This window comes from Camelus dromedarius, chromosome 25, assembly GCF_036321535.1.
Source record: "Camelus dromedarius isolate mCamDro1 chromosome 25, mCamDro1.pat, whole genome shotgun sequence".
Lineage (NCBI taxonomy): Eukaryota > Metazoa > Chordata > Mammalia > Artiodactyla > Camelidae > Camelus > Camelus dromedarius.
The window spans coordinates 20012988-20085076 of record NC_087460.1 but is presented as its reverse complement, the minus strand read 5'-3'; the positions used below and the strand labels follow the sequence as shown (position 1 = coordinate 20085076).

At 40.6% G+C, this 72089-nt stretch overlaps 1 protein-coding gene and 2 non-coding genes across 9 annotated transcripts; 2 read left to right on the top strand and 1 right to left on the bottom strand.

Annotated features, from left to right (window-relative positions):
* The first annotated feature begins 3145 nt into the window (after positions 1–3145).
* TRNAS-AGA (transfer RNA serine (anticodon AGA)) lies at positions 3146–3217 on the top strand. Its single transcript has one exon. It is a non-coding gene; the product is annotated as a tRNA-Ser (tRNA).
* Positions 3218–4664: 1447 nt separating this feature from the next.
* On the top strand, positions 4665–4737 carry TRNAS-AGA (transfer RNA serine (anticodon AGA)). Its single transcript has one exon. It is a non-coding gene; the product is annotated as a tRNA-Ser (tRNA).
* A 24406-nt stretch (positions 4738–29143) lies between these two features.
* On the bottom strand, positions 29144–56378 carry RESF1 (retroelement silencing factor 1). Of its 7 annotated transcripts, XM_064479172.1 has the most exons (8): positions 56277–56378; positions 54922–55013; positions 53906–53988; positions 46866–46914; positions 43453–43518; positions 33818–38846; positions 32466–32549; positions 29144–29879 (listed from the first exon to the last, which is right to left on the bottom strand). In XM_064479172.1, exons 6-8 carry the CDS (start codon positions 38787–38789, stop codon positions 29713–29715), a joined length of 5223 nt encoding a protein of 1740 aa, XP_064335242.1. In that variant the 5' UTR covers positions 38790–38846; positions 43453–43518; positions 46866–46914; positions 53906–53988; positions 54922–55013; positions 56277–56378; the 3' UTR covers positions 29144–29712. The 7 variants fall into 7 exon arrangements, with proteins under 7 accessions (XP_064335242.1, XP_031299691.1, XP_031299694.1 ...); XM_031443831.2 differs by lacking the exon at positions 53906–53988; XM_031443834.2 differs by lacking the exon at positions 53906–53988 and having other exon boundaries at positions 43453–43515.
* Between the last annotated feature and the right edge of the window lie 15711 nt (positions 56379–72089).

Below are 72089 nucleotides of genomic sequence, written 5' to 3'. Positions count from 1 at the left end.
AGGTAGCTAGGAGCTTGTCAAAGGAATGAATTCAATGAGCCCAAATGTTTGCTTCCTCCAATACATAGAAAAGCACTAAATTCTTCAACTTGAGATGTCTGATTTTCTTTAGATAACGAGTAATCTTTTATTGTTCCCACTACCTGGTCTGTGTTGTAAAGCTCCTATATATCCTGGCTCCTCCCCTACCTCTTCGGAGCAGCCCCTCAGAGCATCTGAGAGGCGTTCATCCCGGGCTGGAAGGGGTTTGAGTCCTCAGAAATGTCTGCTGAATAAAACTTAACTCTCAAAGAGAGAAAAAAAGAGAGAGAGACAGAATGAACTAGAAGTTGCTAAATTTGAGCGCGTAGGACAGCAGACATGTTGCTGTGCTTCAGAGTAGGCGTAGACAGTTCATTTGTACACTTGTCACAGTTCTGACTGAGCAGTGTTGTCAGAGGAAAACCAGGCTCTGAAAATGAATGAACAGGAGAGGCGCTGAATGCAGTAAAGGGCTTCGCTCTGGGGCTTCTGCTCTCCGGCGGCAGCGGCATGAAATGTTCAGTCTGCCACTTGGAGGTTCTCTGCGTGCAGGTGAAAAGCCCCCACCCCTGGAATACTCCAGGGGAAGCAGTACCCCTGTCTCTTGTCAATACCCTTGACAGGCTGTGGGACAACCTGCCAGCTGGCTGGTGGAACTAAATTAATGAACACAGTCCTTGAAAGGGGAAAAAAAAGCCTGACAGTTCAGCACAGAATAATCAATGAAGAAACTTACATTTTAACACTTTAAGGTGTTAAATGTGCCCATTGCTGAGGTGCTGAGTGTGGGGGTGAAGGAGGAATAATATAAAACGCCTGCACTTCGGCTAACTCACTCTTGGCTGCACGCTTGCTGCTTGCTCTTAGAGCAGTCAGCAAACCTGACCAACCGGTCACCGCTCCCAGCCCCGGGCCATTGTGAAAGCTAAAGGTATTGATTTTACTGCTTTTACTTTACTCTGGCGATTAAAACTTATAATCATGTTTGGCTTCTGAGTCATTCTCCAGGAAGAAGTTCACAGAAATGTAACCCCACAAAAATAGGCTAATTTGCCAAAAAGGGAAACATACCACAGGTGTTAAAGAGATGAAAAGATTGCAAAAGTTACAACTAACCAGTCTGTATAGAACGGTTGCCTGAGGACGTCCTGATGCCAAGAAATCTTTATGACAAGATAAATGATTCTGTTGATGGTTATCGATGCTTTATTGTTTGAGCTCTGGCTGTATAACCACCCCCACCCCATCCCCAAGTCGGGCTCACCGTTTTGTAGACACCAGCCTACTGTGGGTCCCCTTTGCTCCGCAAAGCAATAAAGCTGCCTCTTGTCTTCTAAGCTCCAAGACCTTGTCTATGGGTTATTAGACTCCCCAGGGATGGGGGTTGATCTTTACGCAACAGGAGCAGTTAGAAAGCATTCTTCTTCCCTCCCAGTTCAGCAAGATTTCCTATAACCAAGATTGAGAAGGCCTTTTATTTAACATGTCATACAAGGTCCCAGCAACACAGAAGGGATGTCCCCCTGGTACTTTTCCATATACTTAGTGCAGGAGCAACAGAAAGGCTTTTTTAGACATAACACTCTTACACACTTAATAGACTACAGTATAACATAACTTTTATACACACTGGACAAACGAAAAGTTTGAGTGACCTGCTTAATTGCAGTATTTGTTTCTTGTGGTGGTCCTGAACAGAACCATCTCTGAGGGACACCTGTATTTCATTTTATAAATGTGTCATAGGTTTGTTTTTCTTTTTTTAAATCTCCTCTCCTGTACACAGACATTTAGATTGCCTCCACTTTTCTGCAACACAATGACACGATGAACGTGTGTGCACGCATATACAACGCTACATATGTGTATACGTGAACACTCACATACTGATATAGACAGATATTTCTGCATTTACCCCATCATTTCTTGACTATAGCTCTTTATAAGCAAACTGATCAAGGAAATCTTAAATGCATGAGAAGGGTGTCCAATGTTACTTTTGCCTTCTGTTTTTGCAGGCGCCCAGGCTTCCCTGGGGGCTAGCCAGAGGAGAAGATATTTCTTTGATCCCACCCTCACCCTCACCCCAACCAGCCTCCCAGGCAACAGAATGACACTGCCCCTCAGACCCTACGGGCAAGGGCAGGTTTACCCTGTAATACAACTTTTTTCTCACAATGATTTTTCCACAGGAATCATACTGCCCCCTAGAGGGCAACTTGGAAATTTGAAGAAGTCTTTTGGATTATCCAGTGAATGGGATTTGGGGTAAAGGGATCTGAATGGGCACTACTGTGCTTTAGCAAATGGGACCAAGGACACTGGTCAATGTGTAGGGCAGTCTCACACGGAAAAACTGTTTCTCAGTCAGCGTGAACTTCTAATGTTCTTCCACATATTTATGGAGGTTAAAAACCTGTTTATGAAAGAAAAATACCACGTGATAACATTTATATGTGAATCTTTAAAAAAAAGACAAATGAACTGATTTATAAAACAGAAGCAGTCTCACAGACATAGAAAACAAACATGGTTACAGGGGGGAGGGGGTGGGAAGGGATAAATTGGGAGTTTAAGATTTGCAGATACTAACTACTATATATAAAATAGATTAACAACAAGTTCATACTGTACAGCACAGGGAACTGTATTCAACATCTTGTAGTAACCGATAATGAAAAAGAATATGAAAACGATTGTGTGTGTGTGTGTGTGTATGCTGTACACCAGAAACTGATGTATTGTAAACTGACTATACTTCAATTAAAAAAAAAATCTGCTTATAATTATTTGAACTTAAACTTAACTTTGCTTTACATGTCAAAATATTTTTGTGTGGTTTTGCTAGACATTGAATTTTCCAGAAATGAAACCACTGTGCAAATCTAGGAAAGATTGTACTTTATGTGGCCCAGGATTTTATCTAGTTACTCATTCTGGAAAATCATTTCTTCTGAAGGCAACTCCAGTTGTGACGTTTGAGTTGGTGATTAACGGCTTCCGTGCGCATTTGTATCCGCCGTGTTCTTGTTGCTCTACACAGAGGCCCCGGGGTCTCTTCCATTATGCCTCTTGGCGTGATCATATCAAACACTTACATAGATTATGTTTATAATATGAGGAGGAGGGTAGAGCTCAGTGGTAGAGTGTGTGCTTAGAACGCATGAGTTCCTGGGTTCAATCCCCAGTACCTTCATTACAAATTTTTTTTAATAATAACTTTTTACCACTTCTGTATGTTTGAATTTGAACATAACACTGATTTTTAAAATATTGTGTATACAAGTAGGCATATAGTAAAAAGGGTGTTACAACATATTTATTACTGAAAGGAGGCACATGAGTGGACATTTTACAATCCCAAGAAAAACAGCCTAGTTTCCCACTGCCCGAGACATCTCCGTTCCAAAACAGGGCTTCGGTTTTACTTTTCCATAATCAAAAGGTACATTGAAGTAGTTCTCCTAAAGCCAAAGAGACCCCGAAGTCAATTCAGATCTTCCCCTCCAGCTACCATTAACTGCGCCTCGTTTCCCTTTCCTCTGCCTCCAGTCTTCACGTATCTGGGGCGTCTCTCTCAGACTGGGCTCAGCGTTCACCTCCTAGAGAAAACCCCCTTTACACGTTTGACTTCCTCACTCCACTGGGAAAGTGACAGAGCTCGGTTCTGTTCATTGCAGTATCTATCTGGCTCACAGTATGTGTTCAATAAACATTGGTTAAATGACAACTTAGGGAATTCGGAGTCTTTGGGTTGGAACATGTGGAGACCTGGGGAGAGGTGTGCACTCAGCATGGAAGCTCTGTGTCCTCGCCCTATACATCTCTTCCAACTGGCTGGTCCTGAATTACATCCTTTTATCATGAACCAGTGATCTGGAAAATTAAAGAATACATGGACACATATTTGATTAAGAATGAGTAAAGAAAGCAACGGGGTCGGGTGGGGGCAGGGAGCTGGTGGAGCTAAGTATATAAATTAAGGTAAAAGTTAATGGTATTGCTGAAGTCACTTTGATTATCCAAATAAGAGTGACGCTGTAACAAATGTAAAGCAATCACCTGGGGGAGAGGCTTGTGGAAACTACATCAGTTATAAAGAAAATGCACAAGGTGATTGAAGTGGCTTAAGGGGAAAATGACAGAAATGGAAGACAGACAATGGGATACTGACAGAGCAACGATGAGCGTAAATGCAAGAAAACATGCCAAACGAAATGCTAAAGACACTATCAAATGTGAAAGCAGATGCTATTGAAATGAAGATACGGATGTGCAGATGGAATGGGGAGTCTCACTGCATGCCAAGAAAATGGAATTAACAATGACAGCAGTATATATCATGACAATATATATGATATATACTGTTATATATGTGAGCTATATCATGACAATAGATGTCAATTAAACTTCAAAGTAAGAATATAAAATTTTATACTTCAAAAAAATGTTGCAGTTTATTTAAAAGGGCAAAAATAAACGTCCTCTGTGTTACTTGTAATTAATAAAGCAATATAAGAGTAAACAAATATCTAAAACATCTTGAGGGGAAAAATATTAAAAAAAAAATAAAACTTAGGGAATCTGATCCAAAAAGTCTATCTGAAAGTAATGGAAATACAGGTAAATTATGTATTAAGCAGGGAGGGTATAGCTCAGTGGTACAGCGCATGCTTAGAATGCATGAGGTTCTGGGTTTAATCCCCAGTACCTCCAATAAATATATATACAGGGGGGTGGGAAGAGATAGACAGGGATTTCAAAATTGTAGAATAGATAAACAAGATTATACTGTATAGCACAGGGAAATACATACAAGATCTTACGGTAGCTCACAGAGAAAGGAATGTGACCATGAATATACATATGTTCATGTATAATTGAAAAATTGTGCTCTACACTGGAATTTGACACAACATTGTAAACTGATTATAAGTCAATAAAAAATGTTAAAAATATATATATAAAGAATATTAAGAGTCCTTAAGTAGCTGTCAAGAAAATTATCCAAAATTTGGAAATAAGGCAAAAAAAAGTGAGCAGCACATCCTTTCACTGTCACGTGGGGACAAAGCCCACCTGAAGGTTGCCTAGGGCAGGGACCCACACATTTCATCTGTAAAGATCTAGACAGTAAATATTTGAGGCTTTGCTGGGTTTAGGCCTCTGAGCACTCAGATCTTCTACTCCAGCACAAGAGCAGTCATAAGTGAAGAAACAACAAAGTTCCAATAAAACTTTATTTACAAAACACATGGACTGGATTTGGCCAGAAGATCATAACAATGTAAAGTTCATTCCATTCTTTACTATTGACTAAAGGTCTCAGAATTAGTGAACTTACTTGTTAACTTGGAGATTTTTGTCTGGAAGAGCTGCAAGCATCTCTCTCAGTGGAACAGATAACTCCAAAGTTACCTATGCCTAGCCTTTGATCAGGCATTAATCACTTTTATATCCTGTAGCTCCTATCTTGTGATGCTTTTTGCTTCTTAGATGCTCCCTGAATTGGTCATAACATCTTTATTGGTTCCTTCATTAATCAGTGAGTTAAGTAAAATCTTTGACGTATATTCATTTTATATTTGTCCAACAATCAGAATTTTACCTTTTTGAAAATTATGCTATACCATATCTTGTAAGTGTGCAAACATAGGCTCCAGTCACTGGTCTTCGCCACGATCATAGGGAAAAGATCAGTGATTATCTATGCTGCATTTCACAAATTTTGAAAAGGTTGGGTTAACACTATGAAATAGAGATGTAAATTCAATTTATTTCAAATATTGATGGGCAAGCAGCTCTCATAACCCAAACAGATATGAAACATCTTCATACAAGAACAATTAGGGTGAGATTAACAACACTAAAGTAAATTCCTATTTTAAACAGTGTTCACAATTTTGAATGTTTTGATCAACTTCTTATAAAATATGTTAGATTTTTAAATTTTTTTTGTCAAGTAGCTGGTGAAGAGTGTCTACCGCAGTAGGAATATTTGCCAGTGCTGCCATAGATTCCTGCTTGCTGGTACGTGCATTATTCGAGTTATTTTTTTAAACCAGAAGTTTCTCTGTAGGAGTCTTTTAAAGCCACTTGGCCATTGTGTAAGGATAGGTTTAGTTGAAACCAGATAACGTCATCCACACTTAATCAGGCACTCACAGTCCGCAATATGTCACGACACTCCGAAGGGGTTCAGAGAGGAAAGTTACACAGTGGGAAGCTTCTCGGCTTCCCTGAGAAGGTGCCTTGTGACACAGAGTCAGAGTGAGGAACTCAGTGCAACCTGCTATGTTAAATATCAGTACTCAATATTTAATTCTTGCTTGCTTTTGTGATAAAAATAAAGTAGAAATTCTGGTACTTTCTTGCGGCAGCCCAGTGGTTTTCCTTGCACACTACTGGGGTCCACCCAGCCCACTGGAGCCCGACGTTTGGCAGTCACTAATTGGCACCACCACTTGGTGGCACCCCACTACTGCGGAAGTCATTCTGCACGGATAAATAAACCAGTTCTCTTTTTTTTTTAAATGATAAGCGTCCACTCTTTTTTCTTCTTTTTTTTAAAGGAGACTTTTTTTCTTTTGGTAGGGGGATTATTTATTTATATATTTTTCTTTTTCTTTTTTTTTTAATGGAGGTACTGGAGATTGAACCCAGGACCTCCTGCATGCTAGGCATGCACTCTACCACTGAGCTATACCCCCCTCCCTGCAGACAAACCACTTCTAAAAAGAGTGCCTGTAGATAGTTAAGTCAGGCAATGAAACCGTGCGCTCAGCCACTAAGGGGTCCTTCCTCCTGACCACCGACAATGTTGAACTTCACCTGGACCCTGTGCTTCTGGAAAGCAGCAGTGGCAAAGAACACCTCCTCAACCTTCTGTTTTCCGAAATCCCCCATCCTTTTCTGTTCTAGGAAACGGCTTACTCAAAGAAATCTCCCTTCCCGATTTGACTCACAAATCCCACTGCCCACTCTTTCTTATGCCTCCCGTAATCCTTGCAGATGACTCCTCTGTTTACCTGAGACAAGGCCAAACACAGGTCTTTCTTTCCCTTTTTGCCTGAACCTGATGGCAAGTCTGGGCAACACAGATCCCCTGGCTTCCCGTTCTTTGTTGTAATTGATTAGCTGTTTGTTTGTTCCCCACTAATTAACCACAGAAAAACTTCCTCTTCAACTCCCTGACTGAGCTTTCTCCTGCTTACAAAACAACCCCACCTGGAAATCCCTCTGCCTACAGCCTGTCTACCTCCCCTCCTGACTTAAGTCAAAGGGAAAACCCACCCTGCAGAGGCGTTTTGCTGTGGCTCTGGGGGCGGACCATCTGCATAAAGACAACCCCCTTACCTGCCTGGTTTTGTCTTTGACACTAGTCCTCGATCCCCCTCTTAAAGAAGCTTCACCCTCACCAAACCTAAGCCTCCACCTAGGCAGACAGAGCACTGCCCACCCTGCACAGTGCCTTCCAAGTAAACCTTATCACTAGGAGATAGGTACCCCTCTATTTTTAATCCCCAAACTTCATAGACATATGTGGGAAAAGTCTTTCATTCCAAATACTATTGATGTGGAACCTAAGAAAAGAAAAAAAGACGACACCAATGAACTCATCTACAAAACAGAAACAGACTCACAGACATAACAAACAATTTTATGGTCACAGGAGGGGAAAAGGGGTGGGAAGGGATAAATCGGGAGTTTGAGATTTGCAGATACTAACTACTATATATAAAATGATAAACAAGTTTCTTCTGTACAGCACAGGAACTATATTCAATATCTTGTAGTCATCTATAATGGGAAAGAATATGGAAATGAATATATGTATGTATATGTATGACTGAGACATTATGCTGTACACCAGAAATTGACACAGTGTAAACTGACTACACTTCAATAAAATAATAAAAATAAATAAATACATTGATGCTTCTTCAGAGTGAATTGTGGGTTGTATCGTGTCCCCTGAAAAAGGTATGTTGAAGTCCTAACCCCTAGTACTTGTGAATGTGACCCTACTTGGAAATAAGCTCTTTGCAGACATAATTTAAGATGTAAGTTGGGGGAGGGTATCGCTCAGCGGTAGAGTGAATGCTTACCATACACAAGGTCCCGGGTTCAATTCCCAGTACCTCCATCAAAGACAAATAAATAAATAAATAAACCTAATTACTTCCTCCCCCCACCCCCAAAAGATGTAAGTTGACACAAGGCCATGGTCACGTACTGTGGGCTCTTGATCCAACATGACTGGTATCCCTATAAGGGGAAGAGAAGAGACACAGAGACTGACGTGCACAGGGAGGCTGCCCGTGACGATGGAGGCAGTGATTGGAAGGATGCATCTGTAAGTCAAGGGACACCAAGGATGACTGACAACATCAGAAACTGAGACAAAGACGCGGAACAGCTTCTTCCCCAGAAAGAGCACGACCCTGTTAACACCTTTGCTTTGGGGCTTCTGGCCTCCAAATTTATAAAAGAATAAATTTCTGGTTTGCTCGTTCGTTTTTTTTAAAGTCATCTAGTTTATTGTGCTTTGTCACAGCAGCCCCAGGAAACTAATATAGATAGAATCCTTGTAAATTTTTTTGAAAATTGTGAAATTGAATGTCCACAGAAGGGATACAGTACAAGACCATCGGCAGCATTAAAAGAAAAATTGCACCGGACAAAGCTAAACAGGTGAAGAAGACTTTATCCAAGGCTACTGCAAATGGAGGGAGAGGTCAGAACAAGTCTGAACGCAGCTGCACGGCAGCGGAGGGGTGGGGCTCTTTAAGGGCTGGGATGAGCTGGTAGAAAGGCCCCGGAGGATGCTAGGGGGGCGTTATAAGCCAGCTGTGTGTGCTAATTGGCTTTATCTGAAGGGAAAATAAATTTCTCATATCTTTATGACAAGAGATAGTTTTGCAATCTGGAGCAAGGAACCCTGGAGGTGGTGCCTGCCCTCCCTCAGAAGCTGAGAGATGGGGTACATCTCCCTGGCTGATTACATTTCAACAGGATGGTTCCCAGGTTCTTGAGAAAGACTTTCCTGGGTTGTAAAACTGCCCAGAGGTTTTTAAAAAACATTCATATCTCAAAGGGGTAGAGAAAAAAAATGACAAGTCTTCTAAAGTAAAGGGAGCTTGGGGGCCTCAAGTCAGAAAGAAGCCCGTTTAAGTTTAGTCGGGCTGAAGGGACCGTCAAAGCCATCTTGGTCAGTGGTCTTCTGCACAAAGGCTGCTGTTCATTATCGATCATAGTAAGTATTTGGTGATAAAGAAACAATGTTTTAAACTTGTAGATACTGACAGGCATATACAGAACAGATAAACAAGATTATACTGTGTAGCACAGGGAAATATATACAAGATCTTGTGGTAGCTCACAGCAAAAAAAAAGAATGCGACGGTGAATGTATGTATGTTCATGTATAACTGAAAAATTGTGCTCTACATCGGAAATTGACAGACCATTGTAAACTGACTATAACTCAATAAAAAAATAAAATAAAAAATTTAAAAAAAAGGAGAAACAACCTTTTAAGCACTTTATGCCTAACAAGATGGCTTGGATATTTTTAAACTTTATATAAGGGCATATTACCATGCTGTAACTAACTGTTTTAAGAAATTGGTTGAGGGCTTGGGGTTGACGTAGTATAATTTTTCTTGTTTAAAATAAATGTCAAAAGGCTCCAGAATAGCATTCTCCTGTAGAATAACTGATTTCCGATCACAGGTTACTGATGCACAGCTGGGGATGACTACATTTCTAATTATTTAATTGTTTTAAAGAAATTTTAAATTCATAGATCTAATTTGTGTGTGTGTGTGTGTGTGTGTGTGTGTTTGTGTGTAGGTAATTAGGTTTATTTATTCTTAGAGAAGGCACTGGGGATTGAACCAGGACCTCATGCATGCTATGCATGTGCTCTACTGCTTGAGCTATACCCTCCCTCCTTAATTTTGTTTTTAAAGAATTACCTATCCAACAGGGTGATTTTGTGCAGACCCACCACATTCTGAATCCAGAACAAGGCCACACTTAATGAGCTTTCTCTCAGAGTCCCCCTCCTCTACCCCGACTCTCATCGAGATCCAGGACAGATGGGCCATCAACTCAAAGACCAACAGTAGGACAACAACACTGGCAATCTGCCTTGGGAAGCTTGGAAGTGAGTAGCAAACATCTGGCTAAAATCCATAGCCCAAATCCAAGAAGGAGACAGCTGCTAGCCACATTGCCTCTGCCCCAAGACAAGGCGTTTAAACTGCTGTTGGAAGCCAAGAATTAAAAAACAACAAACAAACACAGCAGAGTAGAAAATGCCGGAATGCTTTATATGCTGTCAGGCTAAGTGTTGATTCAGTCGTGTATGTATGTATGCGTCCCAGGTCCTAATGTAAGGTGTATTCCTTTGAAAACTATTCTAGGAAATGCCCCGCAGTTACTTGAAGGGAAGGGGAAGGAAGCAAGTTGATACTCAATGTCATAGACGTCAGCAGGTCAGGGTTTGAGATCTAGTCCCATCTCACTCCATTCGCCTGCCAATCAATATCACCGGCAGTTCAGATAACGTGGAGCATTTTCTGCTGTCCCATTGTTACTGGACCAAACTTGGTCTGCGCCCCTGCACACAGTAAAGCCAGTCCTCTCACACTGGGTTGTGAGGAAGGAAAGGGAAGCATTTATTGTAAGGCACCAGACAAGGTGCCTGGGGCAGCTAATGCTTAAAAAGCCCAAACTCCCCTGTGGATTTCAGGAAAGCACTTTTAACAGCAAAGTGAGGGAAGGGAGTTGCAGGCTGTGTGATCAGCTAGCACACAATTCTCTGACTGGTTGATGGTGAGGTTAATAGGGCGGTGTCACAGGGATTAACATTATCCATCCTTGGGCTCCAGGAGGCCTGGGGGCTGTGTGCTCATGGTCATTGAGTAGTTAAAGTCTCCCATTTGGTGGGGGTTTTTGCATCTGTAAAACAACCCAGGAAATGTGCATCAGATGCTGTTATCTAGGTACTTCAGAGAGGAGCTACAGCAGAGCATGCGGGGGAGGGGTCTGTCTGGGGGAGGGGTAGGCCCCCCCCAGCCCGCACGGGGTCCTGCTTGGTTACACTAAGTTTGGCATTTTACAGAAAGAGAAAGAAAAATACCATATGATACCACTCATGTGTGGAATCTTAAAAAAAAAAAAAAAAAGGAAGGAAGGAGGGAAGGAAGCAAGGATGGAAGGAAGCAAGGAAGAAAGAGAGAGAGAAAGAAAGAAAGAAAGAAAGAAAGAAAGAAAGAAAGAAAGAAAGAAAGAAAGAAAGAAAGAAAGAAAGAAAGAAAGAAAGAAAAGGAAGAGAAAGAAAGAGAAAGAAAGGAAGGAAGGAAGGAAGGAAGAAAAGAGGACACTAATGAACTCATCTACAAAAGAAACAGACTCACAGACATAGTAAACATTCTTATGGTTAACAGGGAAAGAGGGAAAGGATAAATTTGGGAGTTTGAGATTTGCAGATGTTAGTCATTATATATAAAATTAGATTTCAAAAAAAGGCAAGGATCTGGGGAAGGTGTAGTTCATTGGTAGAGTGTGTGCTTAGCATGCAGGAGGTCCTAGGTTCAATCCCCAGTACCTCCATTAAACAAACAAACAAACAAACAAACCTAATTACCTCCCTCCCAAAAATAGCAGGAAAAAAAGGGCAAGGATAAAAAGCCTTATTCCTCCTCCCCCAACCTTCCAAGTATCCCCTTAGGGGGCTCAGAGAAGTGCCGAGGGTTCCAAAGAACAGAGCTTGATAATCCTTGCACTGTTCCTGCTGCCTCACAGAGGAATATGAATTTCTGAAATTGTGTTGTTTATAAAATCAGCTCAATACAAAGAGTCTGCCCAAAGGAGACTGGATGAGTGAGGAATTCTGATTAGAAGTTACATACGGGTCTTGATTTATGGAGAATCTTAAACAAAACATAATGCTAAAAAAGAAAGCAACGTGATGTCTCAGAGAAGGCACAACGGATGCAGTAAATGAAGTTAAAAAGGAGAGCAACCAAGGAACGAGGGAGAGATGGCGAAATGGGATCTGGTCCAGCACTTCACAAACTTCATGCATAAGGATCACCCGAAAACCTTAAAAACAGCCCCAGAGCTTCTGACTTAGCGGATCTGAGGTGGGTCTTCAGGATTTGATTTCTAACAAGTTCCTGGACGATCCTGACACTGCTAGCCTGGGGACTGCACTTTGAGAACCACTGGTCTAGATCCTGGAGACCTGAAAAAATTAGATGGGAACAGATTGAGAGGCAGGTCATACCTAACTATGAGCTGCTTTTTGGCAGAATTAGACATCTCACATAGTTAGAGATGGGGAAGGTCAGCCACTCAGCTGCACCCTCCCTAGCAGGTTACAGCGAAGGCAAGTCAGCGGCACACAGACATTTATTTGCAAACAGAGAAAAAACAATTCAGAAGCCCTGCGCTGTAAGTTCAACAAAGATCTGCCATCTGTCCCCTTGGGTGCTGAGAGCACGCCTAGCCCAGCAAGTGCACTCAGTCAAGCAGGACAACCACTCGGCTCATGGACCCCCAGAGCCCTGGGGCCAGTGGTTGGAGGCAAGACGTGTCAGGGTCAGTATCTGGATGCCACCTTTAGGGCTCGAGGCTTCCAGAGCTCTGGATTCTTATTCTCTATTCATGCAAGAATGGGAGGAATCCTAAAATATTTCACATTTCTTGAAGATCACTAATTACATTAATAAAAACCCATTTCTAATACTCATTTTGATAACTTGTAAACCCTCTGGGCCTTCAGAAGTAAAGAGATCTCAAGACTTGTAGTGGCCACTTCTAGATTACGGTCTTCCTCTTAAAATGTCAGAGAACTCCCCCGTGGTGCACCCCCGGAGTACCCTGCAGGACATCTACTCTGTTTATACGAATGTGTTTGAATGACAGTGACTTTGTAAGAGTCACAAGATACAGGACAATTTCAAAAGGGAAAACTGATTTTTAATAAAGATGAAGAAAGACATAATGTTCACAGATTTACTAAAAAGTGGGGGTACACTCTGATTTAACTTAGCATGTTGGCAGTGACCTAAGAGTGACCAGGATCTCCTGAAATTCTTCTTTTTCTTTTTTTTTTTGGAGGAGGGGAGGTAATCAGGTTTATTTATGTATTTTTTTCTTAATGGACGTACTGGGGTTTCATTCCAGGACCTCATGCATGCTAAGCACGTGCTCTACCACTGAGCTATATCCTCCCCCTTGAAATTCTTTAAATCCGTATTGCAAGTGTCTGCTCCTGCTCTTCCTTCCTCTTCCTCATCCTCCCTGCTCCTCCCTGGCGAGACACATTCCTTTAATCACTTGAGATGCAATGTATTTGTCTGTGCCTTTGTGGTGCTTTATCCTGAGCCAGACAGAGTGGAGGGCCGGGTAGGCAGAGCCCCAGAGCATGAATCTGTGAGTAGGCAGGGTTACCGTGTATTTACATTATCCTCCAAACAGTGCAATTTTGAGATTAAAAGGAGGTGCTAAAAAGAATCTATGATTATTTCTCTGATTTTTGAAATATTTGTTTATTGACCAACAAATTGGTTTTATTATTTTGGTGGATCTACTCAATAATTTAATTCCAAACCACTTTTGAAATAATATTCTTCCTAAGAAAGGAAAAAAACAAGATCTTCTGCATATAATATAGTAAAAATTAAAACCTTTGTGTTGATTATACAAATAATAAAAATAGCATAAGCAAAATCATTATTCATATACCTTAATCCATTTCTTTTATTTTTCAGCTTTATTGAGGTATAATAGACAAATAAAATTGTTTACATTTAAAGTGAACAACATGATGATTTGACAAACATATACTTTGTGAAATGATTACGACCATCAGGCTAATTAACACAGCCATCACCTCACATAGCTCTCTTTGGGAGGGGGGAGGGGGTGAAAATGCTTCAGGTCTACTCTCAGCAAATTTCAAGCACACAACAAGGTATTATTTATACAGTCACCATGTGGAGCAGATTAGATGCCCAAAGCTTATTTATCTTCTAACTGAACCCTTTGACCAGCATCTCCCCATCTCCGTCCCTCCCTCCACGTCCCCCCTCAACCCTCCAGCCCTGGTAACTACCATTCTATCCTATTTCTATAAAATCAACCTTTAAAAAACAATTTTTTTAAAAAAGATTCCACATATAAGTGAATGTGGTATTTGTCTTTATCTGGCTAATTTCCCTTACCATAATGCCCTCTAGTTTCATTCATATTGTTGCAAATGGTAGGATTTCCTTCTTTCTCATATCTGAATAATATTTCATATAGTCCTTATCCATCCTTCTGTTGAAAAACACTTAGGTTAATTCTGTATCTTGGCTACTGTGAACAATGTTGCAGTGAACGTGGGTGTGCGGCTCTGTCTTTGAGATAAGGACTTGTTTTCCTTCAGATACAGGCGTACCTCAGAGATATTGTGAGCTCCACTCTGGACCACCAAAATAAAACCAATATTGCAGTAAAGCGAGTCATACAAATTTTTTGGTTTCCCGGTGCATATAAAAGTTATGTTAACATTATATATATATTATTTACATTATATATATGACATACAGCATATGTCTCAAAAAATGTACATACCTTCCTTAAGAAACACTTTTTACTAAAAAAACGCCACCACCATCTGAGCCTTCAAGAAGTCGTAACCTTTTGGCTGGTAGAGGGTCTTGCCTTGATGATCATGGCCGCTGACTGATCGTGGTGGTGGTTGCTGAAGGGTGGCTGTGGCAATTTCTTAAAATAAGATGACAGTGAAGTTTGCCACATCAATTGACTCTTCCTTTCATTAATGATTTCTCTGTAGCGTGTAATCTTATTTGATAGCATCTTGCCTACGGTGGAAACTCTTTTAAAATTGGAGTCAATCCTCTCAAACCCTGCCACTGCTTTATCGACTAAATGTATGTAATATTTTAAGCCCTTTGTTGTCAATTCAACAATCTTCACAGCATTTTCACCAGGGATAGATCCCATCTCAAGAAACCACTTTTTTTGCTCATCCATAAGGAACAACTCCTCATCCATTTGAGTTGTGTCACGAGATTGCAGCAATTCAGTCATACCTTCAGGTTCCACTCCTAATTCTAGAATCTAGAATGCTGAGTCCTTAAGGTTTCATTTTACTTTACCTAGATTCATCAGAGGAATTGCCATCTCTGACAGCTGTAGCCTTACTAAATGTGTTTCTTAAATAGTAAGATTTGAAAGTTGAAATGACTCCTTGATCCGTGGGCTGCAGAATGGACACTGTGTTCGCAGATATGAAAACAACATTAATCTCATGCTACACCTCCATCAGAGCCCTTGGGTAACCAGGTCCACTCGACATGCCAGGAAGAAATTTGTGATTCATGAGAAGCGGTCAAAATATCAACATTAATAGGAGCTTGGAAGAAATTGATTCCAACCCTCATGGATGACTTTGAGGGGTTCAAGACTCCAATGGAAGAGGTAATTGCAGATGTGGTGGAAATAGCAAAGGAATTAGAATTAGAAGCATTTTTTAATTGAGGTATGTATTTTTTTTAGATATAATGCTGTTGCGTACTTAATAGACTACACTGTAGTACAACCATAACTTTTATATGCACTGGGCAACAAAAGAATTCATGTGCCTTGCTTTACTGCAATATTAGCTTGATTTCAGTGGTCTACAACCAAACCTGCAATCTCTCTAAGGTACGCCTGTACTGTTTAACCAGTTGAAAGAAGGTGCTCCCTTAAAAGACGCTTCTTAGAAGTGGAGATATTTTAAATCAAAATCATAGGATCTCAAAACAAAAACAAACAAACAAACAAAACAAACAAAACATAAATACAAAACAGAAACAGACTCATAGACAGAATACAAACTTGTGGTTGCCAAGGAAGTGAGGGGTGGGAAGGGATTGACTGGGATTTCAAAATGCAGAATAGATAAACAAGATTATACTGTAGAGCACAGGGAAATATATACAAGATCTTGTGGTAGTTCACAGAGAAAAAAATGTGACAATGAATATATATATGTTCATGTATAATTGAAAAATTGTGCTCTACACTGGAATTTGACACAACATTGTAAAATTATTATAAATCAATAAAAAATGTTAAAAAAAATCATAGGATCTCAAAATTAAGTATTTTAGCCCTCATTGTTAAAATCTTTCAGTTTTTCCTTGCTTTTGTAAAGATACATTTCAATAGCTTCTTCTTTTTTTTTTTTTTTTTTTGCAAGTTTAGTATTCAATAATTAAATTTGCCAAAAGCTTTGGAACTGGTTTTGCTTTTTGGCACTCCATTTCTTAAATATTTTGGTTAAAAGTTTCTATCTCATTTTAAACACAATGCACTTGAACAGGACTCCCTAACCAAAAGGTTCAGTGCCTTTATAGGACATTTGGTTTTACTTAAAAAAGAGTTCTTGTGGAAAAGAATATACGTATGCATATGTATGACTGAAACATTATGCTGTACACCAGAAACTGACACAAAACTGACACTGACTATACTTCAATAAAAAAAGAAAAAAAAAAAGAGTTCTTGTGAGGCTCAGATATTTAATGTGTTTTTTAAATTCAAGTATAGTTGACTTAAATGTGTTAGTTTCAAGTGTATAGCAAAGTGATTCAGTTATATATATGTATATATATATTTTTATATATTCTTTTTCAGATTTTTTTCCATTATAGGTTATTACAAGATACTGAATATTGTTCCCTGTGCTATACTGTAAGTAGGTCCTTACTGGTTATTTATTTTATATAGTAGTGTGTATCTGTTAATCCCAAACTCCTAATTTATCCCTCCCCCAATACATTTTTAAATTAATAATAGTTCTTATTTGAATTCAAATTAGCTTCACCAAAATTTTGTACTTTAATTAATCTATGTATATAAAATTTTTATAAATATTTTTACAATTATAGCTTCTATTGCCACTGGTAAATTACTAGTTTTTAAACCAATGATATGTGCATCTCAGTCACTTCCAAGAACATTTCTGGTCCATGGGTTTCTTAATATAATGAGAGTATTGTTTTACCATAAAGCTGTACTTCCTCAAAATTTACATTCCTATTATCAGTGAAAAACCAAATGACTTTACTTCAGTGCTGAACTTTTTAACTAAAACAATAGTATTCATAATGAAGTTAAGTGTTTTAGTTTTGACAAAATGAGCTTCTAAAAATTTGACTTGGTTCCATGAATTGGGTGGAAGAAAAAAAAAGATTATTCGAATAATATAAGTATCTAGTGACACCAACATAAAATGGACATTATTGAATTGGCTGCAAAGTTCTCTTTCCACTAAGAGCACCAATACATTAACATATATCAGTTTACTTTTCACATGTGCACCAGAACACTTAGACTTGAAACTGAGCAAAATTACTTGAAGAGCTGTCATTTGCTCTAAATGAGGTCATGCTTCAGAAACTGGTAAGTAAATACACCTCTAGTAACCTTCAGACACAATCTTCTTAAAATATATGCTAACGTCAGAAGAAGACGCTGACTTTTTTATTGTAATCATTTTCTTTATTAGTATATTTTGATATTGATATCGATATCAACATTAATAAATATTGCCATCTCAGTGATCTTAAAGGTTTTGATAAGGAGGTTAGATATATTGAGACTCACATACCACAAGTGACTAATTCAGCAGGTAAACTGAACATACTGTTAGGGCTTGGGTGAAGCACAGTTTATGTCCATTCATAACCCCAGCTTCACTAAATTGAATGAATCTGAAAAGAAACATATTTTCAACGACTAGGATAAATTGAAGCTTTTAGATAAAGTTGAATTGCATTGAAAAAGCCCATAAACCATTGTGGGTTTTTTGGCAGTGAGGAGGGTGGCAAATGTTTTTGCTTTATCTTAAAGGTAGACTTACATGCATTAAATAGGTCAATGCAATATTCATATCATGAATAATGAGTACTATCCCTCCATTGTTGAACTACTGAACGTTATTTTTTAGATGTAAGTTTTAATATTATTGTTTTTTAAAAAATTGAAGTATAGTTGATTTACAATGTTGTGTTAGCTTCAAGTGTACAGTAAAGTGATTCAGTTCTTTTTCAGATTCTTTCCCATTATAGATTACTGCAAGATATTGAATATAGTTCCCTGTGCTACAGAGTAGATCCTGTTGTTTATTTTATATATAGAAATGTGTGCCTGTTAATCCCCAACCCCTGATTTATCCCTCCCTGCCGTTTCCCCTCTGGTAACCATAAATTTGTTTTTTATGTCTGGTGCTTTGTAAATAAGTTCATTTGTATCAGTTTTGGATTCCACATATAAGTGGTAGCATATGACATTTGTCTTCCTCTGTCTAACTTAATTTAGTATGATAATCTCTAGGTCCATCCAAGTTGTTGCAAATGGCATTATTTCATTCTTTCTTTATGGCTGAGTAATATTCCATTATATATATATGACATCTTCTTTATCCATTCATCTGTCAGTGGACATTTAGGTTGCTTCCATGTCTTGGCTATTGTAAACAGTGCTGCTATGAACACTAGGGTGCATGTATTTTTTCAAATTAGAGTTTTCATCTTTTCTGGATATATGCCCAGGAGTGGAATTGCTGGATCATATGACAGCTCTATTTTTAGTTTTTTAAGGAACTCCATATTATACTCCATAGTGGCTGCACCAATTTACATTCCCACCAACAGTATAGGAGGGTACCCTTTTCTCCACACCCTCTTCAGCATTTATTAGTTGTAGACTTTTTGATGATGGCTATTCTGACTGGTGTGAGGTGATATCTCATTGTAGCTTTGATTTGCATTTCTCTAATAATTAGAAGTGCTGAGCATCTTCTCAAGTGCCCGTCAGCCATCTGTATGTATGCCTTCTCCGGAGAAACGTCTATTTAGGTCTTTGCCTATTTTTTGATTGGGTGGTTTGTTTTTTTTTAATATTGAGTTTTATGAGCTGTTTGTATAGTTTGGAAATTAATCTCTTTTCGGTCACATCCTTTGCAAATATTTTCTCCCATTCGGTAGGTTGTCTTTTTGTTTTGTTTACAGGGTTTTTGCTGTGCAAAAGCTTTTAAGTTTAATTAGTTTCCATTTGTTTGGTTTTGCTTTTATTTCTAATACTCTAGGAGATGGATCCAAAAGAAACAGAGTGTTCTGCCTATGTTTTCCTCTAGGAGTTTTATAGTACCCGGTCTTACATTTAGGTCTTTAATCCATTTTGACTCTTTTTGTATGTGGTGTTAGTGAATAAACCAATTTCATTCTTTCACATGTAACTGTCCAGTTGTCTCAGCTCCACTTATTAAAGAGAAATTCTTTTCTCCATTGTATATTCTGGATGCTGATTTTTCTTCAGCAAACGTGGGTCTTCTGCTTTTCATGCAGTCAACGAGGTTACCATAGCCACCACTGGCCATGGTAAACGTCAATAAATATTTTGTGCATCCATTATTCACTTTCTTAAGAAACCAAAACAGACTTAATTTTTCATCCCATAAGAACTTTTTAAGAGCTTATTCCAGCTGAAAGAGATTATGGAGGCAAATTAACATACAGTATAATAAATAAATGGTTGTAGATTTATACAATACACGTATATACCTACATACACATATTACACATGTACTTATACAATATGTCATAAAACCACTAAAGCGGGAGTGATCAGACAACCCTGTACACAGTGTGGCAGGACTGCCCAGCCTACTCTCTCCACTTATTTCATAGACAACTCAGCTATATTGAGGCGGCCTGGAGGCTCTGCATTCTTTGGTGGAAGCATGGACCACGGCCCAGCTGGCGGGTGGATCAAGTTGGAAGCAGCAGCCTCCAGTCCTCCTGCCGCCAGCACCGGACCTGACTGAGTTAATTGTTCCCAGCCACCAGTGTTGGGGCACACTTTATTTGACAGCAAGTACTCTCTGCCTCTGCCTGTAGGCCTTGAAGAAGGAGGTGCTGGTGAAGTGATCCTAGCAAGGCTCGGGGAAGGGCAGACAGGTCGTCTTTCCCACTGAAGACGAGAACCCTGCTCGCGGCGCAGGTGCCCACGCACTAAGTGAGACCCAGGAGAAGGCAGGCGTGCAAAGTGCAAGGCTACCAAACCCACCCCAGCTTATTTAAATGATCTATTACTAACAACATTTTGTTTAAATATATTTTAAAAAATGGGACTAGGGTGAGCTGTAGCTGTCCAAAGCAAACTTCCAGGCTCTGGAGTAGAAAGGATTTGTTCCATCAGCTGGAGAAGCAGTTAAAGGATCTTCTAGAGAGAGGACACATATAAAAGCAAAGACAGGCAGCTCCTGCCTGCCAGAGACAGGTATGTTTATTTGGGGAAAGTGAGAAGTTTAATAAGACTGGCACAAAGAAATGTAAGGTAGGAGCATGGGGGTGAGAGTAAAAATAGTTTGGTTTCTGGAAATAAAGACTCACCGAATGAGAACTGGCAGAAGCCATTCAGAGCTGGCTATAGCAAGGGAGTCAGTCACCATTACTGGTGTTTGCGCAGAGACTCAAAGGCAAGGCAGAGGAGTGGAAAGATTTATAGTGGAAAACAGAGACGGCAAGTAAGGTAAGTAACCTCCAGCTTCCCTATTTTTTGTACTGGACTCCAACTAGAGACTAACCAGAGAAAGCCAATTATGCTTCCCTAACCAATCACGTAAGATGTTCCATTTCTAGTTAGCTGGCCACAAGTGTCCCCATGCTAACAACTTCCCATCACAGCTTACCTGAGGCTTCCCCTTTTCCACCATAAAGCTTTCCCTCTCCTCTGCCTGCCTTAAGTCTTTATTAAAATGCAAGTGACTGTGGCTGACTCCCTTGCTATTTGTAAGCTCTGAATAAACAGCCTTTGCTTGTTCTCATTTGGGTGGTCTTTATTTCCCCACAGTCAAGTCTAAGCTACCATCTGGACCACCTCAAGTTTCCTCAGCAACTCTCGTCTTCTCCAATAATATAAGTTGACACCAATTACCTATACCTTCCAGAACATGCAAAATAATACTGTGTTTATGATGAAAAACTTAGCATTGTGCTTGTGGCTGCCACTGTTGATGCTCCCATCCATGCTCCTGGCTCTCTAGTGTATGCCTGGCTGATTTCCAGCCATCTGAGGGTTTTCTCTGGTGACCTGCATTTAAACATCCCCCTAGAAGTTCATAAACAATTCCTGAAAGCAGCTGGTGTATAAATACCCCAGCTCCCTTATCCCTCTGGTGGGATCGCTGGGAGAAATGCTTTCTACACCTGAGAAAGGAGGGGAAGAAAGGGACAGGGCACAACCACTAAAAGAATGACGCAGCAATTGAGGACAGGACAAACTGGTTAGAACCAAGATGGCGGAAGATTTGACTCCCAGTAGACCTTGAGCTTCATTATGTGCTCACTGTCATCTATTAACATGCTCAGTGGCACTCCCACAGGTGCTGTGACAAACTGAGGCTGACCATAAAAGGCCAAAAAATGGTTGGGGGGGACCCAATTCCTGTAAATCGCAGCCCCTCCTCTAAAGTAGCTGGAATAATTCCCCCATTTGTTAGCACATGAATTTACCGAGGTCATAAAAACTAACAACCCCACACCGTGTGGTCCGTCTCTCTCTCTCTCTCTCTCTCTCTCATCCTCTCAGATGGCCCTGTGCTCTGTCTATGGAGTGTCTGTCTACCTGAATAATCGTGCTTTCCCTTTACTGTGGCTCGCTCTTGAATTCTTTCCTGCGTGAAGCCAAGGACCCTCACGTGGGGGGCACGTTTCAGGGACTCACCCAAGACCTGAGACATGAGCATCCTCTCGTGCCCCATTTTCACACAACATACTGACTCTCAGAGTTCCTCAGCAGGACTAAGCTACAGTGGGCGCTGGCTTGATAGCTCATGCTTTCTTTCATTGCCTTCCTTTCTATCTTTTTCTCACTTCTCCATCCCCCTAACCAGTATTTCATAGGATCACCTTCCAAATAAGCTCCTTGTTTTCAAATCCTTTCCTTAGGGTCTGCTTCAGTGGGACGCCAAGTGAATACAGTGTTAGAATTAGAAAGAACCCAAATCACCTTTATTCTAATAACTAACAACTGCAGAAAGAAGAGGAGACCCTCCCCAACAAGTTTTCACTGCTATACTTGTCTTGGAAAAATTAAAAAAGAGAGAAAAGGGGAGAAAGTTGGTAATGCCATTTATGATTTAAAGAGTAACAGGCATCTGGTTATTAACAAACATTCTAATAATAAATAAGTTGTATCACGATGCCATTATTTAAGGCTCTTGGATTCACTCAAAGAGAGATGTAAAAAATTTCAGTGCAAATGGTTTAGCAAAATATTGTTTTGGAAGAGTTTAATCTCTCCATGGAATAGAAGGAAACATGACCAGAAATCTATCATTTATAGTAGATGGGGAAGTTTTGCCATTAGTTACACAAGCCAATGTTTTAGCAGTTCTCAAATGTTTTTGACTCAGGACACATTCATACTCTTAAATATTATTGAGGACTCCAATGAACTTTTATTTACATAGTTTATATTTATCAATATTTACTGTATTACAAGTTGAAACTAAGAACTAAAAAAGCCTTATGAATCCATTTTTAAATAGCAATAATAATCACGAAAAACACATTGAAAAATAGTGAACTCCCCCAAAACAATTTTCTCTGGGAACAGAGGCATTGTTTTACATTTTTGCAAATCTCTTTGATGTTTGGCCAAGCAGAAGACAGCTGGATTCTCATATCTGCTATAGATTCAGTCTGTTATGATACCACATGCCATGTAGTCTCTGGAAAACTTCATTTTACATTCATGAGAGAATGAAAGTGGAAAAAGGCAAAATAATGGCATAGCATTATTTTGAAAAACAGCTTTGACCTCACGGAACCCCTGAAAGTATGTTGGGGATCCGCAGGGTCTCTGGGCTACACCGACACCGAAAGAACTGCTGAAGTTTAAGGAAACACATGTCAGGAAAGCAGAGAGCACGCATTCTCTTGAGTGGTTACACCGTAGGAGCCGGACGTTGAGGCATCCGGTCTTTCTGGTCTTGGCCTTTGGCGTCTCTAACCTGGGGAGACAGGTCATTACATCCTTATATGCAAGTGACACCCTCTTGCTAACTGGCAAGTCTCCAACACCTGTTGCTCATATTCCTCCTATTGCTATTTATTGCTGCCGCACACGCACCGCTTCTGAAGCACGGAGGCGTGGGGGGGGGGGCAGGCAGGGGGGACACGCCAGCAGCCGGCGGGGATCTGCCTTAAGCCCAGCCACCTCACCTGCCTTAGGGGTGTGCCCCATCTCCCAGTTACTGTGGGAGGATGAACAGCCTAACTTGGGTGGGTGCCTTGGTCCAAATAGCAAAACTACCTCCTCTCGGAAAGATATGGTAAGTCCATTTTCCCTTCATAAAGAGGCAATTAACACAAATGGAGGGGGTATAGCTCGGAAGGAGGGTACAGCTCAGTGGTAGAGCATACGCTTAGCATGCACAGGTCTTGGGTTCAATCCTCAGTACCTCCATTAAAAAATAAATAAAGAAACCTAATTACCCACGCCCCTACAAAAACAAACAAAAACACCATACACAAACGGCCCCTCCAATTTCCAGGTGAATTTAGGATGAACTATGTGTGACAAATTGTGCTCTTACTTGAGGACTAGCTTATTTTCAAAGCCTGTGTGCGTTGGGCTGTATCTGCCTGATTATATAAAAGCGTGAGATTTCTTTCTGTCTTTGCAATCTCTTACGACTGGGGTCCGCATCACATTCCAGTTTAATGCTTACTCAGTGAAAAAAAAAACCTGTTTTCTTTTTCTGCTACCTTTATGGAGAGGTGTATTGGGTTGCGGGAAGATTTTGTTTTTAAATATATTTCTTCAGTGAGTGTTATATTATTCTTTGTAATTTTGGTGTTTTTTTTTTTTTTAATTAGGAAGAAAAAGATATATTCATGGAGACTACTCAAAAATGTCTACTTTCCTATACTGCTCTTTCCCAAAGCTTCCTTTTCTTTAGCAATTAAGCCATTTTCCCCCATGGTGTTAATTTATGAAAAGTTTTTGCATTTAAATGTCTGCAAAATTGTATTTAATACATTTTTTTTAAATTAAGAGGCTTTAGAAGAAAAGTCTTTTTTTCCCTCAAAATATTTTCGAGGATCTATCACCTGAAAGAAAATGCATAACCTAAAAGTTGAGAATTATGTTTTATCTGGGGCATTATTGAGGACTTAAGCCCATGATACAGCCAGATATCATATATATGTCACATACATATATATGTCAGATAGCACTGAGGGTCTGTCTTGGAGAGGTAACAAAAGAGCCAAGATGTATAAGAAGTTTTGCAAAACAAAAACAAAAACAAAAAAACCCTAAAAAAAAAAACAAAAACAAAGGTAGCTGAACATCAAAAGATAACTGCTTATTAAAGAAAAACCAGACATCTCAAGTTAATGAATTTGGCACTTTTCTATATATGGGAAGATGCAGGAGTCTGGGTTTAATGAAATCATTCCTTTGATATGCACCTTAACATCTAGGTCCAGTATCCCGTTTTTCTCCATCCTAAATCCCCTCAGGGTGCACAGTTGATGGTGGGAGGGTTTGTGCTGCAGTGGCTGATGACTTGCTGGCTGCAAAATCCTTTGTTTTATTTATTATTTATTATTTATTATTGAAGTATAGTTGACTTCAAACATAATTTCAGGAGTATAACATAATAATTCAGTACTTTTATAGATTACATGCCATACAAAGTTATTATAAAACATCGACTATGTTCTGTGCTGTAATTATATCCTTGTAACTTACTTATTACTAGCTTGTACCTTTTGATCTCCTTCACCTATTCTGCCCCCTCCCCCACCCCTCCTCCCTCTGATAACCAACGATTTGTTCTCTGATCTGTGAGTCTGTTTCTAGCAGAGTTTTAAATCTAAAACAGGAAAATGGAATTCTTAGGATTTATTTTCCTGTAAAATATATTTTAAAAAATAACAAGATTTTTCTCTAGCTTTATTGGGATATAATTGACATAAAAATTGTACACATTTAAGGTGTACAATGTGAAAACCTTACAACAGAGTCACAAAAACTAAAAAGGAACCAAGATAATACAAAGGAAAGTTATCAAACCACAAAAAGAAAAAGAAAGGAACAAAGAGGAAATACCAAATCAACTGCAAAACTAAGTTCAAAATGGCAATAAACACACATTTATCAATAATTACTGTAAATGTCAATGGTCTAAATGCTCCAATCAAAAGACATAGAGTGGCAGACTGGATAATAAAACAAGAACCTATAATATGCTGCATACAAGAGACTCATTTTAGGGAGAAGGACACACATAGATTGAGAGTGAGAGGATGGAAGAAGATATTCCATGCAAATGGGAATGACAAGAAAGCAGGAGTAGCAATATTGATTTCAGACAAAATAGGCTTTAAAACAAAGGCCATACAGAAAGATAAAGAAGGACACTACATAATGATTAAAGGATGAAGATATTACAACTCATTAACATACATGCACCCAATATAAGAGCACCTAAATACAAAAAGCAAATGCTAACAAATATAAAGGGAGAAATTGGTGGGAACACAATCATAGTAGGAGACGTTAACACCCAAGTACCTCTATTAAAAAAAAATTAGTAAGTAAACATAATTATCCCTCCCCGACAAAAAATTTTAAAGTTGTGCAAAATCAATAAGACAGCTCAAAAAAATAATAAGAAGGAATTAAAATAAAGTTTGGACCCCAGGAAATTACAATATCACAAGGTAGGAGCCACATTTTGGAGATGTAGTTCAAAGCAGTGGGAGCAGGCAGGTTCTCTCCCAGTAACCAATGGAATACAACATACCTAAAATGCCACCACGCTGACAGCAGTAGTTCCCTGATCACTGGGTCCTCACAATTACAACAGCCTGCAATCTCAAGCAAATTATCAACTTGGAGTTACAGAGAGATCAGAGAACAAAAGACTGGAAGGAAGCAACTGAAAGGACTTTAAAAAGGAAAGGCTAAATTTCCTTCCCTGCCCCTTCCAACTCTTAAATTCTGGTCAAGGAGTCTAGTTTTCTTGCTATTTAAAAGAAAATAAAATTCTATTATCTCATAGGCAAGTCCATTCTAATTAGGCAAAGCAAAAGTTAGGATAAACTATAAAGATCTCTTATTAAACCTCAGACATCCATTTCATTAAAATTTACCCTGAGTGGGAGGGTACAGTGCATGAGCATGTGCTTAGCACGCACGAGGTCCTGGGTTCAATCCTTAGTACCTCCATTAAAATAAATCTTAAAAACCTAATTACCTCCCCCAACCATGAGAACTTTTTAAAAAAAATAAAATAAAATTTATCCTGAAATACTAGCTATGAAAAAAAAACAAAAAAACCGCTCTGCCTGGGAAGCTGATGCCCTGTTCATGACTCAGTTCCTCTCCAGAATCTGTGCTGGGTGGACTCAACCACTATGAGGTGTGGGTCAACTTGTTCAAGGCTCTGCCTTTCAGCCTGGCCTCCAGGACCAGAAGAAAAGGAGTTGGCCCTTGTAAAGCCCCACTGAACATGGCCACATGCTTAAGGCAATCAATCCCCAGTCCCAAGACGTCTGCTCCCTAATCACAGGCAAGGCAGGCCTCTCCCCACACTCAGTGGCACAGTCCAGAGTAAGATACCGCCTTCTTATCCCTTGTCCAATCCACCATCATGTCCTCTTGGCTCTCCCTCCAGAAGACGGCACCATTCAGATTCACTATTTCCCCCCCAAAATTAGTCTTCATTTATTATTGCTTGCTTGCTTTTGTGCGTCTTCAGATGTGCATCTACTAAATTTCTTTGACCTTTCACTCTGGCATCTCAGTTCCTACCATTTTCAATTCCCTTCTTTTTGAAAAAACTTCTTTGGTCTTCTTTCATTGAGGCTCCGTCTTCCCCTACATTATGCACAAAGAAATATTCTACACACTGTTGCGCTGAGCCTCAAACACTTAGGCTGGATTTCTCTTTTTACTAATTCTTTTCTTGTTTGGGGGAGAGGTAATTAGGCTTACTTATTTAATGGAGGTACTCAGTATTGAACCCAGGAATTCCTGCATGCTAAGCAGGCATTCTGCCACTGAGCTATACCCTCCCCACCGCCTTTTTTTAAAACAGATTTTAAGTCAGTGCAGCCATCTCTCATTCTTTGCTGAAATTAATCTTTGAAATTGAATGCCCTAAAATATTCATTGATACCGATAAGGTCCTAGCCTTAACACGTAAACGCCACACCTAAAATGAAAATGTTATTATTAAATAAAGAAGAGCAGCAGCCAGTTCAACTTTGTTAAGTGCACACATGCAACTTTATACGACTTAAGGGAAGTGTTTGAAAGTTAATGTTGAATTTTTGGTAATGATGCAAGACTGAACATATCCATCTAATTGTGCTTGTTCCTGAATTGCCACTATAACTGAGAGAGGTTTTTTTTAAACAATCTTAAAATCTGAGGAATCTCAAGAGATATTTATCACAGTTTGTTCCATGGAGAAACTGGAACACATTTTAATGAGTACTCAAACTCACTACACGGTTTACATAAATTACATTTTCATGAAAAATAATCATGAAAACAAAAACTTGAAAGAAGTCTGGCATTTTTACGTTTTTGCAGATCTCCTTAATGTCTGGCTTTATAGGGGACAGCTGAATTCTCATATTTACTTGTGCCTTCTGTTCTTGAGCTGTGTTGTCTTCAAGTATGTCAAGAAAATCTGATCTCACATGCAGACGTAGCTTTTTATGTGACCAAAGAGTGTGTTCACAGCCTTTTCAGATAATCATGCATTCTTCTTCTTCCATACTATGCCAACAGTTGACAAGCAGTTGTCTCCTAAAGATTAGTCACAATGTAGAAGCTGCAACAAGGAAATTTTTGCACTGCTTTATTGAAACCCACTGGTCTGAGATTGAGTGGATCTTTGATCACTCTACACTGGTCATCAGAAATACTGGCTCACTAAATTATGCAGATCTTCCAAATACCAACATTTAGGACACGTCAGAAATACATTCATTAATATTATCACTGAGCTGACCAGAGGTCCAGGCAGTGGGATGCTGTCAAACTCGGGGTCTCCAATACGAAGTTCCTAAAATCCTCACTTTTCTTGGAGAGTTCAAATTTTATCAACAACGAATATTCTTTTTCTCCTTGAAGTATCAGGATGATGTAGTTTGAGACAAACGTGTCAGTGATTCAAGTAAAACTGACGTTCCGCAGGACTAGTTCAGTTTACGAGTCAATTACACGTGCTTCTTCTGAGGGTCACACCGCTGCTTCTGCATCCCTCTGGTTCAAAGTCTTTTGCAATGCACACAGCAGTTCCCTCAGTGACTTGCCATTCCATCGCTTAGGATATTTAAAAGACGGGTTAAATCGAGAGATCCCCATAGTAAGGAACACAATGACCAATATAACGACCACTAGTAAGCTTGGAACCATTGCTTTGCTCTGAGTGGCGCTATGGCGCCAGTTTTACCGAATACTGTTTTTCTAACTGAATCCTCTCATTTAAACCATCAAATACTCAGGGTGAGCATAGCTGCTTTCCCCATGGAAACACGGTGCTTAATATTTTGAAAAGCCCCATCTTCTGAAGTCTTCAGAATGTATTTTTTAAATCTGTGATAAAATACATGTTAAGAGTTACCATCTTATGGATAGAAGCACACGGTTCAGTAGTGCTGAGAACAGTCATAAGAGCAAAACGGAAACTATACACTCATTGAACAACTCCCTGTTTCTCCCTAACCCCCGAGATGTTTCTAAATGAATAGGAACTACGTATGCAGCATTAAGACCAAGACAATTTCTACTTCTAGTAGTCTTACAGTAAAACCCAGAGACATCTGAAGAGCTATACTTTGCCTTCCTTACTTTCTTGCAATTTCCTAAACCTAGTGAAATTGTTCTTCTGAATGCACCCTGGAAATACTTAATTGTGACAGCTTGATTAATGGCTCTCCTTTTAAAAACAACTTTCTAAAATGTGCCCTGTTGTCAAGGGTAGGAAATCAAACACAAATGAAACCATTTCAAATATATTTTTTAAAAAATAAATGTTTATTTCAAGTATGAAATGTAATGTTTAAACATTATGCAAAAGTTGTGTTCAGTTTAACAAGTATAAAACAAGACCTCTGACAAAAAGTTTACAATTTGGTACAAAGTACTTAAGAATATACTTTGACAACATTCACAGCATTTTTGAAAAATAAGTTTTGCTAACATGTTTTAGAAACAAAAATATATTTACAGTCCCAGCTGAAATAAACAAGTCCCTAACTGAGGAACAGGTCTCCTTTAGTTAGCATTTCAAAATAAGATAAAAATGCCTTTCAAGATAATGGTAAACTTGGTTTAAGAACGTCAAAATTCCATCCCTTATGGCTTCCTTGACAAACACCGTCTATTTCTTACGTCTGCTACTCACAAATAAGGTTCTCAAGCCAACTAAGTGATTTCAATGATATGCATAACCTAAGTGGTAACCAAAATCTCTGAGAAATTTTATCATGGCAATTGTATTTCCAGAAAAACATTCTGAACTTAAAGTGACAGATTTTCTGGTGGCAATTATGGAACCATCAGAAGAACTGAGTCTCAGAATTACTCTAACGGGCTGCTACCAAGACTCCTGCTTCGCTTCTCCATGTACATCTTTTTGTAGGTCTGAAACATTGCTTTTGAGTCTTTTACTGGGTTTTGTAGTGTCTCAAATCCATCCGCACTGAAGCTTCCCTTGGCGAGTCTTGAATGAGCCAAAACATTATCATCTGAGGAAACAAAAATTTTATCCATTATTCTTAGAGTTGGTGACCAGTATACAAGCAGTCTAAATTGAGAGGAAAAATGTGTTTTCGTCTTGGATAAACTAGGGCCAAGCGCTCAGTGTGACAAGCTATGGCTCTCTACCTATAGAATTATGAATGACGCACACAGGACATCTTGCCTCTCCTCTGCGGCCCTGTCTTCCCTGCCCAGGGCTGCTTGTGCCCCTCCTTTATCCTTGCCCAATAAACCTCTTATCATTGCACATTATAAAGGTGACTTTCCTAACAGCCATCTGAACGAGCAATATAAAAAGCCAGTTCCAAAGAGTGAGTGCAAAGGGCTGTCTGCAAGTCCTCTGGCCTTGCTATGCATTAGGCTCGGAAACAGCCGTCCCTTCCTGCTTTAGGCCACTGCGGTGCTGCCGTTAGCCTCACTATCCCTTCGTTCTCAGGGACCCGGCCAACTTTCCTCTTTCTGTGCATTCCTGGATGTGCCTCTTGATTTCAGAAGCTGTTCCAGTAACAAATTCCCACTTTCCATTTCTGCTCGAGCCACTCCTTTCTGGGTAAGTCTTGTTTTACCTCTTCCTGCCTGGGTGGGCCAAGTACTCTGTCCTCTTAATTCTGTTTCAATGTCTTCTGTGTCCGCGTTAGCTCTCCTTCCCGCGCCAGTAATGCTGACGCCTGGGGTCGGGCTCTGAGCTGCTTCTCAGGGGCTTCTGTTCCTTCCTCTCCTCCCTCGCCCTGGCCCACAGTTCCACAACTTGCTCCGCCCACACTCCAACCTCTGCCAAACGCAGGGCCTACTTATCTGAAATGCGTTTCTCACAGCTGGTTGGGAGCTTGCGACATCTGTCTCTGTCTCACTCCATGCTGGTTCTGTCTCCAGCCTCTCCGTCTGGGATGTTTTGTCTTTCACGCTTTCCCTGAGTCTCCTTAGTTTGTTTTTTGTTTGTTCTTAATTAAAGTGCAGTCAGTTACAGTGTGTCAGTTTCTGGTGCACAGCACCATGTCCCGGTCATGCATACACAGATTTGTTTTCATATTCTTTTTCATTAAAGGTTATTACAAGATACTGGATATAGTTCCCTGTGCTACACAGAAGAAATTGCTTTAAAATCTGTTCTTATGTATAGTGGCTAACATTTGCAAACCTCAGACTCCTGACTTCTGACGGAGCTCCGTGCCTTGTTTCTTGGCTGGTCTCTCTCCCTGGTGCCGCTCTCACTGTGTCTGGGCCCTGGATGGTGCCTTTTTCACTGTGATCCTGAATTCTGACGTCCCACCTGGACTCTCTATTTCTTCATCCTGTTTGCAGCCGCCTTTATGTCCGTCGTTTAGCTCACGCGTCTCCCTGAGCCTCCCGTCAATCTGCGCGGACGTCTGTCTTCTGAATATTTTCTGATTCACACCCCAGTAATGCCTCATAATTTATCTCTGAGGTAATGCTTATGTCTCTCTCCCACCTCCAAGGACCATTTTGCCCCAATCCTCCACACCCATTTCCACCTTTCTCATTTTTGACTTCCTGTGTTCCATTTTAGAAGCGTTTTCTGCTCTAATTCATTTCCCCATCTTTTGGTCGTCTTCCTGTTCTAATCAATAGCGCATTTCTTCTTTCTTGATTGTGATTCAGCTGAGTTTTTTCCCCACATGCATCTTCAGGCTACAAGACTCAATTCTACACGCCTGCTTAAGTACATTTGTTTTAAGCTCTTCTCCCTCATCCTTTTTCACACTTCTTGTTTAAAAATGTGCTTTATTGTTGCTCACGGTGAAGTTCTGCTTCTTTCTGTTTCTAAGAGACTCCATATAAACTCGTCTTTGTGTATTCAATTAACCAAAATTAAAACAAAACTCTTGAACCCTAGCTTCTAATTCTCAATGCAAAACCGTAAATCCAAAATATATTCATTCCACTAATTAAATCAGATGCTGGAGGCTTTGGTTGGCCCTCAGGCCAAATCCCTCCCCAGCCAACAAATAAATAAGTAAATAAACAATTAGGAGCATCAGACTTTCATGATCAAAATGAAAGACTGGATTCAAGTCCCCGTTCAGCCACTGACTATGTAACTCCAGTCAAATGATCTAACCTCTCACTGATAAACAGAAACATCTTTGTCCACCTGGTTTTGAGAATTGAATTAACTTACCTATCATCTCATCTAGGGGTATGACCTGTAGTCCACATCCAGCCTCTTTCAAGTACTGGTAAAGTTTAATTTGAACATAGCCCACACTCATTCATTCATTCCTCTACAGCCATTTTCTCACTACAGTGTCAGAACTGAGTATTCGGGATGGAACTTCTGAGCTGCAAAACCAAGTATATACTGTCCACAGTCAACACAGGAAAAGTATTGTGATGAGAATTACTTTTCTTGCTAAAAGGAAACATCACTGCTTCCCTCTCCACAGCATGACAGAAAAAAACAGAATGTCTTCCTACCACTCACACATACACACCAAGTAATTTCTTAAAAGAATATGGATAAAAATCAAATCTCACAAAAGTTTCTTAATCAGCATTCAGCTTATATACGACAGAGTACCCAACAAATAAAATCAAAACGTAGATGATTTTACCTATTTCTTGGTTGGCTTCTGGCATCCTTTTCTCCTCAGTCACACATTTTAACCAGTCTTCTTTTGTACTTTTTATTCCTGAAACTATTTAAATATTCATTTCAGACCTCTAGATACTGCTAATCACCTCTTTTAGTACTATAATGAAAGAAAATCATGTAAGCCTAAAATAGATTTTAGAAGACATTAGATACATTCACAGATAACTCTTTCTAGAGAGGGCCTGGAAAAATGCTTTCTCCCATATGAAGTGCCTGAGTATCTCACAATTTAAAAGCTTATCTTCACCATTCAATTATGTTTCTCCCAGACAGGCTGAACACCAACTCGCCCCAAGGTGTTTAAGGGCACACGAGATAGAGAACGTGCCTCATGTTGGTCCACCCACTTCCAACGTTTCCATCACACCCAGCGCCTCAGGGAGGATCCAGTTATAAGAACCAAGTGTCATCACCAATACCTTACAAAATGAACCATATACTCCTATTTAATCATCTATCCCACCACCACCTTCCAAGAAAATGTGCCTTATTTACCTTGTAACTCTAAGCACCCCGACACACACTATCTGAACAGCACAGGAGAAAGTGAGATTTCCACTCAAATCCTTTAGTTTCCCAGTCTGGGTTTCTCAACAATGTTTTATATATGATATCCACAAACCCTAAATGTGTCCTTACTACCAGAAATAATTAGTTCTCTACTCTCTCCTCCCACCCTGCACTACACTGAGAATTCTATCATCCGGCTAACCAAAAGTCATGACTGCCCTTCTGGGTGTGGTAACACGGAATGGTACAGCTTCGACCGTGTTCCCACCGTGTATTTCGTGAGTGGACTAGACATCACCACTTTAGTGACAACACAGTCATCACCTGCTTCAAAAATGACAGTGAGCTGGACCACTTCCATACATATAAAAACAATCCTTACGTATTTCCTACTATTCAGACCAAAATTTCAAATTCAGAAGGCTTTGAAATTGCAAGCCCAAAGAACGGACAAAAGCAAGACTTGAAACAACGTATATGTAATGCTTTTCTAACTTAGAAGAATGTTTTTCACCTCTTGGCACAAAAGGAAATCTCTGTACTTGGCAGACTTTACAATTTGATACCCCTCTTATCACTAGTATGACTCTGGTATCATTTACAGTAAGGGAGAAATAAACTTAAAACAAACACTGCCCAACGAACCATCAACTTACTGAGAAAACCGAATACTAAGAAAAGCAAAGCGCATTCAAGTTGGTCCTAGCTACTCAGATGGCAGGAGAGGTGCTCCCCCGCTTGCAGGACCTACAATGAAAATGTGTTACGTTGCAGACACCATCAAAAAAAATTAAACTGGACCTTGCACAGGGGCTTGCTCCTTCCTAGGACAAGGCTGCAGATCCTTTTGGTCTTCAACGGGGTTTGTATTCTTACTGAACAGTCCTTCTGGACATAACTTAAACTCCAGCATGCTCAGTTTCTCCGCGGCATCTTTCACAGGTACAAGGCTCTTAGGTTTACCTTCTGGTCTCTTCTCTTTATTAAGCTTCCTGGGTGAATTATCTAATTTTGTGAGACAAATGCGCTCACGTTCAGTGCATTTAAATGCAACTCTGTTCAGATATAGTTTCCTTTGATCCTTTGCCTGGGAGGACATCTGGCTGAATTCAACGTCACTATTTGCATTGTTTAAATTCTTGTCTAATTTGGTTTTATCAATCCACATTTTATCAGCCTGTTTTCCACCAACCGTTCCTTTACTATTCCTTGAAATGTATGTTTTAGACTCCTTGGAATGATGGATTTTGAGGGTTTTGCCACGGCTGGTACAGATATTAAACGATTCTTTGGCGGTCTGAAGGCTGCTGTTTGACTTCTCACAACTTCCAACTCGCACAGAAAGCTTACCGGGCCTCACGTGCTGGGAGTCACACGTTGCGCTTTTTGCGTAACTTTTCTTTAACGCTTTGCCGCTAGGCCCTGCTTCTATAAGCGTCTGCCTTGATAAATACTCCTTCGGGGCCAGGACTCTATGAATTTTCGATGAGCTATCCTTGGAGCCTGGGGACGTAACGTTCGGGGCCGTCTTTTCTTTAATCCTGGCTCTTTCACTGGGGGTGGAGAAAAGAGAACGGAATTTAAAGGAACCGCCTCCCACGTGTTTACCCCGCTCGGGCTTATCGTTCTTCTTCCTTTTCATCTCCGAGTCAAGTATGCTCCCTTCATCCAACTTCCTTTTTTCCAAAACTTTTTGTTTGGAGCCACCTGCTTTCAATTTTCTCTTTTCTGGGGACACTGATGGCACCAGGGAGCCATTTTTCATATGCAGATCTTTATTTTTACTTGTCAAAAAACCCATCTTTGGCTTTAATGGGCGTAGGCTTTGGGCCATGAGCTTCCTCTGCAGGCCCTCTTGAGAAAATTTTGTAATTTTGCTCGTGGAGTGAAAAGTTATCTCATGAAATTGCAGTCTTTTTTTTCTTTTGTGACTCTGCAAGGAGGAATCTAGTTTCTTATCAGCTTTGGATAGAAGTGGACCAGACAACTCTTGTTCTGTCCTTAGGGAGCTGTTAGGTTTTGCTTTGGATTTATCTTCTACATTCTTGCCTTGCTCTGTTTCAGGAACATGCTTTTTCTCAACTGGTAAATTCACAGGAGTCTCTGGATTATTACTCGGAGGCTTATTAAATGCAACAGGGTCACATCTATCAGTTCTCTGTCCTTGTTTGTAACTGCTGGTCTCCAAGGGAGAACACGGCCGTTTCCCTTCTTCCTTGGAGGCTGAGTTCTCACTAGAACTACACTGGCACTGAGGAACTCCTTCATAAACCATAGAGAGCCACCCCAGTGCACAACAACGCACATCATCTTTTTCTGAATCCACTGCTACAGACTCGCAACTTTCTTCAACTGTACGTGCTTGTGGGTCACACTGCTTCCTGTCTTTTGGGACAGGCTTTTCTTCCTGAGGTTCTGTCAGTTGGTCGTCCTGCTCAGGAAATAATTCTTTCATTTGCTCCAAGTTCAATATCGTAATTTGGATTTGGTCTGTGGAGTCTTTGGAGTTACAACCGGTTTTGTCACAAGCTTGAGCTTTTGAGATCTGGTCTGTCGTTTGCTGGACAACAGAACCTTCATGCAAGTTCACAGGTTCAATACCGTAGGGAAACTCTTTCAAAAGTTCTGACAGCTGATCGTGCAGGTATAAGATGGGTGTCTTGTCACTGAGAATCTCGTTTCTTGTAGGATCCTGGTCCGTGTAAGTGGAGGACACATCACCTTCCTGAGGGCAACTGTCCTGCTGAACAGCAGCCGATGAACACGTATCGTCAGCCATGCCTTCATTTTTAGTGACATGCTCCAAACTGCTTTCCTCCAGAATGCCACTCTTTGCTTCAACGTACTTCAAAGATGACGATTCTGAAGGTTGCAGTGACTGTGACTGGTCAGTTATTTTACGTGACACATCTGTGCACGGCACAATATCCTGAAAACCAAAGTCTTTATTTTCAGTGATGTTATCCAACTGTTCATTTTGTTGGCTACTATTTGTCCCTTGGGGGTTGGGCAGAGAGGGCTTCTGTGGCTCAACTTTGTTTAAAGGGGACAAATTGAATATCTTTGCTATTTGGGAATTGTAAGAGGTATCGCCTTCAACAAGAGAACAAATATCGCCAATCTGTAATACATCGCTGCTCACAGCGTCGCTGTCCTTTGATATACACGAAGCTTGCTGATCCCTCACAGGATACTGGGTAGCTGGCTCTGATCTGTTCTGCTTCCCTTGACTGGCATGAGGTGTGCCTTCTGAATTAGCATTCATTGGCTCATGCTTTTCCTTCTGAATCAGTGGGAAAACCTTGCTGCTTGTAGTACTTGTTACTGGCTCATTAACAGTAATCTTCGAAGCAGTATCTTCTACCAATTTATTCTGTAAGCTACAGACACTGCCTTCTTCAATAACTGGATACACTGCTTCAGGTAAGACTTCAGGAGTTGCACCTCTGACAGACAGTGTTTTGACATCTGAAAGAATTAAGGGCGACACTACAGCAATTCCCTTTGTAGTCGTTGCACCTGAAGACTCATAATTCTGTGCCACCATCGACAGAATTGTTTCTTGTGAGCTGTTTACAATCTTATTCTGACAATTTCCAACAGCTGGAAGTGGACTCTTCTCGCAGGTTTCCACAGGCTTTGAAAGTCCAACTGCAGTTCTGTTTGCTTTTGACTCATTACATGGTTTTCCTTCTGTAAGTTCTGAAGGTTGCTTTTTCCACAAAGAAAGACATGTTGCTAGCAATTCCGTTGAAAAGTGTTGGTCACTTTTAGAAGACAGTTCATTTAAGGATTTAAGCTGAAAGCAAGAAGAACTGTCTGAAATCTTGGCATTTATATTACATGTACTTGGAGTTTCCATGGTTTTCAAATTCAGTTGGTCACCAGTGTTTTGGGCATTTGGATTTATTTCAAAACTATGCAGCTTTGAATCTTGAATAGTTTCATTAGTATCTTTTAATAATGTCTTCAGAGTTTTATCTCCAGGTGCGAGTAAACTGAGAATTAGCCTATTTTTATTTGGATATTTTGAAGCATATTCCTCAAAGGACGTAGACTGAGGAAGAGAAGCTGTTTCAGAATTTGTTGGCCCATTTTGTGCAACGTTGACAAAATTTCCTGATGAAAATTGGGTGTTATTTAGTGTTGCCTGGGTAATCTCAACAGCTGATGTCTTTAAAGAACTCACAACTTTCAAATCATGTAACCCTTCTGGTATTGGCAATTTTTCCGAACAGGCAGAATTTAGTAAAACAGAACTGACTTGGTTAAAATTTCTGTCCTGAAGGGTGGAATTCAATGTACTATGTATTCTATTTGTTTCTTCTGCAGATCCCATTACTGTTGGTGGTTTATTCTCTGCAGTCTGTGGAGTGACCAGGGTTACCTGTGGCCCAGGCTGGATTTTGACAGTTTGTTTCAGAGACAACTCAGAATTTTGAGCCGATTCACCGTAAGGGGTATTCGTTGTTTTAATACAGCCTGCTGCCATCAAAAGATTTTTATTAATTTTAATTTTCCTTGCAAGGTCTGAAAACTTCTTTTTTATTTCTACCAATGTTTTAATATCCCTCACTAACTTTTCTTTTGTGGCACTTGTGTCAAGTACTTGATTTGAAGTCAGATTTCGGGAATCCATTCTTTCCTCTTGATTACTTTGAGCAAGAGCCTGAACACCATCCACAGACGATCTGACAGGTTCATCAAAAGGCTGACTGACGTTGCTATTTCCTCTCAAGTTACAGGGATTTCCCATCATGCTGAAACTTTCGTTAACGTTTTGCCATTGCTGTTGAAAACCTTTAAAAAATTCTTTCCTCATTTCAGGTAAGTGCACGTCTTGACTGTGAGGAACTTCCATAGAAGGGACTTTAACAACGTGCTGAGTCCTCTGCAGAGGACGGCTTGCATACCGACAGTCGTAAGGAGGGGGGGGTGGCCTTTTGTCAGTTTGAGTAACTGCGTATTGGTAGGACGGTACGGTTGCAGTCTGCTTTGACTGTAAAGTCAGTGCAGGATTTGGAGGGTGACTTTTTTTAACTTGTAGTGATACAGATGACATAGGGTTTTGTTCCTGAAAAGGAGGATCTTGCAAAAAGCTTCGTGGTGAATAGCTGTATTGCTTTGGAAGTGGCCTGTAATCTGGGTAAGGCAGTCCACTGGACGCACACTGCTGTGACCAGTCAACCTGCTGCTCTGGTAAAGGTGGGTTAAGTCTTGGGTTTCCTTGATAAGTTACAGGAACTCTTCCAGAATTAGAAGGGATCATATGTATTTGCATAGAATAGGTATCTGATGTTATAAATTGATTCTGTAGTGCATGTACATTGGGCATGTTCGTTCCGAAACCAGTTTGATGAGATACAGTTGCCCCTGTATGAGAAAGCATAGAATTCCTCATCGGCGAGTTCAGCCACACATCCTGTGTAACTCCTGAAGGCATGTGCAAATCATGACTTCGTTGTTTGGGTCCTTTAACATTGGCATGTATTATTCTCTCCACGGACGTCTGTGAGGTCACAATTGTCCCACCATGCATATCAGAAATAGGCATTTGTTGAGATTTATAATTTCTGATGTTGAGCAGTGGCTGTGAAACTGGATTTGAATTACTGAGAAATGGGCATCCTTCTTGGTTACTTCCAGGATGGTTTAAAGAACTTTGAGACGTCATGCTAAGTGTGTTAACTAAAGCCTGCTCCAAAAAAGATGCCTGTTTTTTAGGATACTGTGGTGGTAAGGCGACACTCTCTGGTTTTGCATTCCAGTTCATCGTCGATTTGATGCAGTATCAGAGTCTTAAAAGCCAGTTATTTTGAATGTCAGAAATCTGCAGGAAATAAAATAATCTTTTATTAAAAAGCTGTTTTGCCTGGATAGAATTTCAAAGAGAATCAGTTCACCTTACCACCAATGCTGAACATGTCTATCAAAATTTCTGAAGCCTCAGAGTAGACAAAGCCTCATCTTTAATTTGGGTAAGAAGAACAGCAAAGAAAGATGCAATAAATATGGCAAATGTAAATACAATTTCTGGGGTGTTTAAGGAATTCATTCTCACATTACAGGTAGTATTTTGTTTGTTGCACTTTTAAGTGGCAATTACTTACTGCTTCATTTATTTAACTAGCTTTTTTACTCTGAGTAACCCATGTTCACTGTTCAAAAAAAAATCAAACATATACTAAAAAGTTCTTACTACTGACCATCCCCAATGTCTAACTCTCTAGAGGCATCTATTGTTACCTCTTCTTTCAGAAAACTTGTGTGTGTGAAAAACACTAACAGATAAGTAAAACCTCATTTTTTAAGACAAATGGAATCTTACCAAACATGCTGCCCACAGTTTGCATAATTTCCTTACTGAGGATATCTTATCATTTCGGTGCACAAACACCTATCTCACTGTCTGCATACCATTCCACTTTATAGGCATATCACCATTTAACCAGTCCTCTAGTGATGGGTATTTGGTTCTCAAAACTATCCTACACTGCACTTTCTTGTATTTATGCTTTTATAGGTGTGCTAAATGTTTCTGGAAATTCCTGCAAGTGAAACCAGTGTGTCAAAGGACATTACAATGATTTTCATGAGCAGTGACAAACTGCTTTCCAAAAAGACTGAAATAACTTACACTCTCACCAACAGTACATATCTACAAATGGACAATAATAATATAACCATAACATACGACAGGAGAAAGACAGATTAAAATAACAAAATTAAACAAATTTGACCTACACATATTAACAGTACACCTAACAAGTGCAAAATACACATTCTTTCCAAGTATACCTGGAATTCTTACCAGCACTGACCATATGGCTAGGCCATAAGCAAACCTTGTTTTTGAAGGATTAAAATAACTCAGATTAATTCACAGTGGAATTAATATAGAAATCATAGGAAAAAAGTAACTAGAAAATTGCCAGATAAATAAAATGCAGTGATCTCTGCTGTCTCTTCCTCTGATCATAATACCTGTCCTACTGGATCAGGGCCCTTCCCTCACAGCTTTGTTTAACCATAATTAGCTCCCTAAAGGCTCCACCTCCAAACACAGTCACACTGGAGGTTAGAGCAGCAACATATGCATTGTGGGGGGCGAGGGGGGACTCGGGGACAAGCCAGGATAGATATTTACTACATACAGAATTTGGGGGTGACAATTCTTTTCTTTAAAGCACTTTAAAAATGGGCCACTTCCTTCTGGCTTTTCTCTGTAACAGGCTTCTATCCAAATGTTCACATAAGACTTGAGGCTCATTTATAGCATTAAATAGACTTATTTAAAAAAAAGATGACTGGGAAACAATGTCTGCATTAATCCAAGTTAAGAATAACAAGTTAATCCAAGGAAAAGAAGTGAAGGAGTGAAATACAGTAATGAACAAAAATACAGAGATTCAATATGTCACAAGTTGGTAAAGAATGAAAATCAGTAAGCCTCTGACAACACTGATCACAAACACACACACACACAATATTGGGAAAAGAGGCTATCACTAAACCCTACAGACACTAAAATGATAATGTGTATTACTTTGAGTAACTATTTGAATACATTTAAAATTTAGGTGGAATGGAGAAATTCCTTGAGAAACACACTCAACCAATGCTAACATAGTAAAAATACTACTTCTCTTTAAAGAAATTACACCAGTAATTAAATATCTTTTCACAGAGAAAACACCAGGCCCATATGGGTTTACTGGAGTGTTGTACCATTTACGGAATAACCCAACATAACCTCTTTAAGGATAAAAAAGGGGGTACTTCAGTTTATGTACTGAAGTTCTCATAACAAAAACTGTAAAGAAGGACATTCAAGAAGCCAATCTCTTTCGGAAACAAATGCAAAAAAGTCCTAAATAAAATGAGTAAACCCAATGGGGTGATAAATGGAAAGGATAACATCATGATAAAACTGAGTTTATTTCAGGAATATAAGGTTTGTCATTTGAAAATTACTCAAATTACATTATAATAATTTCTTTAGTTGTATGATCATTTCAAGAGATAAGAATTTTTGATTAAATTCAATTAAAATTCATTAAAAGGAATTTTAGTTTCTACTCTTGGTTTGGTATTAAGCCTAGCGTAGAAAGAAAATTTCCTTAATTCTGATAAATGGTAACTTCAAAAATTCAGACTAATAGTAAGAATAAAACAAAGATGCCACTACCATCCCCCTCTATTCACGGTTGCACTGGAGATCCTAGAAAGTGTAAGAACTGGGAAGGAAAATACAAATCTGACTATTCATAGAGGTTATGCAGAAAATACAAAATCTGTAGATCCTTTAGATCTATTAAGTTATGGGTCATAGTGCAGTCAACTAAGATTGAAGGCATGTGTTACCATGTGTGTGATGTCTTGATGCGGTTCTTGTGGCTTTTAGATACATACATATATACACACGTTTACTTACGTATTTGCTCATAAATAATACAACAGGAAGGAGCCTTTGAGGTCTGGTGTCAAGCATGGAACAACGCCTTGACAGGAAACTGACTCCATGACTTAGGAGGTTTCACTTTTAGCCATTGCTGTACCTTGGCCAGGACGGACCCGTGCGTGCTGGCAGGCAAAGGCAGACACTGTGGGGCTCTCCTACCAAGCTGACCTGAGATGACGTCTAAAGGGAGAAAGCTGGCACTGAAGATCTCTCTCTCCAAATACAGACATTTTGGGGATCTTCTGCCAAGTTGACCTGAGGTGACACAGTTGGTGCTGGAAACTCTCCCCCTCCCAAACCGAACATCTGGTCTTGGAGATAATGTGTTCCAGGGGCTATAAATATAGGTGAGCTGGGACTGTCAGTTTGAGACAAGTCTTGCTGTAATTCCCATCTCTTTGAGGATCCACTTGCTAAGGCATCGGCCATCAGGCTCTGCCCAAGTGGACCATCTTCACCTCATTGCTTGCGACCCAGCAGTAATCCACACCTGCCTGAGTGCCTCCTGGAGGCTGGTCTCCTGGACCAACTGGACTTTCCTACTATGGATGCAAGGACTTGGTTCATTACAAGCACTTTGGTTCCAAGGGGTTTAACTTTCATTCTGCATCCTTGCTGTCTGTTTCTCTGCTCGATTCTTCTCACTTATGTGAAAGTCAAAGTCATTGATGAACTCTATGTCCTGACCTGCCATTTAATCAAAGTAGTAAAGAAACCACCCTCTCTGAGCTTTCATCTGTCAGGGAGCCAGATCACCCGTGGCTGGTCCAGCCTGACAGTGCACCCATTTCAGTTAAAAAACAGGTCCCAAGGAAAAGACCTGTATATTCCTTATGTCCCTTCTCCCAGGAAAGCTCCTTAATAAGACAACTGATCAGACAGAAGTATAATACAAAGTAAACAGCAGTACTGCAAGAGTTAATGATAAATTTCCAGTAATTCCCCCTAATTCTTACATGAGTTTGGGCATGAGTAGCTGTTACACAGACTGAATTCTCTGTCCCCCGCAAAATTCACATTGAAGCCCTAACCTCCAGTGTGACTGTATTTGGACAGAGGGCCTTTAGGGAGGCAATTAAGGTTGAATGAGGTCATCAGGATGGGGCCTTGATCCAATAGAATTAGTGTCCCTATAAGACACCAGTGTGCACACAGGAAAGACCACGTGAACTGACATGGAGAAGGTAGCTGTCTGCAAGTACAGATCTCAGGAGAAACCAAACACCTTGATCTTAGACTTCCAGACTCTAGAAATGGAAGAAATTGCTGTGGTTATTTCCCTAGGGCAGGCCTGGCAGCCTCACACAGAGCCCATAGGTAGGAAGGAGATACGCTCTTTAGGAATAATTATGAGGGTTTTTCTTCCCCCTGTTCTCCTGTGCTGGCAAAGAAAACTGAAGCCTAGAAAACCAACCTTGAACTACCTAAATTAAATGGAGGAAGTTAAAAGTTTTCTGAAGTTTTTCCTGACTGCAGAGTCTCTACTTTTGTATACAATATATTCTTAGATTTTTCTGAAGAAATACTGTAATGGAGATTACCACAGGCAGGGTTTCCATAGTCTATCATTTAAGTTTTTCTTGGAAAGATAAACTCCTTTGCCCCCAAATTCCAGCTTCCAGTATCTCTTATCTTCTCCGTATTTTTTGTTTCTGTCCTATTACATGTCCTTTTTCTTTTTTTTTCTTTTTGAAACACCTTTTCTGAAATTTTGGTGGAATCCTGGGTAGAAGGAACATTAGATACTTGAATCTAACCCATCTTGTCAGCCTGGGAAAGGACACTGTGTGCTCACTTGCCTACGGAGCATCTTCCCACTAGGATGCAGGTTCCCCGATGGCAGGGATCCGTTTTACTCATTTCTGACTTTCAACCCCTGGACAGTGACTGGAACAAAATAAATGACTGACCTTGAATGAAGGACCTCCACCCTGCCCTCTTATCACCCCTCACCTGCGACAGTCACGGCACTTACCTGACAAACTCCAACTATGGCTGAATTTCAGAATTTCCTTCTCTGCACAGGAATGATGAATGTCTTCTGGGGGAATAAAATCACACAAGCCAATGAACTGAGTTTAATTTATTAACACATATATCAAACTCAAGTACCCAACAATTCTACCTCATTTTATTGAAAATTATATTTATGTTAATTTTATTCTTCTATTCTCTGAGACCTCATCTCTCTTCCCTGGTCCCCAGCCACTCTAACCCACACATGGTCCCCCTACTCAGCTGCTTATATCTCAGAGGGGAAAGAAATACACTGTCATCCTACGACCACCAAATCTATAAAAAGTCTTGTAGATGTAACCTCCATTTGCAGCGCCAAAGCTGACACTCCTCCTATCAAATCTCTGCGTTTAAAATCCTACTCCCCTTCCCTTTATTCCTAAGTATCAACCTGTCTCCACTGGGCTAAGTCAATTACACGTATGCAGGCACACCACTGCACATCCTCCAGGACTGCTGGCACTCAGAGAAACACAACACATAACCTCCCTGGGCCCCAGTCTTTAGCTCTCCACACCCCACACCAGTGAGAATCTTTTAACTTGGTTAAAAATCACAAATACAACAAATCCTATTTTAAATGCTGAACACCTTTAAAGGTAGAAATAAAAACAATTTTTAAAAGTAACTTGTGCTTCCATAAAATGACTTAAAAATACATAGTGAAAAAATATTAAAAGCAAAAATGCCACATTAGAAAATATTCATTTAATGCAAAAGAGTGAGAAACAAAAAGACATGAGACAGAAGATAAATAGTACAAACAGCACATGTCTCTCTATATCAGCAACATGAAAAGTGAGTGCGTTAAACAATCCAAATGATGGAATGTCGGGTTGTATTTTTTTAAAAACGTTAGCTAACTATATGCTGTCTCCAATAGGCATACCTTCGATCAAAGATAAAAACAGACTGAAAATAAAAGGACAGAAAAAGATACTATGCAAATAGCAGCCACAAGAAAGGCAGAGTGACTATACATTTTATAACCACAAAAGGGTTGGCCCACCAAGATAAAACAATTATAAACATATATGCACTTAACAGAGCGTTAAATTCAAGAAGCGAAACAGACAAGTGAAATAGGCAATTCACCAAGAGTCGAAGACTTCAATTCTCCACTTTCAATAATGAACAGAATTGGCAGGAAAAAACATCAACAAGGAAATAGGAGTTTTAAACACATTATACACACCCACATTCATTTCCAGTGGAGGTAAAAAGGAAAACAAAACTACAGGAGCTCAGGTTGCAGTTAGTGCATAACTGTCCACTGGTTTCCTTGTTTTTAAGGCTCTCTCCTCTCTGGCAGTTCCTTTGGATTGGATCCAAGAGTCCATGTACTCTTGTCAAGTGGCGAAAGGGTCAGCAAGCAGCCCAGAGATGGGCACAGGTGCCAGCAAGCCAAAAAGCACTGGATGCTTATATTCTGCTGTGGGGAATTCTCCAAAGAACCTCCCTGCCATGAATAGCTACAGGTAAATCAGCAAACCCTAAATAATGATCCTGACACAGCTGGCACAAAGTTTAGCTCTACTAACCCACCCATCTGGCTGTTACGGTTTGGAGAACAGGCAATACTAGTATGTTGATGCCGAGAAGCGGTGGTGGCCCTCGTGGCCCTCGCCACGAGACAAGCACCCCTGATGTGTCGACTCTCATAAAGTGCTATGGCCCACCTGGGGGATTCAGAGTCACCATTCACACCCTCCTGTTCCAAAGACAGAATCCATGGAGGCTTGCTGCGTGTCATCACAGAAGTCTTTCAAAATTTTTAATTAAAAAAAAAAAAAACAACCCTACATCCTGAAAACAAAGTCTGTTTTTAGGTTTGACAGTTTCATGATTTAAATCTTATTATTACTATTACTTCCTGTGAGAAAAGTGGAAAGACAGCAAGTCACTGAAATCCGTGGCAGAGGAAGTTGGGAATGTCAAGTTGTGACCTGCAAAATCAAGACGAATTTCTGATGCGGGGAAAAAAAAGGGAAGTGAGTGGCTGCAGTAGACCACAAATTTAACAATCTATGTGGATTTTCACATAAAATTTTCATGAAGACCTCACCAGCGTTAAGAAAAAGATTTGTGATATTTTTTTCACTTTAAAATATTCTATATTCATACAATGCAAAGAACGTGGTTTAACTGAAAAATCATCAACCCAGCAGCTTCCTTTATTTGTAAGCCAGCCTTATTACAGAAAATTACAAAGCAAAAAATGACCTAAAAAATCATACCTTTGAGGAATAATCATAGTCATTATCTTACACACAAATGCACAAGCACACACAACCAGCAACAGAAACTATGAAAATGGACTTATAATATATTGGTTTGCCCAGGCTTGCTTTAGGTTCAATGAAATAGTAAGAAACAGAACACGGAAGAAAAAACTTGAGCCACATCAAGAATTATTTTATATACAAGAGTGACCATTAATTTATCAAAGAAACTGAAACACTGTTGTAGTGTAAGATGATTCTATTAAAAGCCAAGATGACAAGCATAAAAAAGACTGTCTCAGGGCACCCAGAAGATGCACATCCAGACAACTGTCTTGCAGCCTTTGATAAACGTTGGTCCAATGAACAAACATTATCTCTAATTGTTAAACACCAAGTTAAAGAGAAGTCCCTATTTAAACCTGTAGCTGGGAAGACGTCTCCACCCCTCCCCTTCACATCGGTGTCAACCATCAACAGCACGATGTCACCTATAAGCACTTCAGTACCTCAAAAGTATAGGACCTTCTTAAAAAAAGCATATAACTCGTCACATATCTGGAAAAAAAACACATATACCCATTCTGGTATTTTAAATCGGAACTTTCCATTATGGTTTCAGTTCCACTTCCAATGTGTTTATCTGGAGAGTCCACTGATGTAGTCAAATTGAGGAAAGCCAGTATTTTTCACTGAAAAACTGACTTGCAATGGATCAACAAAACCACAGATACCGACACTTAAGTCTAAAACCCACTTCTGAGGAATCCCAGAAGTATCGAGATTTACTCAATCTGTGCCAGCTCTGGCTTTTTGTGGCCTTAAGTCATAGGAGAAATTAGGCTTATCAGCCCTTAATTTAGGTTTTCAAGAATAGATTATCCTAAATTTTATAGTAACAGCTAACATTTGAGAATTGACTTTACGTCCAGAACTGTGCTGAATGCTTGAAACACATGATCACATTCAAGGGTCACAACAGTGAGCGCAGCCCAGCAGTCCTAGGCAGCTGAGAACCTCAGCTGCGGTCCCTTCACAGCCTGCAGCCACGCCCCAGGGGAGGGGAGGCTGGCAAGTCTGTGTGCACCTGCAACCGGGGAGGCGGAGGAGAAGCCACCTCGTGGCATTTCTCAGGAGGCTGCTTACCAACCTTTGTAGGGGCGCCCTGCCAAGGTGTGGGTCAGAGTGAGATGAAGGCCCTGTAAGAAGAGAAAGGTCATCAGAGTCCCATGGAGAAGCTGTTCACCCACATCTCTGCCCCCCAGTCTTTCATGTATCCAGCTCCAAAGCTGACTCAGAAGCACAGGCCACCGCAGTCAGATACCCTAATGATTACACTTCCTCTTAGGTAACACTGGGTAACAGTGACCAGGCCAGAGCCAGGCTCTCCATTATGTCCCACATGCCATCGAGGTTCACAGCTCTCAGAGCCACGTGGCGTTCTCCCTGGGAGAGCGGGGAAGTGGGAATGAATTGCTCTACCCCTTCTGACTGGTTAATCCAGGTACACCTCGGGGTGCTGGCAACCACATATACACCCATCACGACTGGGCAGCAGGAAGTTCAGAGCGGCAACGGGACCATCGTTGGGGCTCGAAAGTTTACACTTAGTTTGCTGTGTCTTCACAGCAGAGGTCAGACAAGTTTCAGACCACCTTTTCTCGTTGTAGTATTCCCTAAAGTTGGAATGAGAGACCACAGAGCACACAGGCAGCAGGCAGTTACCCTACTTTGGTGTTTTGTCTAGGAACTCATTTCAGCGCCTCAGGGAAACCCGACCCTTTAGAGGGGCAGTGGTCTCCAGTACCTCGAAATCCCTGCCAACTGCCTCCAAGTGCACGTGATTAATGTTTGCTAGGCAAGTATCAGCTACATGAGCTGCAACGTTCTGTGGAGACACAAACTGCATAAGGAGAGAAGTACCACTTACCACAATAGGAGTGAGCCAATTCTATGCCTCTTGAGGTAGAGAGACTCCTTGAATAGAACTGAACGGTTCCCCTAAAGCAGGCTGCAATGCCGCTGAAGAAAACCTGTAAAACCTGTTACTCCCTGCTAATCACCCCCGTCGTTACAGGCACACTACAGTGCTTACTGCGGTAGCCCCAGGTTCTGCTGACAGGATTCCAAGAACCTCAACAGCGGCATTTTTAACTGTCATGGGGTTCAGATTCAGATTTTATAAAACTGAAGGTTGAGGAATGATTCAAGACTTCAGGTACCAGAAGAGGCATAGGACAGAATCTCCCTTCTTGTCAGCAAGTTTAGGTAAAGCATGACAGATCCAGCAGGCAGTTAAATTCAGAGCCGTAACTATAGTCTAGAAAACACATCCAAGAGGGTTCTGCTTTCCCTTAATCAGGAAACCATGAGGAATCATGACTAATGGGATGAAGTATTCAGGCCTCAGCCCAAGGACACAGCTCCAAGGACATCCACTCCCAAAGTCAGCAGCTGTTCCCTCAACTGTCCTTCGATTCAGATCTTCCATCGGCCAGCAGCATCTTCTGGTGCAGATGGTGGCAAGCATCCGGGGTGAACTAGCTGAATGGTCTCTGTGCGCCCCCTACCCCCATGATCAGCGCTGTCTTCCTTCCCTAACAACCACAGGGGAGCCATTCAAGTTTTGCAGGATGAGAAAGAATGGCAACCACTGCTGTACACTGACCAGCCCCAGGCTCTAAGCCACCCAAGCCACGACACTTTGCCCAATGACATGAGCACGTAGAAGGAAAACGTAAAAGCGGGTAGGAACTGTGGCAGTGAATGTTTAGGGGCATAATGCAGCAGTGACCTACCAGAAATGAATTTCTGTCATCCAAGAAACACCCTTCAACAACTTCTAACTAAAATAACAAGTAGCAAAACATTACATGCAGAAGCAGATAGGAGAATCCAACTATTTCCTACTAAGAAAGATACTAAAGAGCTTTGCAAAAACACAAAACAATACCACTCTTTTTACTATGGTTTTCTACTGTTTTGGACAACATTTACATTAATATGTAAGAACTTTTTGTTACTTTTCAATGAAATGATTTTTTACAAGTGTCTCAGCTTTGGTTTCTAATGAAGGAAATACCGATATAACCTACATAAACAAACGTTCTTTGGGATCTTCAAGAATTTGTTACTGTGTATATCAACGCCTCCAGAGACCACGTGAGCCTGCCGCGTCCAGCTGCAGAGGAAGCATGAAGCGGCTCTCCGGGAGCAGGACCTGGAAGCCCGCACTGACTTCTGTGGACTTTGCCTATGCATCACCTTTTTCCTCTTTCCATACTGTATCCTCTGCTGCCAAACTTTAGCCACGAGAATACAAAAATAGAGAAAATGAACAAAACCACAAGATGGGTCTTTGAAAAGATCAACAGAATTGATAAGCTTTTAGCTAGACTTATCAAGAAAAAAGGCTCAAAATGACTACAATCTAGGAATAAGGGCATTATTACCAACCTTATATTAAAAAAATGTGATACCAGGGGGGAGGATACAGCTCAGTGGCAGAGCACATGCTTAGTGTGCACAGGTCCTGGGTTCAATCCCCAGTACCTCAAGTAAACCTAATTACCTCCCCCTTCAAGAAGTAAGTAAAATAAATTTAAAAAATTTTAAAAATGAGATACTATTAACTGTATGCTAATATACTCGACCATTTGGATGAAAAGGACAAACACCTGTGACAGTGTAACTTATAATAAGAAATGTATTATTTGGTCTTCATGCTCATTTCTGGCACCAGAGCTCCTAAAACCCTCAGATTGTCAAGTAGTGAGTGATAAAGGTGTCTTTTGTTGCATCAGTGAGGTGACTTCTAGACAGAACCTAAGGATGGGGGCTAGGTGCCAGGAGGACCAACCAGACAATTAGAGGGTTCCCCTCCCCTCCCCTCCCCCCCCCCCACAGCTCCAGGGAGGGCAGAGAAGCTGGAGGTCCACTCAGGCACCAGTGGCCGCTGATTCCATGACTCTTGACTGTAAAGAGGTCTCCATAAAACCCCAAAAAGGACAAGGTCAGGGGGCTTCAGGGCTGCTGAGCACAGGATCTGGAGAATGACACAGATGCTCCCACACCCTCTCCCACATACCTCATCACCCTACACATCTGGTCCATCTGGGTGCTAATTCCTATTGTTAAAAAAAAGAAAAAGGAAACAACAGGCCCCAGGTTGGAACCACTTGCCCCCAGGACAGCAAACCATGACTTAACTACAGTTTCAACATCTCCCAGGAATTAAATTTCTGGAATTTCCTGGTCAGCACTAGTGAGGTAACCTTGCCTGAAACAATACTTTCTTTTCTCTTGCTAATAACCTCCTTGTCCTGCCCCTGCTCCTATAAAAGCCTTCCATTTTGTGCAGCTCCTCAGGAGTTCCTATTTACTAGAGGCGATGCTGCCCCGATTCATGAAATGCTGAATAAAGCCAATTAGATTTTCAGTTTTTTATTCGGTTGAATACTGTGTAACAATACTCTTTAACGTCCTTTGCAATAAACCAGTAAGTAAAACGTTCCTGAGTTCTGTGAGCCACTCTAGCAAATTAATTGAAGAGGGGGGTCTTGGAAACCTCTAATCAGTCAATCAGAAGTACAGGTAACAACCTGGGCCTGGGGTCCTGGGAACCTCCAATCCGTAACCAGTCAGAAGCGCAGGTGACCATGTGGGCCTGTGTGTCTGAGGTGCGGGGTAAGGCGACTTGTGGGGCTGAGCCCTCAGTGTGTGGAATCTGATACCATTTCCAGGTAGTGTCAGAATTCAGCTGAACTGCAAACACCCAACTAGTGTCCCCAGACAACTGCCTGTCGGTGATGTGGGGGGAACCCCCCCTTTATATCCACTGGAATTGGGTGCAGAATCCCCAAATTGACCAAAACCAACTCAAGCCATATGGAATCTAAAGAAACCTATAAAGAAACTGAATTAGTAACCAAAAACAACCCCAAAAGAAATGGCTAGGTCCAGATGGCTTTCTGGTGATCCATACCAAAAATTTAAGGATGTAAAACCCATTCTATAAAACCTTCCAAAACATAAAAGAGGAGGGAATACTTCCCAAATCAACTTTGCGGCCAATGTTACCTTAATACCAAAATCAGAAAGAAAGAAAAAAAATCATAATAAAACTACTGACCAACCTGCTATGAATACAGATGCAAATATCCTCAACAAGATACTAGCAAATGAAACACAACAGCATATAAAAATAATTATATGCCATGACCAAGTGGGACTTATCCCAGAAATGCAAGACTGTTTATACTGAATCAATGCCATATAACACATCAGTAGAATAAAGGACACAAACCACATGATCATTGCAAGCAGATGTAGAAAAAGCATCTAATATGAGTGAAATTAAATGCATCCTAAAATCCAGCACTCTTTCAGATAAAATTACTAAAACTAGAAATTGAGGGGAATTTCCTCCAATTGACAAAAGGTATCTACAAAAAAAACCCATAGCCTTAAAGACTGGACATTCTTCCTCTGCCAGATCAGAAACCAGACAAGGGTATCTGCCCCTGTCTATTCAACGCTGTACTGGAGGTTCTAGCCATGGCAGCTGGCAAACAGAAAAAAGGAATAAGGCAACCAGATTGGAAATGGATAAGTAAATCTATCTCTACTTGCAGATAACATTTTGTATACAGAAAATTTCAAGGAATCCACTAAAAAACTAATAGAACTAGATTGGTTAGGTTGCCTAATAAAAGCTCAATACACGAAACCCAAAAGTATATAGTAACAATCTAGAAAAGAAAACAATTCTGCTGACAGTAACAGCAAAAAGAATGGAACACTTGGGGATACATTTATCAAAAGGGAAAAACTTGCACTCTGAACATTATAAAACATTGCCAAAAGAAATTACAGACCTAAATAAATGGAAAAACATCCCACATTCACGGACTGGAAGATTTAATTCTCTCAAGGTGGCAATACTCCCCAAATTGATCTACAGATTCAGTATAACCCTTACCAAAGTCCAGATGTCTCCTTCACAGAAATTGAGAATCTGACACTAAAATTCACTTTGAAAAAGAGTATGAAGTTGGAGGACTCACACTTTCAATTTCAAAACTTACAAAACTACAGTAAACAAGACCACGTGGGACTGGCTTAGGATAAACACTGATCAATGGAATAGAATCCAAAAATAAACCCTCACATATATGATCACTAGAGAGAAACCAGAATCCAGAATATTTTAAGAACTCTTAGACCTTGATAATTTTTACAAAGACAACTCGAGTTTAAAGTCAACATGGTTTTGAATAGACACTTTCCCCAAAGATATACCAACAGCCAAGATGTACACAAAAAGATGCTCAACATCATTAATCACCAAATGAATGCAATTTAAGAAAAATCACAGGATACCACTTAATGCTCACCATGATAGCTCATCAAAAAGATGAGTGTTAAGTAAGTATGTGGACAAACTAACTCCTATGCATTGCTGTCGAGAATGTCTATGGTTCATCAAAAACAGCCTGGCAGTTTCTGAAAAGGTCAAACATGGTTATCACATGACACGACAGCAACTTCACTAGGTATACCTAAGAGAACCGAAAATGTATGTCCATGCAAACGCTTGTACATGAATGAACGCTCATGACAGCATTATTCAGAGTAGCCACAAAAAGTGTCTGTTAACTGGTGAAAGGATAAACAAAATGTGGCCAATCCATACAAAGGAATTAGCACTTGGCGATAAAAAGGAATAAAGTTCATACGCGCTTCAAGATGAACCTTGAAAACATCATGCCAGGTGAGAGGAGTCACGAAAGACCACACATTATGATATTACAAGTAATATTCAGAATACACAAATCCAGAGATAGAAACTAGATGAATGGTTGCCTGCAGATGGGTGGTTTGGGGGAGAATGGAGAGCAACTGTTAATGAGGATGGAGATTCTTTTTAGGGGCCAGAAAATGTTCCACACTGACTGTGGTAATGGTTTGTATACTCTGAACATTTGCAAAAACCACTGTACGCTGTAAATGGAAAAAGTGAATTATATAAAAGTGATACATGAATTACATCTCTAAACTGTAGTTTAACAAAACATTTCCCTGTTGTTAGCACACACTGGGGCACGTGATGCAAAGGGCATCAATGAATCTGATTACAGACTTCTGGGGGGGCAACCAGACAAAAGGAAGCTGACTGGCTGTATACCTGGATGCTAGTGCCACCCAGTGAAGGGAGGTAGCCTGAGAATGAAGTCAATGCTGAAGACCGCAGAGCTCAAAGAGTGGCTCAAGTTTTTAACACTTTCTTTCAGATTCAGATGCTGGATGCAGCCAAACCTGAAGGTCAAGCTATATGAACTTTTAAGTTATGTGACCCAATGAATTCTCTTTGGGGGCTTAAAAAAATAGTAATTTGCTTATAATTTCTGTCTCTTAAAACAATGGACAATATAATTTCTTATAACATACTCTGCAATTTCAACCACAAGTTAATATTTTATTTAAAAATGAAGTCTTGTAATTTAATACATCTCAAGAGAATCTTAGTGATTGTCATTAAATCTTTGCACTCATTAAAACTATGAGCAAATGTCTCACTGGAGACATGTACCTCAACGGGCCAGCCTGTAACACTGCCCTTCAATTCACAAGCACCCTTAGGAATTAAGGAGAGACACTACATAGCTGCCTCCCAACAAAGCATCACTTCTTTTTTTAAGGATGGGAAATATATTTTCTTTTTTTTTTTTTTTTTTAGGGAAAGAGGTAACTAGGTTTATTTATTTACTTATTTTTTAAGTGGAGGTGCTGGGGATTGAACCCAGGACACTGTACTCGCTAGGCAGGCACTCTACCACTGAGCTACCTCTTCCCCCCATTTTTAAAAATTGAAGTATTTGTTGATCTACAATATCCACTTCAGGTGAACGACACTGTGCTTTGGTACTTTTACAGATTACACGCCATTAAAAGTTATTACAAGATAATGGCTACAATTCCATTGAAAGCATCACTTCTTTACAAGGCTTATTACAAAGTAAAATTTAACTTGCTTTACAGAGACAGGGTTGGTAAATTGTTGTCTCGTTATCTTAAATTGAATGTTTTCCAAGTTTATTCCAAACAAAGAATGCCTTCGTGGGGGGAGGAGGGGGTTGGTGAAGACCTGATTGAAAAAAATTTTTTCATGGAATTTATCTTTATAAATACCTTTTTTAAACATCAAATTGGATCAACTCCTTAAACACTTGCCTTCCTTCCAAGACACTGATAATCCAAATGGGAAGAGATTCCTGTATATCACAGAATATGGAAAATAAGGCTTTTGGAAAAATCTGCCCTGGCTGAAAAATTTCATAGAGACATAGGTTCAAATTTGCCTGCAGGCAAAAACTAGAGTTGTGTCTTATACTTCCTTACAAAAAAACAGAAGCTACAACATGATCTACAGTGGAGGGTCTAGTCCACACATAGTTGATGATTTAGAGCTTAAAGGAGCAAACTGAATCTTCTATAAGACATAGTGTTAATTTACGTAGGCCATAGAATGTATTTCCTCTAACATGACAAAAGCTAAAGTTTACTGAGCACTTACCATATACCAGGAGCTCTTCCAAGTATATCTATGAGGCTCATTAACTTATCACAATAATCCTCTGAAGTAGGTACTACTGTTACCCCATTTCACAGGTGAAACTGAGGCAGAGAAGTTAAATGACTTTCCCAAGGTTGCACAGATGGCAAGTGAGAGCCAAGATCTGCCGCTCAGCAGTCAGATTGCAGGGACTATGGCCTTAATCACTGTTGAAGGTCTCCTAACATTACTTGGTGATTACAGGCCAGAAGCCCTGGAAAGAATCACTCTGGCTTTAAAGGCTGATATTTTATGGACTGGCTCTTCCAGACTTGTGCTCTGTGCTGCCTTTCCCCCATGTGCCAGAAATCATAAACTTAAAAAATAAACAAGCAGACCATGTAGAGAACAATTTTAAGTGGACCTCTTCCTCAGTTACTTAAGACCAGTCACCTCACCATAAACTCCTATTCCTTATCTTGCAAAGATAAACTGATTTCTCCATGATATGCCAACTATACTGTTTTTCCTAAAGCTTTGTCACCAAATCCATTGTCCTATAGTTTAATATTCAACCAATACTAATTCAAATTAATAATTTTATTCCATAACAGATAAATTAGACTAGACTACTTCGAGATGACACACTTACCTTTAAATATGTTTTTCTTTCATTACTGTATATATCCCCATTTCCCTCCGAACACCTCAGGTCCGCTCCATACAGTGTTTACATCTTTGGTCCTACCGACAGCAATAAACATTTTATAAGTAACAGTAATTTAATGTAAAATGTATAATTATATTTTTATTTATATGAAATTCACATTAAAGTCATAATTAGAATACATATTAATCTGATTACTTGATGTGACAACATAAGGAACAAATCTGTGTTCCTTAAGGTTGCACCAAAAGCACACTAAGTTTACTGAATTCTTATTAAGACCGCAAAGAAACAAACTGCGTCTGCCTTAAAATACCATTCATTCACTTTTTAAGTGAGAATTCATGTGCGCTTCTCCTGGCCCACTGTTAACCTAACAGCAGCTTAACTTACCAATTTTCTTTACTGGATCAGTAAAATAGAATCCGATTGTTTACAGGGAAAAAAAAAAAGTCAGTAAAACCTTAAGGAATTCATGCACGTTAACGCTGAATAAAACTTATACATGATTCACAGCTAACATAATCGTCAGAAAAATCCCCAAACAAGCTCTGCCGACCTACCTACTAAAATGCACCCAACCAAGCTCATTCTCATCACCTGCTGTTCTCTTTATTTTGACGGTACAGGCACTGAAAGTATTACAAATTAAATGTTTTCACTGAAACGATTCCCCGAAAGCTTGCAGCTGAACTCAGGACCCTAAGGACATCTGCTTAGAGAATTCGCGTCCCTCGGGAACACCTAAAACCGGTAGGCAATCGTGCACTTAAAAATGCCTCCAGGAACTAACTATTGCTGAGCATCAGAAAGCGTCTCCGACACAAGCGTGTCGGCGGGCCACCTGGAGATGCAAGGGGAGCAACCCTCCTCCGGGAGGTTCAGCATAATAGGGGCGGAGAGGAAGGGGACACTTGAGAAACAAACGCAAAACAAAGATTTTTTTTCTTTCCATGCCAGTGACAGGAAGCAATTAAAAACACAGGCTAGTCTGACACTCGCCAGCCCAACCAACCGCCTTGGAGTTTAGCAAAACACGTCTCCGCTGTCTCTACCGCAAGGAGCAGGGCGAGCGGCAGAGGACGCCCGGCGAGGCGCCGCCCTCCCGGCGGGGCTAGGCGGCCCCACGCCGCAGGGCGGGCAGGGCGGGCTCTGGGCGGCGGCCCGAGGCCCGAGCCCCCCGCGCCCGCGGCCGCCGCTCGGTCGCCGCCGCGGAACAAAAGCGCTCGGCCCGGCCCGGCCCGCCCCGCCCGCGGGCACCCGGGCTCCCGGCGCCCCCCGCCCCGCCGCGGACCCGAGAAGACCCGCGAGCGGCGGCCGCGAACTGGTCTCTCACTTACCGACGGGCGTACAGCCCAGCCTCGACGAGCGGGGAGGACGCGCCAGCCCCGCGGCCCCGGAGTTTTAAGTCAGCTCGGGTCCGCCCTCAGGGGCGGGCCGCGCAGGAGGCCCCGCTCCCGGAACAGCTGGGCCCCGCCCCGGGAGCGCGTCAGGCCGACGCGGGCCGCGGTCCCGGCCCCCGGGTCCTAGTGCCGCTCGGATGACCAGCGTCCGGGGCCGGCCCCGCCCTCCACTCATCCACCGAATTCGCAAGGCAGGTTCGCGTGTCTGACGGAGAAAACGGTCTTTAACGTGCGTCAGAATCTCTTCTTAAAGAGGGACTGAACAGCACCCCCTGCGAAATTGCTGACTCAGTAAGTCTAAGTCAGGGATGAAAACACGTATTTCTAACAAGGGGGAACATCTATTAATGCAGGGGAACCTTCTCAAATAAAAGGAAGTAGACTGTTTTTGTAGGAGGGTTTTTATAGGGAGAAAGTTGTGAAAATTAATCGAGGGAGATGTCTCCAAAATGAACGTGGGAGGCCAGAAGGGGGAGCCCTCTGGCAGTATAGTGCCACTCCATGTCCATAACAGGAAGAATTGTCAATTACAGGCCCCAACAGGAAAAGCTGTACATTGCATCTCCTCTAAGAAATTGACTACCCCAGCAACTTAGCCAATGAGAGACTATCATCTGCTTTCCTTCAGAAGAACTCACCCCAAATTCCTCCTTTTTCTCTGTAAAGTAACTCTCCTTTGTTGGACTTGCCTATGGCTTTGGCTATAGCTTGCTTGTCCTGAATTGCAATTTGGTTACTGAGTCCAAATTTATGCTGCTCACCCCATGACAGAACAATAAAATAAAGAAGAAGAGGTGTTGGGGCAAGGAACAGGGACTTTATTCAAAAAGCCAGCAGACAGACAACATGGTGGAACACTATCCCAAAGAACCATCTTATCCAAGTTAGAATTCAGGCTTTTCTTATCCTAAAAGGGAAAAGGGTGTGGCTAGTTACTGCAGACTTCTTGGTGCCGGCCAGACCCAGGAGGGGATGTGATAATCCTCTGTTCTTGCAGCTGTCCATGTTGGTTTGGTCAGGATGTTCCTGTAAACCTCCAGTAAGACAAATGTTATTTTCTGTTCTGCAACTTTTTATCTCTATGTGAATGAGAAGTGTTACAGCTTTAAAGGTCAAGCCTGGGATGCAGAGCCTTGAAAAACAGGGCGATCATGTATATTTCATACTATAGGCAACATTCTTTTACTGATTGATGAGGCAAAGGTGCAGAGCCAGCATGACTAAGCACAGGCAACAGAGCGCAAAAGTTGGAGCTAAAAGAATAGACCCAGTGTGGAGTCAGGTTTGTTCTTCTCTGTTACAGTTCCTCTGCTGTTCCCAAATAAACCCATTTTTGCTGGTAAAATAACTTTTATTTTTAAAGTCAACAGAGTAAAGAAGGGAATCCTTTCCGAGTGAGTACAAATGAGAAAGGACAAGGTGGTTAGTTCTTGCAGTGTGGGGTACAGGGTATTCCTTTGCCCTCTTAAGGTTCAGATCAAGATTCTGCCACTCACTAGACATGGAACCGAGCAGGACCCTGTGGGGCCTTTCTGGGTCAGACCCCCTCCCCGATATCCTCTGCTGTAGCTTCTCTCTGAAGTCCCCAGATACAGTATCTCATGCGTATTTCCTGAGTTTTTCAGTTGCTAAAAACCACCACCAAATGGAAGAAATTAACTACTGGGTGATCTTGAGCACGTGATCCCCCAGACCTTCTGGCGCCTAGGGGTTGATAGTGTTGACTGACTGTTGCCCCACTATCAACCAATCAGAAGATTGTGCACAAGTTGATCATGTAACCTGTGACCCCCTCCCCCCCGATCTGGCCTTTAAAAATACTTAGCTGAAACCCTTCAAGGAGTTCAGGGTTTTCTTGGGCATGGGCTCCCTGTCCTCTTAGCTCGACCCGCAATAAACTTTTGTCTGCTCCAAACTCCAGTGTTTTGATTTGTTTGGTCTGTGTGTGTTGGGCACGTGAACTTGTGTTCGGTAACAGACATACAACTTTGGGAAGATCACTTAACCTGTCTCCGTTCATTTTTCTCATTTGTAAAGTAAGAATGATGCTAATACTTACCCACAGGATTGTTGAGATAGTAATATGAATCAATATATAATTAAAAGCAGCTCCTGGAACATGGAGTGGTATAATTGCCTCAGATAAGGGGTTTTCCAGAGCCTAAGCCACACAGGTCAGCAAACAAGTGAACCCAAGAAAAAAAGGAGTTTTGTTGCAAGAAAATCTGATATGGACCCCACTCCTATATTGCCTATGGAGGGCTTAATGCTGATAAAAGAAAATTTCACATGTGGAGATACAGGGAAATCATTCTGGCTTATACATGAGTTAACTTGAATTTTATGTTAACTAAAATAGCCTGTTTGTGGCCTATCAAACATGCCTTGTACATCTGCTTTAATTATTAAAGTAAAGGGCACGGTGACCAGAAGTAAAGAATGCCCATGTTAAAAATAAAGATTAAATACCCCTTTTCCTGGGACACCAAGCTGGTCCTCCTTTGATGATAAGACACCCTTCCCAGGTGCCAAGGCCACACTGTACATGCGGTATGCGTACATGCTGGACTGGTTTTGTTGTCGTTGTTTGAAACTGTGAAGAAAAGTTTCTCTGATTTTAATATTCTTTGTTCTGATAAGATATAAAACTGTGCTGGAAACCATGCTTCTCTGGAGCAGTTAGTTTCTCAGAATAATCTGGGAAGCAGGCTTCCAGGCTACTCCTCAGTTTGACTCAAATAAAATTCTCCTCCATTCTTATTGTTTATTGATTATTTTCATTGACACTGCCCAGCAAGATGTAGTGCTCAGGAAGCTACAACGCTATTTGGGGTGAAGTTGCCGGTCTCTCTGCTGTGTATCCTTGCCCCATGTGTGTGCTTTCTCCTGTCTCCTTTAGATAAATAAAGCTTGTCTGATTTTCCAGAAGTGTGATCTTCCCACAAGTCCTAAAGTGCAGCTGACATTTGTCGATATAGCAGCCCTGAAAGGTCACCAGCAAGGAGACTTGCAAGGGGAGTACACCGTCTCCAGGACCTGAAAGTTGTTCACTCCAGGGCTGGAGGTGGAGGTGCCTTCTTTTTAAGATATTTATAACTCCGGATGCCAAACAAAGAACCTTGTTATCCAACTGGTCAGGCTAAGGAAAGATCCCCCAAAAGATTAGCTGGTTCTATGCCATTATGTGTAATTATAAATTACACATCCTCTCCTTGTGTTTCACAACATTCAAAAGCAAAGTCTGTCTCAGGTCAAATTATTTTCACTATAAATGATATCTCAATGTTCAAGAGCATAATACTTAGCCACAAGGGTCATTAACTCCTAAACTTATAAAACGTGTCTTAGAAAAGTGCATGACATCATTAGCGTGTCTATACTAAGAAGTTTGTACAAAAGATGCTTAATATCCATTTAAGAGGTAAATGAGGTCATTTTTTCTTTTTCTTTTCTCAGTTGCCCCTATATTCTGTTTTTCCTTCCTATGAGTAATATTTAGCTAGGTACAAGGTCACTTAACTGGAGAACACAGTCCCCAAGCCTCCCTTGCAGCTAAGTATTGCCACATTTCAATTCTCATAATGACATAAGAGCAGAAACGTTGTATGTAACTTCTGCCTAAGGGATGGCTTACCCTGAAGTTCCTTTCCCTCTATTTGCTTGGATTGGAATGTGGAAGTTGCAGTAACCTGATTTCAGCCTCACAAAGGAAAACTATTCCTGAAAGCTGGAGTAGTTCTCCTTTCTTGTGCCATAAATCTCTTTGGCAGTTTGTTGGAACCTATAGACCCTTCTTAGAATAACGTTTTGTAAAGTTTAAAATAAGATATGTAAGATTACAAAGTAAATGGGGCAGGGTATAGCTCAGTGGTAGAGTGCATGCTAAGCATGGTCATGGGTTCAATCTCCAGTACCTTCACTAAAAAATACAATAAAAAATTAAAAAGAAAAAGATTACAAAGTAAAATTAATTCAACATGAAAGCAAAATGTTTTAAACAACAAATGTGTAATACGATAGGTGTTTACTAACTCGGTAAATACAATCTAGTAGCAAATCTAATAACTGTGACTTTGAAAATGACCATAAATGATATTTCAAGATTATCTGCATTAACTCTAATAAGCATTAACTCTAATAAGAATACCTATGATTGTATGGTGAAAAATTTACTGTTAATACTGCTATATTCCTGTGGCTTTGTTGCCAACATTTATAATTGAAGGAAATGATACGTTTCAGTAAAATTTTAGTGAAAATAGGGTTAATCGTTTTGCCATCCATTTATGGTATTCCTGAATTCTACCCATGAATGTGGTAAGTACACGTCTGGTCCCTGTTACCGAGTACAAACTCGTTCTGCCCGCCGCATGACAGGCCAGTAAATAAGGAGACAAGGTGTTGGGGCAAGGAATAGCGACTTTATTCGGAAAGCCGGCAGACCGAGAGGCTGGCAGACTAACGTCTTGGAGAACCATCCTGCTCCAGTCAGAATACAGGCTCCTTTTATACAAAAAAAACAAGGGAGGGGGTGTGGTTGTTGTTGCAAACTTCTTGCTGCAGGCGTTCTTTGTTCTTGCAGCCGTCCATGTGGGTCAGGTCATGGTGTCCCTGTAAACCTCCCACAAAACAAAGGTTATTCTCTACTTTGCAACTTGCCATCTCTACATAAGTGCAGAAGCGCTGACGTCCTTAAAGTTCGGAACCTCGAGTATAGGTTCTCCTGTCTATCTCAGGCTAAAGGCAACATTCTTTTACAAAAGGAGCAGAGCCAGCAAGACCAAGCCTGGAAGACAGGGCACAGTGGTCAATCTAAAGGAACAGATCCAACATAAAGTCAGATTTGTTCCCCTCTATTACACTGTGACCTTCACCTCCTGGTGTTACTCCATGGTTATGTTACTTCACGAACAAAGGGACTTTGTGGATGTAACAAAGATCACCTTAAAATACGGAGATTTGCCTGCATTTTTTAGGTCTGGGTGGCATAGCATAATCATATGACCCTTTAAACCCAGAAGAGGAAGATGGGAGAGGAAGCCAGAGAGATGAGGGTACATAGGGAAGTCTGAGACTGGACTCATGAGAAAGGCTCAGCTCACTGTTGCTGGCTTAAATATGGAGGGGCCCACGTGGAAAGCACGAGAAGGAAATCAATTCTGCCAACAATGAGCTTGGAAATGAAACTCTGTGCGATAAGTAGATACTATGTAAGCAGCTCGGTTTGTGGTGATTTGTTGTGTCAGCAACAGAAAACTTAATATAATGGACTCCAGGTTATACCCCAAGGAAATAGTTAAGGAACAAAGAAGAAGGAAACTAGATACAAAAAGTTCTGCAAAGAAGAGCTCTCCACCAGCCAGGACTGGCCAAACTATTAATGAGAGAGAAGAAAATCTTTTATAAGTTGAGTAAAGCTCTGGTTATGAAAGAATATTAGTTTATGTGACGTGTACAATGAGGAAAGATCCAGAACCAAGTCTTGAAAAACTCTTATGTTTAATGGAAAGGGGGAAAGATACACCTTAAAGAGACATGGGAATAGCCAGAAAGGCAGAAGAAAAACTCGGGGACTGATATCACAGAGCAGTACACATGAGGTTAAGGTGCTCAGTCCTGTTAAAAATCAAGTAAGAATAAACTGGAAAATACCCTTTGGATTTGACAAGAAGGGGAATACTCGCAGACCTGAGCTTGGAAATGCAAAGGACCAAAGTGTTCAAAATAATCTTGAAAAAGAAAGGACTTTCACAACCTGACTTAAAGACTTATTATATAATAATCAAAAAGCGTGATATTGGTGTACGGATAAACCACTAATTCTCCCTAATCCAGGGGTCCTTCAGTACTTTTCTTCATGCTCATTTAACCATTTATTAATATATAGAGAGATTTTACTCACTTTTTTAGTAAGTAGAATATGGTTCACACTGCTCTGATTCTTACTTTATTCAGCAAGCCATAGCAGTCCCTCCAGGTCAGAATAGTAGTGAGAAGGAAAAGCTGGGCTGGGCTAACTGATAAATCTAAGTTTAATAAGTGTCGGTTTACTGATCTGTTCCTGCCAGATAAGTTCCGGTTTACGGATTCCTTGCTTCTGCTTTTGTGACACTGCTGAGCTGTTCGCGCCCCATTGGCCTTTAAACCCCAAGGTTGTAACCAACCCTATAAAAGCTCACGCACACGTCCTAGAGGCGCTCAGAGCTGCGGAGCGTAAGCCCCTCTGAGCCCGCCGGCGTAATAAACCTGAGGACTGCAACCCTCTGAGTGGTGCTTGTTTCTTGGCTGGCCTGTCATTTCCGTAACATTTCCTCTAAGTCATTTTTAATAATTACCTGAAATTCATCATGATCCTTATGAAACTCACTTTATTTCCAATTTTTGCCACTTGTGAACAATCCATAAGTGTTGGAAGGATTCCCAGGAGGAAAACTGGTGGGTTGAACTGTAATTTGACATAACAGATACTGCCAGATAACTTCCTTTTAAGTCCATCACAATTTTCAGTAATGCCAAGAAAATTATTCTTTCTCTGTCATTAACAATGAGTATTAGCTTCTCAATCTATGTAAAGTGATCTCATTGTTGTGTTTATTTGAACGGTCAAACAGATCTGGTGAGTTGAATTACCAACTGGAAAACAAAATGCAAGGTCAATTTGGAAAACAAAGAACAAAAATTGAGAGTGTAGCCACAGGGTTCAGCACTCAAGAAGGAAATACTCCAGCAATTTAAATGCTAAAGCCTCTGATGTTTGGAGACCAATGCTGCTAACTAATCGATTCATTCTTTGTTGAAGCTACTATTCTGTTCAGATTCAAGGTTAAGGAGGCTAAATTCTACCCCTACAGGCAACTGGTTGTTAAAGGGTGCACTTCAGCCCAGTTGCATTAGGTCTCTTCATTCCCGTCGGATGGTGATATCCAAGGTGATGCTGAATGTGGTGAGGGACACTGAAGAAGCAAGAATTTTCCACAGTGGTGTTAGCAGCGAGGGGGGCCCTAAATTAGGAGGCCCATCAAAGCATGGGTCCTTGCCACCAGCTGTGAAAGATTTTACAGCAGAGGCAAAGGGACAACATGAAAAAGCTGCTTTATTTTCTCAAAAGAGGAAAAGGAAGGAAAGCGCTCAAATGAGGAGAAGGGAAGGAAGTGCTCAAGCAGGGAAAGAAAGCTCTCAAGGGGGAAGTTATCAGCCACGATGGCTGGTGGAGACAGCACCAGCACCGGGTAGGGCCATGTGGATTTTTATGAGCGGCTTCTGCCATCACGTCTTCCCTTCCAGGTGTGATGGAACCAATCAGTCCTTGTATGAGTTTCTCTGGTTGTTGTCATGGCCATTGTCAACTGTCATGGCGCTGGTGGGTGTGTCATTTAGCAGCTAATACATCACAGTGAGCGTAGAATGAGGATCAAGGTCCACTGGAAGTCAGATCCTCCACCATCTTAGGCTCCGTTGTTTCGAATCAGTGCTTGTTTCTTCTCTTTGCAACTGCCTCCTGAGACTTAGATAAGAGTAATTGGTTTCTATTTGAGAGAAGGGCAGGGGATCTGGGTGGGCAACTGCCTTGGTAACTTGGTAAAAGGAAAGTTGGTCTTCATCATAATGCCTGTAACCTGGTGGACACAGCATTCCCCCCTTCCCCACCAAAATCTCCAGAGATTCTGTTCAGCCATGAAAGTTTTAAAGGAAAATGGAGGCGTAATCTCAGTTAATCGTTGAAATAGGTGGTCAGAGTCACTGCCATCCCCCAATGCCTGCAGGCTTGTCCTAATCAATGGCTTGAGCCTGCTCTTCTATGACTCAGGGAGGCCTGGGAGACTTCAAATTTCCTATAAACAAGAGGCAGGGGTCAGGAGGGACACAGGGTCCTGCTCGGTATCAGTAGTTCTTTCATATCCGTGTCCCATGTTACTGGGAAAAGTGAAATAAGAATTACCTTGGTTCTTAGTCACCTGTAAAAAAAAAAAAAAGAATTTTTAACAAGAGATAGAAAGCATGATATAAGTAAGACTTTCCTTAGTGAAGTAAAAAAGTAATAAAAGATAGTACAGTCCCGAGAGTGGGGAGTGGGCCAACCCAAGAGTAAAAATGGCGCTGCTCCTTTGTTTTTCTGTCTTATAGCCTGGCTTGGGGGCGTTTTTGTGATTGATTGATTGATTGATTGATTAACGACTCAGGATCTCTGAGTGATCAGGCTGATCGGCAGCTCAGGGTCCTTGTGCTCAGGTTGATTGACAGCTCAGGCTCATTGTGCTCTGGCGTGCCCATCCCCTTTTGGGCAGGTCCATTGGGTCAAGTTATGCTGGGTCCTTCTCTTACGTGCAGCTGTAGCATTTTGATTTAACTGGCTTCTTTTGCTGGCCCTCATTTAGAGAAAATAAAATTTTCTGGAGTCCCTTTTCCCCAATGCAGAGATGCTGTTATTTTCTGGGTTGTTCCTTTCCCCTTCCTCTCCCCCTAACCAGTGCTCATTTCTATCTAAACTGCCTAACACCCACAGTGGTTCCCCCTCACGCCTTCTTGCACATGACCATAGCCCTTGCCTATCACCCCCCGCCCCGTTCCTCTTGACAATGGCTACCAACCCACAAGAATTATTCCTCTCTTTCCCAAGGACCCATCTTTGGCCATCTATTCCCTAAATGGGCCAAACTTCAACAGACCCTTCCTGCTAAGGTGCCATCCTTTCACATGTCAGACTACTCATGCCCAGCATTCTCTAATAAAGGCCTAGGCTAACAATATTTTGATCCATTTTCTAAAATTGTGCCTTAGTTTCAGTCAGGACTGGACCCTCTGGGGCCCTGTGCCACATCAAGGAGAACAGAACATGCCTGAGGCCCCTTTTCATGTCCCTTCAAGTTGCAAGAACTGACTGGTTGAGTCAGCCTGCTTCTGACCTGCTCTCTCTGTTGAAGAGCTGCATAAACCTTTTTTCTTTTTAATTGTCTGTGGTACAAGGCTCTTGATTTGATTTTTTTCACTATTCCAGGTTCTCACAGATGAACTGGGCTCATAGTTCCAAGATGCTTTCCTGGCCCACTTATTCTTGTTTCCTCTTGTCACTTGAATATGGGCTCAAAGTTGTGGGGGCAAATAGCACTAAATATTGGAAGCTCTGGAAGGACACATTAGAACTTGAGTGGTTATTCTGGGGAACTTGGAATATGAATAAAATAATCCATTTGCTTTCTACAGTAGACACAAATGGCTGAAAAATTCCAAAAATTCAATCATCAACATTTTTAAGTGGGCATTGTTAGTGAGACAGTAGTAAGGAAGGGATGGGTTTAAAATAGACTATATCATATCCTGCAGAAGTAGAAAACCAGGCAATGAAAGAACCTATAACATGCGCTGTGCAAGCTTAAGTTAAAAACCAGAGTGTGATGATTGGGCGAAAGGTAAACTATGCCTTCCTAGGTCTTCCTGTGGGACAAAGAATAGTTCTTAGTAATTCATGATTTTAAAAAGAACAAATGGGCAGAAGAACTAAACAAGCAATTCTCCAGTAAAGACACAAATGGCCAATAGGCACAAGAAAAAATGCTCAATTATCACTAATTATCAGAGAAATGCAAATCAAAACTATAATGAGGTATCACCTCACACCTGTCAGAATGGCCATCATTCAAAAGTTCACAAACAATAAATGCTGGAGAGGCTGTGGAGAAAAGGGAACCCTCCTTTGCTGTTGGTAGGAATGCAGTTTGGTGCAGCCATTGTGGAAAACAATATGGAGATTTCTCAAAAGACTAAAAATAGACTTATCATATGATCCAGCAATCCCAGTCCTGGGCATATATCCAGAGGGAACCCTAATTCAAAAAGACACCCTCACCCCAATGTTCATAGCAGCACTATTTGCAATAGCCAAGACATGGAAACAACCTAGATATCCATCAACAGATGACTGGATTAAGTAGCTGAGGTATATTTATACAATGGAATACTACTCAGCCATAAAAAAAGAAAAAAAGCCATTTGCAGCAACATGACTGGCCCTGGAGAATGTCATTCTAAGTGAAGTAAGCCAGAAAGAGAAAGAAAAATACCATATGATATCACCCATATGTGGAATCTAAAATAATAATAATAATAATAATAAAAGACAAAAGAACTTATTTATAAAACAGAAACAGACTCACAGACATAGAAAACAAACTTATGGTTACCAGAGGGGAAGGTAGTGAGAAGGGATAAATTGGGAGTTCGAGATTTGCGGATACTGACTAATATATACAAAATAGATAAACAAGTTTATACTCTATAGCACAGGAAACTGTATTCTACACCTTGTAGTAACCTATAATGAAAAAGAATATGAAAAGGAATATATGTATATTCATGTATGACTGCAGCATTTTGCTGTACACCAGAAATTGACACAATGTTGTAAACTGACTATATTTCAATTTTAAAAAAGTTAAAAAAAAAAAAAGAATGCTATTATCAGGCAGGAACATTAACCATAGTGGATACAGTAAATTAGCTACAAAGACTCCTAGTTCTGTTTCAAAGGTAAAGATCAGCCTGAAGTACATTCCAGAGCTGTTTTGCAGGCCCCAACCCCCCTGGAGCACTCAACCACCAGACTAAGTGGAGCCTAAGGACTGATGATGCTGACCTGGGCTGACCCTCATGACTTCACTCAACTATGTGCCTGGATTTCGTCAACCTAGAGTAACCTTTGCCCCATTTTAAGGCGGAAACCTCTGCCCTAAGGGTGGGGGTTGCCACCATTTTTTGAACATGCAAGGTATATCTGAGCATGCTGTTGCACTGCGGAAGCACAGCTGGAAATCCATCTCCACGTGGAAGATCACACTCACTCTTTCATGAAGATGCATGTGCCCTTAGCTTAAAAATTCCCTGATCTTGCTGTTCACAGAGACAATGCTTTGAGAGATAGCTCCCTGTCTCTTTACTTGTCACAAGTGATGAATGTTTCTGCTTTGATCGAAAGTACTTGGCATGTCTGTTGGCTATGCACCCCAAGCAATGGGCCCATTGAGTCCGGCAGTAACATGAAGAGCCCTCTAAAAGAAAAATTCTAAAATTCCTGCCATTAATGATTCCCCACGAAAGGCTAATAAAAATGTGGAGGATCTAAAATCCAACCTTAGAATCTCTTTCTCTCCTGATCCAACACTAGCTTGACTTTCCTTCTTGACCCTGGTACCTCGACTCCCTCCTTCCCCTTACTCTGCTCAGCCTCTTTTTCCTGTACCATCCCTTTCTTCCACTGCACCTTCTTAAATATATCCCTTTCACAAGAAAAAATAATACTAAAACCAGACCAAAACAAACATATCCATCTCACTCAATAATGTGCCTCATCAATGTCATGTAGCATAGGTAAAGATGATTGCCAAGCTTACTGGCTTGATGGCTTTAAACCTTGGTCAAGATCAGGTTTGCATAATGTAGTTAAGAACTTTCTAAATCCTCCCAAGGAAAGAGAAGAATTCATTGAAGAATTTAGTCATCTTAGAAATTTATAGTATGGAATCTCTGATCTCTACCAACTAGTTCATCTTTTAAGACTCAGAGATGGGGAAACTCCAGTATAACGTGTGGGTCTTCTGTTACGCTCTCCAGATAGAAAGCCTTGAAGAATTGATTCCCTCCATGTACTGACAGCATTAGCAAATGAGGGACATAACTTCTCAAAGGATAAACTCCACTTTTGTTAGACCAAAGTGCATTATGTTCATTATGACATCAACATACAAAATGGAAAGTCTCTTTCCCTTCAGAGAATGGACGCTCTTCATCACTTTAACTGGCTAATTGCCAAAGTGTAACTTAGAAGGGTTCTTGGACTCACAGGATGTTGTAGACAATGGATTGCTAACTTTCTGTACTGGCTGCCCCTTTGAATGATCTTAACTAATTGACACATCTGAATCCTTGCCGTAATTAGACTCACTACCCTTGGACTGCCTAATTATCATAAACTTTTCTTTCTACTTGTATATAGAAAATCAGGAGAAGCTCCAGGAATCTTAACAACAGCGTAATGAACACCAGGGACCTATTGATTATATCCCCTCATTTGACCCAATACCAACAGCCCATCCACCTTGTTTGGGTAATGGTAGCAATGGTTGACTTAACCTTGGTACTTACATTTAACCTCACAGTCTTGGGTGCTGTTCAGACCTTATTTTTGATGAAAGTAGCTAGCATTTTTCTGCCTCCAGATTGAACTTCCTAAAAATCATCTCCCACCCCTGCACATATTTTACCCATTGCAGGAGCACTCCAGACCCTACCACTGTTCTGCCGTGTTCAGTGGAAGCAAACCTCATAAATGTGATGGGCTTGTTTGGGAATTTCACCTGCCTTACTCTGACTTCTTTGAAACTGCTTTAGGTGTCCATAATTAAAGCCATCTGTGGATAGGGGCTAGTTGAGAACCAAACAAAGAGGCAATCAAGCTAGACAAGCTGACACAACCCAGTCAGGTTTCCTGGACCCAACCCTCTTCCAGAGGCCAAATCTGCATAAGTTTGACAGTCCTTTGCTAAACAAATTGTGTGATGTGATACATCATTCATTCAAAACTACATGTTTTGAAGTAAATGATCTTTGTTTTCTTAACTACAATTTCATTAAATAGAACAGAGAAGATAACCGTTTTTGCTGTTAGAAGTCCCCGAATTTCAAAATAAAAGTTAGAATGCTGAATGCTACAGTGTGTTTTTCCCTCCAAGTTTTCAATTTCAGATTAAAGTAGGCGGGATCATTAACAAGACAAGTAGTATCATGTCTTTGTACCATGTCAGCTTAGCCAAATTCAAACTCACTTTCCCAGAATTTCTTTCCCTGCAAGGTTCTGGGTTACAGTTGGCCACAGAAGTAGGAGCAAGTTTTGGGAGGTCTAAGTGAAGCAGCTCTCATTTTTTTTCATACTGAAAGTCAGTATAGGATGCCAGGCATTTTCATAGTGAGCACATCTTACCACTGATCTGCTAACACATCTTGTAGGGGTATAGTGGTACCCAATCCATAGTTCCTCAAGCACACATTGTATCTCCTTCAGCTTTTCCTAGTCCTGGGCCAAATGCTTGGGGAGTTTCCTGGTGAAGGGCACCAACATCTCCTGCAGTTCACCCAACATCATGGCTTATCCTTGTGGTTTCTAGTTTATGTCATGGATTCTGGTTCTTGCCCTTCCCTTCTTTACATCCAGCTTCCCTGATTACCAGCCTGGATGACTTCAGGATCTACACACCACGGAGCCAACGGCCTTGTGTAGACTTCTCAGCCGGCTACCATAATTGTCTAAGGTCTAATGCCTATAATAAATTCCTTATTCAATTATTCATAGTGTTTCTGCTTCTCTCGTCAAAAACTCTGCCTGATGCCAGGAGTCAGTACACTCAGAGAATAAGCATCCTCTGAAGAGAACATGAAATTATAGTTGCAGTATTCATGGTTTGCGCTGTGCCAGACATTTTGCTAAATGTGCCTTATCTCTTTTGATCTTTACTACAACACTATTTTATGAAAAAATTAAAATTAAATTAAATTACTTACTGTTTATTTATTTATTTACTTATTTATTAATTTACTTATTTATTAACATTTTTTATTGATTTATAATCATTTTACAATGTTGTGTCAAATTCCAGTGTAGAGCACAATTTTTCAGTTATACATGAACATGTGTATATTCATTGTCACATTTTTTTCTCTGTGAGCTACCACAACTATTTATTTTTTTCTTAATCATTCAGCAAGTTTATTCTTTTCCTTAACTTATGTTTTTATAATTTCTGTATATTGACACATGTAGGCCTGCATCTCTGTCTAGTTTTTGTATTATATTCGATTATATGAATAACACATTCATCTATATATGTATATATCTATCTTGAACAAACTTTCTAAAGGCTTGCCTAGTTTACTAGCTTTCAAAGGAAAAGGTTTTTAAAATTTTCTCCATTAATATTTTCCATAGATTTTTAATTTGTGTCTTTTTATGATTTTGTTGCTTCAACTTTTTCTTTTTTTTAGTTGTGGTATGGTCAGTTTACAATGTCGTGTCAGTTTCTGGTGTACAGCACAACCCATCAGCCACACATGAACATACATAAATTCATTCTCATATTCCCCTTCACCATAAGCTACTATAAGATACTGAATATATTTCTCTGTGCTATATACAGTATAAACTTTTTCATCTATTTTATACATACCAGTCAGCATCTGCAAATGAGAGTTACTGTTTATAACCTCTGTATCAGAGCAGAAACTCTGCACAGCAATGAATTTTGTGTACAGAATGGTGATTTTTTTTTTTTACACCATGGGTATTTTGACTTTACTTATTTTTGTCTTGTGGAACAGAATAAAGGAAACCTCATTTAAAATGGAGTGAAGAGGCCAGAATGGGGAGCCCTGGACCACTACCCCTTGTCATCAGTAACAAACCCCAACAGGAAGTGTCGACTACAGACCTCAACAGGAAGATGTCTGCTTGCCCAGCAAGAAGCCCAGCCCATGGGAAACGCTGGGCCACTCTGACTCTCACTTTCCTCCAATGGACTTTTGTTCAAAACAGTCCCTCCCAACTGCCTTTTTTTTTTTTCTCTATAAAGTAACTTTCCTTTGCTAATTGGTCTTGCCTATGGTGTTTGCTGTAGCTTGCTTGTCTCAAATTGTTATTCTCAAATAAGCCCATTATGCTGGTAAAATAACTGGCCGTTGTATTTTGTAGGACAACACTTTGAAAGGAATCAGATAACGCCACCCCAAAACATGCCACGTCAGCATAAGTGTTACTTTGAGCCAAAGGCATTAAGAATCACTCCCACCCGCCAAACCAACAGGGAGAAAAGAGTGACTCTTACCAAACACCGGGAGCCAACTCCAAGATGAATTTGCATAAGCGAATTCTTGCTAAAATAGCCCGTCTTCCATTAGTTGCACTTCCCTACAATTTTGTGTCCTTTGAAGTCCAAAACCCCTCTGTTTCATTGAAAGGGTATATAGGGTGAGTTTCTTTGAGCGCCTATGCACATAAAAAAAAAAATTTTGAGTGCCTTCCCTCCTGTTAATCTGTCTTCTGTTAGTTTAATTAGCACACCTCCAAGCAATAAACCTAAGAGGGTGAGGGGCTTTTCTCTCCCAATATTTAATTTAAAACAGATTGTTTCCCAAATAAGCCTTCTAAATAAGTTGCTTTGATTAACCACACAGTACAGAAATGTTGTCTTCCTGGCCAAAACTTGTGAATTACTCTGTATGTAATTCAATCAGTTTTAAGTGTTAACTTGCCCCCCTTTAAAAAAGACAAGGATCAAATATTCATTACATGAGGTAAAACTCTTAGGTGTTGGGAGGAACACAACCTACAGGTTTCTGTAAAAGCCACAAGAGGCCAACCTATTGCATCACACATCTTAAAAGAAGAGTCAGGGCGTGCTGAAACATGCTGTGTTTTGTTTGAATCAACATTTTCCTCATTATAAAAAAATAATGAATGCTCATTAGACAATGAGGAAAATCCTGAAAAATAAAATGAAATGTTATTAATAACATATTATGCAATGATAATCACTAATATATTGGTTGATGGCATAAAATTTATGTTTTAAGCCAGGATAAGAAAATTCAAGCAGAATGTATTCTCTGCCTGTATCGGGCCCTCCCTAATGTGTGATGGGCACATGCATTATACATTAACCAGACCTCCTCAAAGGTGGGAACGTCTGCTCAACCAAGACCATTTCCCCC

Excerpts from the sequence above, each read along its gene's own strand:
- RESF1 (XM_064479172.1), bottom strand. The coding sequence starts at position 38,789 with ATGAACTGGAATGCAAAACCAGAGAGTGTCGCCTTACCACCACAGTAT. Across the intron at positions 32,550-33,817 it reads GGAGCAAGCCCCTGTGCAAG|TTTCAGGAATAAAAAGTACA; the intron begins GTCCAGTTTAAT and ends ATATTTAAATAG. Across the intron at positions 29,880-32,465 it reads AGAAGCCAACCAAGAAATAG|ATGATAATGTTTTGGCTCAT; the intron begins GTAAAATCATCT and ends TTGTTTCCTCAG.